Source organism: Camellia sinensis, chromosome 12 (assembly GCF_055761805.1).
Source record: "Camellia sinensis isolate YWXY chromosome 12, ASM5576180v1, whole genome shotgun sequence".
Taxonomy (NCBI): domain Eukaryota; kingdom Viridiplantae; phylum Streptophyta; class Magnoliopsida; order Ericales; family Theaceae; genus Camellia; species Camellia sinensis.
The window spans coordinates 87127860-87199948 of record NC_138972.1 but is presented as its reverse complement, the minus strand read 5'-3'; the positions used below and the strand labels follow the sequence as shown (position 1 = coordinate 87199948).

At 31.8% G+C, this 72089-nt stretch overlaps 1 protein-coding gene and 2 long non-coding RNA genes across 6 annotated transcripts; 2 read left to right on the top strand and 1 right to left on the bottom strand.

Annotated features, from left to right (window-relative positions):
* Positions 1-32650: 32650 nt before the first annotated feature.
* LOC114302735 (E3 ubiquitin-protein ligase WAV3) lies at positions 32651-37977 on the top strand. The gene is made up of 2 exons (XM_028247805.2): positions 32651-33259; positions 35602-37977. Exons 1-2 carry the CDS (start codon positions 33071-33073, stop codon positions 37543-37545), a joined length of 2133 nt encoding a protein of 710 aa, XP_028103606.1. The 5' UTR covers positions 32651-33070; the 3' UTR covers positions 37546-37977.
* Positions 37978-42642: 4665 nt separating this feature from the next.
* Positions 42643-50951, bottom strand: LOC114302747 (uncharacterized). Of its 4 annotated transcripts, none has more exons than XR_014346767.1 (7): positions 50814-50951; positions 50272-50615; positions 44238-44607; positions 43954-44140; positions 43485-43691; positions 43148-43234; positions 42643-43047 (listed from the first exon to the last, which is right to left on the bottom strand). It is a non-coding gene; the product is annotated as an uncharacterized LOC114302747 (long non-coding RNA). The 4 variants fall into 4 exon arrangements; XR_014346769.1 differs by having other exon boundaries at positions 43148-43691; positions 43954-44012; positions 44111-44140; XR_014346766.1 differs by having other exon boundaries at positions 43148-43691.
* Positions 50952-51756: 805 nt separating this feature from the next.
* LOC114302749 (uncharacterized) lies at positions 51757-52332 on the top strand. The gene is made up of 2 exons (XR_003643509.2): positions 51757-51895; positions 52033-52332. It is a non-coding gene; the product is annotated as an uncharacterized LOC114302749 (long non-coding RNA).
* The last annotated feature ends 19757 nt before the right edge of the window (positions 52333-72089 follow it).

The following is a 72089-nucleotide window of genomic DNA, read 5'->3' as shown; positions in this document are numbered from 1 at the left end:
CGTGGAGCCACTACTGTTTACTGACTGATGGCCATCATTACTGTTCGGTCTTTTAAGACCTACTGTTACTGTTATGCTAATGGATGTACCACATATGACTGTTTACTGTACTGAGCAACTGAATTACTGATTGAAATGAACTGTTTTCATTACTGTAAGGACATTCATTCTAAACCCCTTTACGCTTTATGTTATTCACTGGGCTTTAGCTCACTGCTCATATATATATGTAGGTGTACAGGCACCAGACCGCAGCTAGAGGCGTCAGGGTTACTCCAGTTTTGTCAAGCCAGCCTTTGTGCCTCACTGCGAGGTTCCGAGCCTACTGTTAGGGCTTAGGGGTGTTTTAGAGTTTCCCCCTTTTTTGTACTGTTTCACTGTTTAGTATAGACTGACTGTTTACTGTACTGTTATACAGGGATTAGGTCCCTGTACTGTGTGACTGTTAATTTTGTATACTGTGTTGTACAGACGGAATGTTTTCTGTACTGTTTTTGTATAATGTATGAAAAGCCTTTTTGCATACAGGCTGTCACAGCTCAATGGACACTATTTATTTACTGTATTGGCTTCCGCCAGGCCCTGTACTCTGTTTCACTGTATTACTGTTCAGCAGGCCTTCGGTAATCTCGGATTACTGGCCGGTTACGGTGCTAAACCCATAGGGCCGGGTTTGGGTCGTGACATAAGCCGAGATGACAACACCCACGCCGACGCGTTAGCCAACTTGGCCAGCTCAATTCAAACTGGAAAAACAAGGACAATTATGATCGACTACATGTCGGCCCCGAGCATAGATAAACAAAGCATCGAACAAGAAGCAATGTGCGTGGGCCTTGGACCAAGTTGGATGGATGCCATCATTGCATTCCTAAAAGAGGGGAAGCTACCAGAAGACCATAAAGAAGCACATAAAATTAGGCTGAAATCGGCCAGATTCAGTCTAACAGCGGAAGGCCAACTCTACAGGAGGTCCTTCACTGGACCACTTTTAAGGTGCGTACACCCTTTACAAGTTGAAGATTTCCTTTACGAAATTCATGAAGGAATTTGTGGAAGCCATGCAGGGGGCAGATCGTTAGCCCACAGGGCCATTACCCAGGGGTATTGGTGGCCCTACATGCAAAAGGACGCCGAAGCCTATGTAAAGAAGTGCGAACAATGCCAAAGGTTTGCACCTTTGATACATCAACCAGCTGCCGACCTAAACCCAGTATCCAGCCCTTGGCCGTTTGCCCAATGGGGCATGGATCTGGTTGGACAACTTCCCCAAGCAACTGGGCAAAGAAAATACTTACTGGTAGCAACAGACTACTTCACAAAATGGATAGAGGCAGAACCTCTTGCCAAAATCCGAGATGTGGATGTCAAGAATTTTATTTGGAGAAACATAATCACAAGATTTGGGATTCCAAGAGCAATAGTTGCCGACAACGGGACACAGTTCGACAGCAAACTCATCAAAAACTTTTGTGCAAAATTCAAGATCAAGAATTATTTCTCAACACCAAGTTTTCCTCAAAGCAATGGGCAAGCAGAAGCATCCAACAAAGTAATCCTGGATGGAATAAAGAAGAGGCTGCAGGCAGCAAAAGGAAAGTGGGTGGATGAATTGCCCAACGTACTTTGGGCATATCGGACTACGCCGAGAAGATCAACAGGAGAATCCCCCTTTGCCATGGCCTATGGCACAGAAGCAGTCATCCCATTGGAGATTGGCATCCCAGCGATCAGAACCCAGGGAGTAGAGAATGGCACCAATGACATACTGTTAGCCCGAGACTTGGATTTATTGGAAGAACGAAGAGAGAAAGCTGCGATTCAGCTCGCAGTATACCAGCAGCAGCTTGCCAGAGCTTACAACAAGAAGGTTAATCCAAGAGATTTTCAAGTTGGCGACCTAGTCTTAAGAAAAGTCGTCGGGAACAAGAAGGATACCAGGGAAGGCAAGCTTGGCCCAAACTGGGAAGGACCCTACAGAGTCACTTCAGTATTAGGCAATGGAGCATATCGACTTGAGGACAATGAGGGCAAAGCATTGCCCAGACCTTGGAATACTTGTAATTTGAAAATTTTCTATCATTAGAAAAACATCATTGTTTAGCCGATGTTATCAATAAAGTCTTTTCAGAATCCTTTCAACATGATCGATTGATAAAGTTATGCACGGATGTTTTTGAAGACATATCAAACTTAAAGCTAAGCTGATGTTGTTCCTTAATCCACTTGTTGAAATTTGTAGCAATTTACAAGTTGGAATTAAGCTGATTCCTTATCTTCACTTGTTGAAATTTGTAGCAATTTACAAGTTGAAGTTAAGCCGATGTTATTCCTTAATCCACTTGTTGAAATTTGTAGCAATTTACAAGTTGGAATTAAGCTGATTCCTTATCTTCACTTGTTGAAATTTGTAGCAATTTACAAGTTGAAGTTAAGCCGATGTTATTCCTTAATCCACTTGTTGAAATTTGTAGCAATTTACAAGTTAGAATTAAGCTGATTCCTTATCTTCACTTGTTGAAATTTGTAGCAATTTACAAGTTGAAGTTAAGCCGATGTTATTCCTTAATCCACTTGTTGAAATTTGTAGCAATTTACAAGTTGGAATTAAGCTGATTCCTTATCTTCACTTGTTGAAATTTGTAGCAATTTACAAGTTGAAGATAGGCCGAGGTTATTGCTTAAAGTTCTCATAGCAATATGTGGGTTGTTTAAACCCAAGGGAAGATGCTTAACACTTGTTGAAATTTGTAGCCATTTACAAGTTTATGTTAAGCCGACATATGATCACCCGCCGAGGTATACAGTAAGTTACAGGTTAAAATAAAGGCTAAGTATATTGTTCATTACTTGTTAAAATTTGTAACAATTTACAAGTAGGTAGGACTAAGATTACCATTTAAATACTTGTTGAAATCTATGAAAAGATTGCAGGACAGTATCTTGCCGAAGTAAAAGTCTCATGGTTAAGCCAAAAAAAAGTATCCCAACCTAACTTTCCAAACACCCCTTAAGAGCATCTCCAACGTTGAATCAAAAATTTCATCAAATATGAGTAAAAAATTGATGAAAAGTTTTGATTTGATATTGTTCTCTGCAATAATAAAATTAGAATTTTTATCAGATTTTTTCACATCTCTGACTGTCCTCTAGGACATTCGAGGTTGTCCGGACATGAACAAAAAGAAACTGTCAAATTGCTTTAGATGGACATTCGAGCGGACATCTGGTCTAACAGTAACAATTTAAATTTGATGAATGATCAAACCTTTATCCATTTGTTGAAATATCTGTTTCTTCCTCTATTTGATATTACTTTGATGAAAATGCTGGAGCTCACTTTTTAAGACTTTTTCATCAAATTTAAATTTTATGATAGATTTGAGTAAAGGTTAGAGATGATTTAAGGCAATGAAATATGTGAAACAATGCAATTCAATTATTCAATTGTTTGTGGATATATATCAAATACTTCTTAAATTTATTCAAAATTTGAAATTAGTTTTTTTAATTTTAAAAATTATCTAAGTTAGGTATTCGGAATAATTATGAAATTAAGATGGCATTTCTACTTCCATAGTTGTAGAGTATAATTGTTAGCATAAATATAAGAATAAGTTTTCAATAGATCATTTTGTTGGAGAATAAGAAAATATTATAATGCTAAAATCATATTTCAACAATTAAAAAATCAAACAAACTTACCTACAACATTTTTAACATACAATACTTTTTTTTTGGGGGGGGGGGGGTTGATGATGACATATAGGATTACTTTAATGACAAATAGGATTACTTTAATTTTGTAGATATTTGTATTAAAATTAAAGATTTTAATGCGTTGAAATTAAAAATTTTAATTTGTAGCGATTTGTGTTAAAATCGGTTTTCTTGATTACAATAATTTGTGCTAAAATTAAGATTCTTTATTTTTTATTTTTAAAAGATGAGAAGTCTTTGAGATCAATTGTAAATATTCACATTAAAAACTTTTATAACGAATATTAAAGATTTTATGCTTAATATTATCTTAAAAAGTTCTTCTCATCTTATAATTATTGATTACAATGAGAAATGTTCCATCTCCCATTTCATCATTTTCAATTGCACCTCTAATGAGGTGAAAAATAATAACAACCAATCAACTATTTTCAAAATTTTCTCTCAATTGTTTGTCACCTCATTAGAGGTGTAATCGGGGATGATGAAATGGGGGATGTGGCAAAACTCGATTACAATATAGTTCTCAAAATATTTGTAATTTATCTAAAATTGAACAAAAATGAGTATGAGATTTAAGTCAATGGAAGAAGGTAATCACTTTGGGATGGAACACTCCACATGAGATCTGTCAAAGCCCCAGCCCAAGTCAGATTGAAATAATGTATTTTCATGTGGGCTTGTGAACTAAGGAAATGTTTGGGTAAAGGGTTCAGCAAGTTTGGGCCATTGTTGGGTTATGATTGGGCTTTAGATCTGTCAAGCCTCATATGACGCTGAGCTCCATGTCTACTGGGCTGTGTTTGGATACTTTAGTTTAAAGTGAAAAATAAAAAATTTCACATAATTAACTAATGAACTCGTGTATGATTTAGCTTTTTAAAATTATTTTTGAGATTTTTTTTTAATCTTTAGTGAATTTTTTTTTTCTTGAAACATATATATATATATATATATATTTAGTGGACCTTTTTCCACGTTTTGACATAGCTTAGGAAATAAATTCAAAAGGCTCTATTTTTTTTTAATAAATTATTTTTAAAGAAAACGTATTGATAATAATAAAAAGCTTAAGGTTTCGTTTGAGAAGTAGGTTGGTTTTTGATTTTTTGTCTTTTTTAGTTATTTTAGTCTGGGTTAAAAATTTTGGTTTGGGAATGACTTTTTGACTTTTTGACTTTTTTGATTTTTTTTTGTAAGAGAAGAGTGTAATGATTATGGGTTGGATGTGATATTTTGTTTGTTGTGGTTAAAATAGTCTATTTTATCTTTTGTAACTAAAATAGTCAAAAAAACCCATAAACCAACTTGCCAAACGGAGGCCAAGCATTCTTAGATATATGTGGTAGGTAGGTTGGGATCAAATTTACTTAGTCCCACCCCCCTTAAAATTTTTCTTAGATAGATATGTAGTTGTTTTCAACAATAAATAAATAAATTAATCAAAATAATAAGAGTATTGTTATTCAAGACTAAAAATTAGACTAAATTTTCAACCAATCATATCACTTATAAATCATTAAATTTAAAAAATGAGTCTAAGGCCTCGTTTGGAAACATGTTTTTTTAGTAACTTTTTGACTTTTTGGCTAATATGTGATGTAAAAAAAACTAGTATGTTTGGAATGACTTTTTGACTTTTTACGAAAAGATGTGCAAAAAGTAGAGCGAAAAAAGAATTTTTGACTTTTTGGTATAAGTTGTTGGCTTTTTAATTTTTTTAGTAACTTTTTGACTTTTTAACTAAAAAAGACAGTTGCCAAACGAGGCATAAATTTTAGATTTGTATAACAATCCCCTTTTCGAAATAATAATCAGTGTGTTTGGTTTGAGTTTTTTTGATTAAATTTTTTGAAAACTGAGTTTTTTGATTTTTGTGTTTTTTGATTTTTAGTGAATATTTTAAAAAATTTAAACATTTTTTTTACTTTTTTAGATGCACCTTACTTAGATTTATCCAAAAAGTAAAAAATTGTGAAAAAATATTTTAAAAAATTAATAAATACATAAAAATATAAAAAATGTACTGAATTGTCGTATTTTTTTTTGTATTTTTGGTATTTAGTGAATTTTTAAAAGGTTTTTTTCAATTTTTTTTTTACTTTTTAGGTATATTTATGTTAGATATGTCTAAAAATTAAAAAAAAATTATTTAAAATATTTTAAAAAATCAATAAAAACAAAAAAAAAACGAAAAATAAGAAAAAAAAATGTTTTGAAAAGTATTTTTAAAAAATGATAACCCAGCATGTTCCAACCATCCAAATTGCAAAGCATTGCTATCAATTTGCCAACTTGAAGTATCCAATATTCATGGACCATTCAAAGTGCCCAGCAAGACACGGCTATCACTGAATAAAACTCAAGGACAACTTAAAAATAAAATATAAAAATAAAAAACTCACGGAGGGTTAAAATTGTAAAATGAATCTCAATAAGAATGTGCTTGCAGTTATGTGGTAACATTTATATTTTAACGAGAAGGTTATAAATTTAATCATTAGGTTTGTTTGGTATATTTTATCATAAATTAAAAGTTGATAATTAGAATATAGAAGTCAAAAATACATTTACCTTTAATTTTTAGATAATCAGTTTATATAAGTTATTTCTACTTAATAAATAAGCAAAAAATGTACAAAATAGTTTGGAGCAGACTCTCAAAATAAAATTTAAAAACAAAATTATTACTTCAAATAAGTTGCATCAAACATTTACTTGCCCCGGTATGCTTTCTATCCATCTTTTTCGACTCTTTTAAGTTAGACACATGTAACTATTTCTTAATATATTTCAAATAAATAAATAAATAAATAATATGAATCTCAATATTATCTATATTTCAATTTGGAATGAACAAAAAAGAAAAATGAAGATGTCATGCAAATTCAACAAATTAAAATGTCAATTTTTAAAAAAATAAATAAAAACACATTTTTATAATTGTTTAAACTATTACCATAAAAAAGTAGATTACTGTAATGATTTCTCAATTTGAATTGCTCCACTTTTCCATACCCCTTTTACCACGTGATCAATAAAAATTATGTTTTGCACACGCATGATGTATGCTTAGAATCACTTTTTTAAAAGGAAAATATCTCGTAACTCAAATTTTGTGGCTCAAAAGTGGCTCAAATGGTCAAAACGACGTCGTTTTGGCCATTTTTATGTTGTTCTGTACTCAAAACGACGTCGTTTTGACCATTTGAGCCACTTTTGAGTCACAAAATTTGAGTTACATAGTATTGTCGTTTTTAAAAATCAATAAGGTTGAAATTGTCTCCTAATTTTTTTCTCCAAATTGGTCAATTTATTACATAGATTTGACTAAATAAGTACACTTTTATCTTTTTACAAAAAGATGTATAGAAAAATAAAAAGATGATGTGATGAAAAAAAAATAAAAAAATAAAAAGATAAATTATTTAGGAGATACCAAACCACCCCTAACTTGTTTTAAATTGATTGGATTCGAATATAGGGCAACTATGTCCTTATCGCTCCAATTACAAGCCAACAATTTATGGATCATTCAAAGCTTAAATAATGAAGATGGAATGGTTGAGAAGAAACCACATCATTTTTGTTTTAATGGTTATCCAATTAGGCTTCTTTCACTTACCTCAACATCACAATAGGCGCCCCTTTGAATTCAACTACAATTATAATATCTCTATATTATGTCACATTTGATTTTTTTTTTTTTTTCTCCATTACCTAATTTATTTCTCATGGTCTTGGAATTCTATCTAAAATATTGGTAGACAAATCAGGTTAATTAAACATTTGTAATCCATAACAAGACTATATTTAAAAACAAACAAAAAATTAAACTGTTAGTATGATTATGACAAAGTTCTTACCAATAATTAAGATTTGAGGTTACGAATGTCCAATTAATTTGATTGTTGATATGTTAGTCAAATTTTACAATATTAATGATTTAAATCATAAAAATAAAAATAAAAACTTGGGACAAACTCCCATAAACCCTCACGACTACGGTGTTGTTTGGGGTGTCCTAAATAAGTGCACTTTTTAAATTTTTAGATTAAAAAATTGAGGAAAAAAAGATGATTGTTTGGGTTAACTTTTTGACTTTTTATGAAAAATTATATAAATCAGTGTGTAGGAGAAGATTAGGAGTGTGAGTTGTACGGCCGTACTATCTGCGCAGTTGAATTGATGCCAAGAAATGATTGGCTACTTTTCAGGCATTGCACTGGACGGTACTGTTCGGGTCGTGGGGGCCATCACGGGTCTCATTTTGATAATCTGAACCGTTCAATGTGTAGAACTCGTCGAGTACTGTATACCTATAAAAAATCACGTTGATTCGATATCGATAGCTATCTGATCTGATTAGTTTTTTTTCAACCGTTAACTATAACACCATCTATTTTTTTTTACAAAACTGATTTGATCATGTAGTTAACGATATCCGATCAATGTGATTTTTTACAGACATATAGTACTCGACGAGTTCTACACATTAAATGGTTTTGATTATCAAAACGGGAACCGTGATGGGCCCCCACGGGCCGTATAACAATGTGTTAAAATTGCACCAAAACTGTGCAATTTTTCTTAAAAAATGCAGCCACATATCCATCACCGGTCAGCTTGACTTGTAATTTTGTGTGTAAAATTAATTTTTTAATATATTATATTTTTTTGTGAATAGTGATAATTTTTTAACTTTTTGACTGTTTATCTTTTTTTACACATGCCAAACCAGGCCTAACCAATCGTACACAATAAGCAGCTAACCCTATAATAAAAATGGGTTTGGATTTTCTCAAGTTCGCAATTTTAGCTTGAGAGAACATTTGGACTTAATAAACCCATTCTAGAGTCAACTTTGGTGATTCGAACTGCTTACATTTTAGGACTCATTGACTATAATATTCATATAAAAAAAAATCAAGATGATTGAATATTGGTAACTATACGTTTGAATTATAAAATAGATGACTATTCTTAAAATTATAATTCTTGTCTATTTTTTTTAAAAAAAAAATGTGATTCAAACATATAGTTATCGATATTTGATCATCTTAATTTTTCACATGAATATCCTATTTAACCAATCTTAAAAAATAAACAATTTAGATCATTGAGATTGGTCTCAAAATAAACTCACAAAACTATTCTTTCAAGTTGAATGGCCAACATGAAATAATCTATATCCACAAAAGTATCACCTCCGGTTAAAAGTACCACTTCATTTAACCCACTTTTTCATGCATGTCAAGCTTTTAATCTTGACTAGAGAAAAATGGTTGAGCATTGAAACTTCTACTAATTGAAAGATACACTTTTCACTCCATATTTTTCTCACAATTTAAGAATCCCAGCTAAGGCAACTTAACTACTCTCATCTTGAAGATGAGCAACCCACTAGATAGCCAACTTCCACCCACCATACAGAGGAAATGGACAAGCCATGACATTTCTAATGAGGTGGGGGGCCCCATCTTCCCTTAGGGCTCCATTTTTAGGTGTCAAAAATTATTCCTTCCCACAAGACAACATGAATAGGGGACCCCAAAGGCAATAGCTACTTTTTCCTAATTTCTAACTCCTTTTGAGTCCACAAATTCTTCCCAACTAATATGCAGATCTATCACTATAAAAAATTACTCAAAATTTCTGACTTTATGGTAAAAACTAATTGGTTGAGAGAGAGAGAGGATTTAATTGCATATAGTGGAGAACCATCAACTAAAGAATCCTTATTGCTCCTTTGTGGGGTTGAATGTGCCATACTTTTATATGGCAAGTCAACAAAAAAGTGAGAAAGGTGGCTTTTCCAAGGGAACATCTCCCTTAATCTTGTCCCTAAATTAAGTAATTAGGGCCATGGTTTTGTCTAATACTAGAATGTCATTGCACAACACAACCTATAGTTGTTGGATGTCAGACACAAACATGTAATTAAAGGGCCACTAAACAACAAAGAATTTTAAAGGCTCGATAATCACAAAGACCTAGAGAGTGGGGTCTAAGCGTTTTAGGACATTTATTAAAAATTTAAAAATAAATTTATATTTTTTATTTATTTTAAATTTTATTAATTAATATTCTTAGAACACTCATTAATCAGACTTTGGGTAAATTACACTTTGCCCTTTTATTTTTAGTCACTTTTTAACTTTGATCTTTCAAGTTTATTTTTTCTCACTTTGGTCCCTCATATTTCAAGTTTTTCCCAATTTACTCCTAAAGCTAATTTCGGTTGAAATTTAGACCGAACATGACATATTAACAATTACGTGCATAAAAATATTTTATTATATATAATATACACATCTGACACAAACTCAAATTATAATATAATAATATATTTTTTATGTTATGCGACAGATATTTTGATATTTTCTATTTAATTTTGAACATAAATTAGTTTTAAGGGGAAAAAAAAAACTTGAAACGTGAAAGGCCAAAATGAAAAAAAATAAATTTTAATAGTAAAGTGATCAAATGTAAATGGGGTAAAGTGTAATTTACCTTCAGACTTTTCACAAAAACGTTTAGCAGATAAACTTAAGGGTTAATCAAATAAGAGTTAAACTTAGGTGGTGTTTAACAAAATTGAAAACTGAAAATTAAAATTAAATGTTAAAAGCTGAAGTTGAATTTTTTAAGTTGAAAAATTGTTTAATAAAAATTTAAGTGCTGAAGTAAAAATAAGTTATTTGATATGTATAAGAGTAAATTTAAAATTTATTATTTTCAAATTGTATATTTCAATTTTTATATTGTGATGGTGATGGTGATGATATAATGGTGATGGTGGTGGTGGTGATAGTGGCGGCGATGGTAACAGTAATAAAATAATGGTGGTGCTCATGGTAACAACGACAATGGTGATGAAAATAGTGGTATAGTAGTAGTGGTGGCGGCGGTGGCGGTGGTATGACATGGGGGTAATGGTAGTGGTAGTGATGGTGATAGTATTAGCGATGGTGGTGGTTGTGGTGGCGGCGGTAGGCTGGTAGTAGAGGTGGTGATAACGATGGTGGTGGTAGCGTTAGCGATGGTGATGGTGGTAGTAGTGATGGTGGTGAGTTTATAATAATGTTTACTGACATTTATATTTTAGTATTTATAAATTTAATCAGAATTAAGTAAGTCTCCGTTTGGCAAGAGCTAAACGGGGCTTTTTTGGCTATTTTAACCCCAAAAGGCAAAATAGGTTATTTTAGCCACAAAAAACAAAATATCACATCCAACCCATAATCATTACATTCTTCTCTCACAAAAAAATTCAAAAAAGCCAAAAAGCCCTTCCCAAACCAAACTTTTTAGCCTAGGCTAAAATAGCCAAAAAAGTCAAAAAGTCAAAAAGCCAACCCACTTTCTAAACGGAGGCTAAATTAAGAGAAACTTAAAATTTTAAGTAATATCAATTGTGATTATCAAACGGACTTAATAAATTATCACTTAATACATTTAGTTTTAAATGTTAAATTATGTTATCAAACACCCTCCTATAGTATGACCAAATCTATTAGGTATTTTTTGAAAATACAAGCTTGTTTGGTTCTGATTTTTAGAAAGCAGTTTTCAGAAAATTTATTTTTTTATTTTTTGTATTTTAATATTTTCAATGAATTTTTTAATATTTTAAACAAATTTTTTATTTTTAAACACACCTAACATAAATACACTTAAAAAGTATAATATTTGTGAAAAAAATATTTAAAAAATACATTAAATACCAAAAAATATAAAAAATATATATTTAAATTCAGTACATTTTTCGTATTTTGTGTATTTATTAATTTTTTAAAATATTTTTTCACAAATATTTTACTATTTAGATACATCTAAGTAAGGTGTATCTAAAAAGTTTTAAAAAAATGGCTTAAAATTTTTAAAAAATTCACTAAAAACAAAAAAATACAAAAAACAAAAAATTTAATTTTTTGAAAAGTGAATTCAGAAAACTGAAACTAAACACTGAATATTATTTTCTTTTCTTTAAAAATAAAAATAGTCAAACTTTTTGCCACAAATATTATAGTGGAGGATTCAAGTTTAAGTTATGTACCTTTCAAGCATAGTGTTAACTAGCCAGTTCTTCTTAGGGGCCGTTTGGGAAGAGTTAAAGTGAGTTTTTTTTCACTATTTTAGTCACAAAAGATAAAATAGGCTATTTTAGCCACAAAAAACAAAACATCACATCCAACCCATAATCATTACACTATTTTCTCACAAAAAAAGCCAAAAAAACCAAAAAATCATTCCCAAAACCTAGCTTTTTAGCCAAACTAAAATAGTCAAAAAAGTCAAATAGTTAAAAAGTCAACCCACTTCTTAGTAGTGTTGACTAGGAAAATATCATGAATAAACAAAAGAAAATAATATTTATTGCTTGAATTTCACTTCATATGTGACTTTATATAATGAAGGATATGTGTGTATAGAATTCATCCTATTAAAAAAATAATAGAGAGTTTTATTATTTTGTGAATATATGATGAGTTATACAAGTATACATGTGAAAAAAACTAATAAAATAGCGTGGGGACATATTTTTTGGGTAGTCTACGTGGCCAAGGTTGTTAGCTGAGGTGCTACGTGGGCAGATCATGTTTGCTGAAATATTTGGGGCGCTACCGAGGTATTCTGCGGCAATACCGGAATCCAAGATAAAGCGGATAAGGGACAAGAGTCCTAGAATGGGAGAAGACTTGAGTTTGGATAAAGATAAGACTCTTAGAGAGTTTATCCTAATCTTGCTGGGAGTCCAAGATTAGCAGTAATCCTAAGTCCATTACAGCTAGGCTTCTATTGGGACTAGGATTGAGTTTGCTATAAAAAAGAGGCACCCCCATGGATCTAAGGTATGCTTTTGATATTCTGTCTAGTAAGTTAAACACTATTGGTTACCTTTGAGAGATATTGAGTACTGACTTGATCGTCGGAGTGCCCCCGGGAGGACGAGCCACCGCCGGAAACTCTTCTTTCTGTTGCAGGTTGTTCGGGCTTAATCTATTCTGCTGGTGCTCTCCAGCTGGGTACCTGTTTGGCAGTGTGGTCAGAAAATCGCCCACACAATTTGGCGCCATCTGTGGGAAAGAAAGGAGAATAGATGGCCAACGACGGACAGAAAGAGAAGGTTTGGGATGACACCCCTACTGAGAGTGGGAAACATATTGACCTTGATGTCAAAGAAGACAACTGCAACGAAGAGACTCGTGATAAGAATCACGGAGGAAAGGACGTCGGCCGAGAGGGGGCATACCGAAGAAATCGGACCGGAGCGAGTATTATAACGATGACAACCTCCAGCCACTATTCTCGTTACAAGATATGTCGATTCTAGCGGCCAAGAATGACGCCCCAGAAAAGGGGGCAGAAAACGATTCCTGCAGTCCCTCAGCATGGTGAGACCAAGGGACATTCTCACCGGCCTTCATGGGTGGTCGGCCATAGAGAATCCCAGAAGACACGATCTCGGCCTAGATGATTAGGTCCGAGAAAAGAAGAGCTCAGTCTAAAAGTGAGCAGATCCCAAATTTCAGAAGGCAAGATCTCGGCCTAGATGATTAGATCCGAGAAAAGAAGAGCTCGATCTAAAGTGAGCAGATCCCAGATTTCAGAAGGCAAAATCTCAACCCAAATGATTAAATCCAAGAAGAGAAAAAGCACAGCCTGAGTTAAAGACTTTTTTCCACAAAGGAGTAGGTGGAAATCATGTAGAGGGTTAGAGAATGATGCTTGAGAGTTGGAATTTCACAAACCGAGATTATGTTTAACACTTGTTGAAACTTGAGAAAAGTTTACAAGTTAAAGTTAAACCAAGATGATATTTAACACTTGTTGAAACTTATGAAAAGTTTATAAGTTGAAGTTAAACCGAGATGATGTTTCGGCTGAGAAACTTGAACGAATTTGGTTGTTGGTTTCAAAGCCTTGATGAAAGTAGACTATAGGTCTGGGTCATATTGAGCCGACGAGTTCTGACTTCGACACTAAATGATGAAGCAAGTTTAGCCGATGTGCTAGATGAAAGAGACAATATAGGTTCCATCATCTCAGTTTGCCGAAGTAATAGAACCTAGGGAGCAGTTGTGGGGACATATTTTTTGGGTAGTCCACGTGGCTGAGGTTGTTAGCCGAGGTGCTACGTGGGCAGATCATGTTTGCCGAAATATTTGGGGCACTGCCGAGGTATTCTGCGGCAATACCGGAATCTGAGATAAAGCGGATAAGGGACAAGAGTCCTAGAATGGGAGAAGACTTCAGTTTGGATAAAGATAAGACTCTTAAAGAGTTTATCTTAATCCTACTGAGAGTACAAGATTAGCAGTAATCCTAAATCCATTAGAGCTAGGCTTCTATTGGGACTAGGATTGAGTTTGCTATAAAAGAGAGGCACCCCCATGGGTCTACGGTATGCTTTTGATATTCTGTCTAGTGAGTTAAGCACTATTGGTTATCTTTGAGAGATATTGAGTACTGAATTGATCGTCAGAGTGCCCACGAGTGGACGAGCCACCGCCGGAAACTCTTCTTTCTGTTGCAAGTCGTTCGGGCTTAATCTATTATGCCGGTACTCTCCAGCTGGATACCTGTTTGGCAGTGTGGTCAGAAAATCGCCCCCACAAATAGTAATATCTGACAACTCACACATACACACACGCACCAAAAAAAAAAAAATGTAACTGCTATAATAACGTGTACAAAATTATTATACATAATAGCGTGTCTTATTGTGATAATTTCATTTAAAAATAAAAGACTTAGTATAATTTACAAGTTTGTCACCGTTATATTATTCTCAAAATCTATTATGTATTTCATTTTATCCCAAATTATTTGTCCATTTTTACTATTTCAACACCTCTAAAAAGAGTGTCTACATTTTTTAATTTATTCTTTTTCAACGTTTTTGAAGACTTTTATCTACAAAAACTAAAACTAATTGTGTCTTTTTAATTTGTGGGATTTTTTTTTTTTACGAAAATACATTATTTATTGATATAATAAAATGATACAAATGTCAAAAATATATAAACAATTTAGGATAGAAAGAGTAAAAATTTTTTTGATGATATAATATATTTTTAAAATATCAACATTTTTTAAGCATATTTTTCAATGCACAAAAAGGGAGGAAGGTAGGTGTGAAAGAAAAATTTGTAGCGTATTAGTAGCAGCCGTGCAAGACTGATGTGTTACTGACTAATATTGTGTTTGATCGAGAGATTTGGAAAAAAATTTAGAAAAGGAAATGAAAAAGTAAGTGAAATGTGAATAAAATATACCTACATCTCATTTAGTTTCACAAACATTTTTCCTTTTCCTTTCTAAATCTCTTCCAAAATTCCTCAACTAAAGACGGCGTAAATGATTCCCACTATTTTTATTTTAAACTATTTATTGGTCAATAATATCATTTACCGAAATCACATACAGCTGTGTTAAGAGCATAGGAAAGTTTTATAGAATTAGGCCCCGTTTGAGAATATATTTTTTAGTAATTTTTTAATTTTTTAGTTAAAATATTATGTAAACAAAATTAGTATATTTGAGATAATTTTTTAATTTTTTATAAAAAGATATGTAAAAAGTAAAGAAAAAAATTAATTTTGACTTTTTAATATAAATTGTTGGTTTTCTAATTTTTTAGGGGGATGCACCAATAAATCCCAAATTAATAACTTATACACTGTTTAGTCCTAAAAGTTTTCTTATAGACTAAAAGGTCCCATTACAATGTTTCAAACATCAGATTAATGTTTCGATCATTAGATTTCGAACATCACATTAATGTTTCGAACATTAGATTGATGTGCAAATGGGACTAAATAGAGCATAAGAAAACTTTTAAGACTAAATGGTTCAACTTTTCAAAAATTAGGACTTATGGATAAATTTTTTAATTTCTTAATATTTTTTTAATTTTTAAACTAAAAAATAATATTGTCAAACGAAACTTTAGTCACAAATGCGAAACAATAAGGTGAAATCCATGTGTGGGGTCATATCTATATCTCATGTATTTGTATTTGAATTTATAAAAAAAAATTTATGTGTCGTTAAGACTATTTGAACCACATGATATCACCCATTGCACCTAATTTCTAGAGACAACACATCTAATTTGTTTGTGAATGGATTGATACTGTTTAGCATTGAAGGAGGAATCAACCACCCGAAGGGTATGTCTGGCATGCCGTTTTGGGATTATTTTAATTACAAAAAAAATAAAATAGATTAAAAAATTAATAAGATAAAATGTCATATCTAAATCATAATTATTTTATTTTTTCTCTGATACAAATCATAAAAATTAAAAAATCCATCTTAATGAAAAATTTTAATCCCAAATTAAAATAATCAAAAAAAAATGTTAATCCCAAATTAAAATAATTAAAAAAAAAAACTAAAAAATCAACTCACATCAGTGAAGCCATGGTTCAATTGCGGTGAGAGAGAACATGAGAGGCCAAGCCTATAGGCTCTGTTTAGGAAGATAGTTTATAGGTTTTTTTTTAGTTATCTTAGTCATAAAAGATAAAATAGGTTATTTTAGTCACAATAAATGAAATATCAAATTTAATTCATAATTATTACTTTTTTCTCTCACAAAAAAAGTCAAAAAAATCAAAAAATAAAAAAATTCCTCCTAAACTAAACTTTTTAGCCTAAATTAAAATAATTAAAAAAATCAAAAAATTAAAAAATCAACTCACTTCCCAAACTAACCCCAAAGCAAGAATCCATTTCCCCAATCATAAATGCCTTTGTCTACCCCAACGTACGGGTTGTCACTTCTCTCAGCAAGCGTTTGGTGATTGTAGAATTGACCTTCATTTTTTGAAGATAAAATAAAATTTTAAGATTTTTTTGAAATAAAAATTTAATTAGATAGGATTTTTTTATTAATTTTTAATATTTATAGATTTATATTTATTTTTGTAAACTTTTAAGGGACTAAATAGGTTTAAATTAAATATTTTATGGATTTAATAGATTTAATTGATAGTTTAGGGACTAAATAGATTTTGATTTATATATACTTTAGAGACTAAGTAAATTCATTCGATAATTCAAAGACTAAGTAGAAAATTTAACGATAATTTAGAAGTATAAAGTGTAATAAACCCTAATGTTTTATATTATTCATGTTGTGTTATTTGTTTTCTTATTTTCTAAGAACACAAAAATAAAAGATTCTATTGTTTCAATTAATAAATTACTTAGTTGGGACGCTACATGAATTTTTCTCAAGACCATAATGTCATTTTTATGGTGATGAGAAGTTTGGGCTTCAAATTGCGTTCAAATTTAAATGAGAGATTTGAAAAAACCAAGAAAAAACAAAAAGAAAAAGAAGATGGAAAAAGTGGAGAGAAAAAAAAATTATTTTTATTTATTTTTTAAATATTTTATTTTATTTATAATTTCTTACTCAAATCATTAACCTAATGACTACCTGCGGGTTTATTTGAAATGTGAGTTGACTTTTTAATTTTTTAACTTTTTAGTTAAATTTGGACTAAAAAGTCTCGTTTGACATGAGTTTTTTTTTTACTCTTTTGACTTTTGTAATAAAAAAAAAATTATAATTTGAATGTAATATTTTATCTTATTAATTTTTTAGTTTATTTTATCACTTTATAATTATTTTAACTCAAATGTAATAAGCGAAACGCGAACTAAAAAATTGGGAGCTGGGCTCCACTTATGAGTAGAGACCCTCAAAAAGTGTAAACATTAATGAACGTGGGTTTGGACCACAACATGTGAACGGTTTTGGCTTCATTAGCACCTTACGCTTAGCACCATACATTTGGTTTTGGAGAGTTTCGGTTGGATGGTTAATTATCTCGTAATGCATGGCTGTCACCATTGGATCAAAATAAATTAAGTTCAACCAACATTTCCTACAAATACTTTTCATTGAAGATATTTTAAAAACAGGATTTTACATAAATATTAAAAATAAAGTCATGTGTGGATTAGTCCTCGTTTGATAAATATTTTAGACTAAAAAAATACAAAAAATAAAATAAATTATATAAATCAACAAAATAAAATGTCACATTCAAACTATAGTCATTATATTCTTTTTTTTCATAAAAATAAAAAAAAAATTCAAGAACAAAAACAAAACGAGACTAAAAATATCAAGTTAAAAAAATTTCAACATAAAAAAGTTGAGTACCATAACCAATGCCAAATCACTACAAAAAAATTGACTTTTTGCGACGGTAAAATACCGTCGCTAATACTCCTCATGCCGTCGCTAATACTTTTTGCGACGACAAGAGGGGGGTCGCAATTGCAGGGGTTGCAAAAGAGTTTTTGCGACGGTAAGTGCCGTCGCTAATGTTTTGCGACGGCATTTTTTGTCTTTTTGCGACGGTACCATACAGTCGCTAATAACGTTTGAAATTTCTTGACTTTTTAGCGACGGTAACGGCCCTATTTTACCGTCGCTAAAAATGTTATTTGAAACGGCAAAAAACACCGTCGCCAATAGTCTTTTTTTTAAAAAAAAATACTGTTTTTTGCGACGGTGTGGTGCCGTCGCAAAAAGTATAAAAATATGAAATTTTCTATTTTTTGCGACAGTGTAATGCCGTCGCAAAAAATATTAAAAAATAATAAAATTTCTCTTTTATATAATAAAATTTCTATTTTTTGCGACAGTATAATGTCGTCGCAAAAAGTTAAACCTGTAACAAAATTAATAAAAATTTTAAAATTTTCTATTTTTTCCGACGGTGGTGCCGTCTCTCTCTCTAAAAGCTGATTATTTACATTCCATTCACAAAAATATCATAACAGAAAATAAAAATAAAAATTGATCAAACCATCAAATTCAATATTTTACAAAGAACAATTAAACTGTACATGTTCATAAAAGCATATTTAAATTATAAAATTCATCCAAATCCTAAAAAAAAATAAAATAATAAAATAAAATCTAAAATTCACCAATCAACACATTGGATATTTAAATGCTCTTACAAAAATTAAAAAATTTCCAACAAGATCTCAATTTTGAACCTATTTCAGAAATCAAGATGCAAATTCCTTATTTCTAGAATCAAATCTTCCCCTCGGCAAAATTTATCCTTTTGACCTACAAATAAATAGATAACAGTTGCAAATTATAATCTTTTGGAGAAACCAACTATTTAAACACCAGTAATGAAGACAATGAAGACTGTGGAAAGAACACTTACGTTGTCATCAGGAACAACTGCATATTTCTCAATTGAAGAAACCAAAGCTTTCCCTGCTCACAAAAAATAATAATAATAATAATAATGGAATTCAATGTAGTCCAAAATAGTGTAATAAACTCTTATTGTAATATACGTGGGGAATTTTTTCATGTCTGATGGGAGTGAGAAGGGTTGGACTTAAAGGGTTCCTACCTGTCTTGAATTGTAGAATACACAAATTTATTTTGTAGGAACTCACATGCAGAGGGTCCATCATAAAGAATTGTGAGAAGAATACTAATATGTGATTACAATTAACTCTATATATGGTAGTTAATCAGGTGTAACGAAAAAAAATTTACGAAAAAATAAAAAAAACAGGGTGTCCACTAAAAATTAATTTTTTTTTATTTTTTGTATTTTTTGTGCAATAATTTATGATCTATGGTTGTTAGGAAAGATGAGAGGGAAACGATATAAATGCTTTAGAGCTCTAATATTGGAGTTCTAATAGCTCTAATGGAAAGTGGGTTCTACTCTGATATAATATTTTAGTCTTATTTTTTTTATCAATAATATTTGAGAGCTCTAATACAACTCTAATGATGTGGAGAGTACTCATGTGAAGGTGGGGCTCACACTCCTCTCTTTATTTCTCTCTACTCTCTTTTTTCCACCTCACTAGAGCTCCATTTAGAAATTGAAGTTTATTACACTATTTTGGACTACATTGAATTCATAAATGGATGCTTGAAAAATGACTTACATTAAATCATAATAAATTTAGGAAAAATTTCATTTAAGTGGATGCTTGAAAAAATATTTTTAAATTAATGATAAATTTTACAAAAATTAAAAATTAAAATTACAAAGTTTTTCAAGATTTGGTAATTAATTTTTCAAAAATTCACTGATATGTGATTTTTCCATAAATTTATTTAAAAACTTAGAGGGAAATAAATTTATAGTCATTATACAAAAACAAAAATAAAATTTATTATACATATATGTAAATTGCATATAATAATTAAGAATCGTGAAATGAAATTTTATGACAAATTTCTCATACTTAAAATGAACCAATTGAGTCCATTTTTTAGCTTATTCTATGAAAATATTCATTACAAAAATGAGTAAACTATAGAGAAAATGTTAAGTTATGAATTTAAAGTCTGACCAATTAACACCAAATTTTCATAGTTTCAGCTCAGCCAACTCAACTTGTTTTGAAATTGTTAACTTTAATACAATATTCTGTCATCTATTATAAGGAAAAATTAAATTGACATATTAAGGCTAAATATTAATCTTCAAAAGCTTCATTTTGCAAGACGTAACTTAAAATGAAAATATTCTACTAAACAACTTAAATATCAAAATGCAATGCTTATGACAACTTTTAACAATTTTACCAAGAAAGATGATTAGAAAAATGTAATTGGCCCTCTAAATTTTTTATACATTGCTAATGTAACTTTTTTTTCTTAAATAATATAAATGCATATAAATTAAAAAATTAGTTTGAGATAATTTTTTATAAAAATAATTTTAATAGTTCAATGCGAAAATTTTAGAAAATTTGAATGAATAAATACGAGTTGTAAAAAATAATTTGATTTTTCAACCATATGATGCATCTTATTTCAATCTTCAATAATTTATATAGTATATATACGTGTAGAATTATTTGTGTTACCTTATGGTGAGGATGCAGTTAAGATCAAGTTAGACCAATCTAATATTTGGGTAAACTCTTCTTAATCCAGCCAACTATAAAGCCAATCTTATGGTTCAAATTATAGGCCACTATTTTAATTTTTTAATTGTAAATAATTTTGTTCAAATGTTTCTATAATTTAATATATATATATATATATATCTTTATATAAAATAATTTAATCAGGATAGGCCATAGAGTTATTTTTGCTTACTTTCTAATTTGTACTTCAAAATCAAACTATTTTATTAGTCAATTATTAATTTATGAATAAAAACCCTGATCTAGAATTGATTTTTTTTCGGACCATTCATGTTCATACAAACATAATCTTCAAACCCAGTCTGACATCCATTCATGTTCATACAAACCCAGTCTGACATCCATCACCATTCATGTTCATACAAACATAATCTTCACTAAGGAGAGATCAAAAGAAGCAGGGTCACATACCTGAGAAGAGTTCAGATCATTCTTCTTGCACATAAAACTTAAAGCACGACCTGGATAAGCTCCGACCAGAGTTTCTCCAAGGCCTTTCACCACCTGTGCCGAAAAGAAGACAGACGCAAACATTATTTGCTCTGCTGATCACTCCAATAAATATTCAATAAAGAAAAAAAATTAGAATCAAACTTCATTGAATAGATCCTCTCTAAAACATGAAATCAATCAACCAAAATATTATCTAGAGCATATTGCAATCAGGTCGAACAAATAAATCAAAGGAAGAAACTATCGGGCGCTGCTGAATTCAGACAATGAGGCTTGAGGAAGAGGAGGCCGACGCTGCTGCTGCTCCTCCGACGACACTGCTCCTCCTCCGCTGCTCCGACGCTACTCCTCCGCCGCTCGCCGTGGGGTAGGGATTGAGATTGGGGATTTGTGGGTTTGTGGGTTTGACATTGGGGATTTTGGGGGGGAGGGGGGGTAGTGATTTTTGGGTTTGAGATTGGGAATTTGTGGGTTTGAGATTAGGGATTTGGGGGGGCGGGGTAGGGATTTTTGGGTTTGGGGTTTGAGATTGGAGATTTGGGAGGGGGGTGTGGGTTTGAGATTAGGGATTTGGGGGGACGGGGTAGGGATTTTTGGGTTTGGGGTTTGAGATTGGAAAAAAAGGGGCGGGAATGGAAAAAAAAAGGGCGGTAATAAAAGGTAATAAAAAATAAGAAAATATTATTTTTTAATCATAAATGAAATTTAAATAATAAAATAATATCGTTAAATATTTTTTTTTTTTTGTGACGGGGTTATCATCGTCAAAAAATTTTATTTTTTGTTAAAATATATATATTTTTGTAGTTAATGAATTTTTTTTAATTTTTTTTAGTTACTAAAATTGAAAATTTATTTGTTTTATTTTTATTTTAATGACAAAAATATTATTATTTTTTATTTGGTAGAAGTAGGGGTAATATTTTAATGAAAAATATTTTTCACTAAAATAAAAATTAATTTTCTGTAGTTAATGAAAAATATTTTTCTGTGGCCTATTTTTTTGGGTTACTAAAAATCACGATCTAATTTTTTATGGTAGAGGAAATTGAGCGGCAATAGTGGTGGTGGTGATGGTGATAGCGAAAGAGATTAGTGGTGAAGTTGTGGTAGTGGTAGTGTAAATGGAGTGACAGGGGTGAAGAAGAGGGAATGGTAGTAGTAGTGGCAGTAGTGGTAGTGGTAGTAGTGGAGTGGTGGCGATGGTAGTAGTAATGGTGAAGTGGCGACAGTGGAAGTAGTGGTAGTGGTGGAATGGTGTTTGCAATAGTGGTAAAAGTGGTAGAAGAGATGGGTGGTGAGAGAGAGAAATGAGTGAGAGACAGATAGAAGAGAGAGAGGAGAGAGAGACAGAGTGATGAGCGAGTGAGAGACAAAGTGGTTGCTAAAAGTGCATTTTCTTGTAGTGGATCGATAAATCGAGAGGGAGCTCAGTAAATAGAGAAGACGAGAGTGAGAAAGTGAGCAACGCAAACACAGTAGGAGAGAGAGAGAGAGAGATAGAGAGTGAGAGACAGAAAATAGATATAGAGAGAAGAGAGATGGATGAGAGAGACAGAGAGAGATAGAGAAAAGAGAGATGAACGAGAGAGATAGAAAAAGATGAGAGATGAGAGAGATAGAGAGAAGAGAGATGAGCGAGAGAGATAAAGAGAAGAGAGATGAGCAAAAGAGATAGAGAGAGAAAATAAATGAGAAAAGAGACGAGAGAAGAGATAGATGAATGGGAGATACACAGAGAGACAGACAGACAGAGAGAGAAGAGTAATGAGTAAGAGAGAGAAAGAGTGATGAGTGAGAGAGAGACAGGGAGAGAGAGATAGACAGAAAGAGATAGAGAGAGAGATAGAGATAGAGGGAAAGATAGAAAAAGAGAGAGAAACAAGAGATGAGCGAAAGATAGACAAAAAGAGAAAGAAATAGAGCGAAAAGAGATGAGCAAGAGAGAGACACAGAAAAAGAGAGAGACAGAGAGATAAGAGAAATGGGCGAGAGAGATAGAAAGATAAGAGAGAGAGAGAAAAGAAATGAGAGAGATAGAGAGAAGAGAGATGAGCGAGAGAGACAGAGAGAGAAAACAGATGAGAGAGATAGAGAGAAGAGAGATAGGCGAGAGACACGGAGAGAAAATGAGAGAGAGAAACAGACAGACAGAGAGAGAAGAGTAATGAGTGAAAGAGATAAAGAGAAGAGAGAGAGATAGAGGCAGAGAGACATGAAGATGAAAAAATGAATGAAAAGAAAAATGTTACATTAAAAGAGTAAGAAGACATTGTTTTTTTAAATTTTTTTTTGTGAAAGAAAAAAGTACTAGAATTTATTCAAACCATTTTGTGACTATATATATATGAAGCTGTCTCAAAACCACAATCAGTATGCTAGGTTAGAGTTTTCCAAAAACTCTTTTGAGAAAATTATACTTTCTTGTTTTTCGTGTTATATTGTTTTTACTGAATTTTTTTAATATTTTAAGTATTTTTTTTAATTTTTAGACACACCTAATATAAATACACCTAAAAATTAAAAAAAATTGTAAATTTTTTTTTTAAAAAATTCACTAAATACAAAAAATACAATACATTTTTTTTTTGTATTTTTATGTATTTATTAATTTTTAAAAATATTTTTTCATAATTTTTTTTAGATACATCTAAGTAAGGTGCATCTAAAAAAAAATATTTAAAATTTTAAAAATATTCACTAAAAATTAAAAAAAAAAACACGAAGTCACTTTTTGCGACGGCAAAAAATGTCATCTCAAAAAAGCAGAGTATTTGCGACGGCACCATTTGTCGTCTCAAAAAAGCAGAGCATTTGCGACGGCACAATTTGCCGTCTCAAAAAAACAGAGTATTTGCGACGGCAGAAAATACCGTCGCAAATGCTCTCATTTTTTGAGACGGCAAATTGTGCCGTCGCAAATGCTCTGCTTTTTTGAGACGGCAAATAGTGCCGTCGCAAATACTCTGCTTTTTTGAGACGGTATTTTTTGCCGTCGCAAAAAGTGACTTTTTGAGACGGCAAGTGTGCCGTCGCAAATAGTCCCGTCTCATATACCCACTTTTCTTGTAGTGATGAAACTTTAATGTGATGATGGTGAATATGTCACACTGACTCAATAATAACATTAAAATCAATTAAAAATTAGAAATCATGTGTTCAACTCCCAATCTCTTTACTGACTTGGTGTGCGCATTGCAATTTTTATACATATATTTGCATATTTTAGGATTTTGCGAAAATCCTGTGCCCAAAATTTTTAGAGTTATTCCAACTTTGTGGATGTTTTTCATCTCTTAAAAAAGTTAAAAAAATCATTCAAAAAGTAAAAAAGTTAACACTATTCAAATGTTTGAATGAAAAAAAATGTTGAGTAGATAGAGGGCAAAATTACGAATTTACCCATTTGAATGCAACAGCCAAAAGTGCATGTCAGTGCTGTCATGTAGACCTTCCATCTACATTTTACCAAATGCACTGACATGGCTAAGGCCAAGTTTAGGAAGTCCTAAATAATTCATTTTTTTATCTTTTTTCCATCACATCACCTCTCTACTTTTCTGCACATCTTTCATAAAAAGACAAAAAGTGTACTTATTTAAGTCATCCCAAACAACCGCTAAATGTAAGCCACAAATTCCCAAAAGTCAATTTTTTTTTTTAAAATGCACTGATGCAGAGTGTGTGTGTCAAGAAGGGTACAAGAGTAATTTTGATATTTGATATAATATTTTATTACACATTTTTCCGTAAAAAGTAAAAAAATTATTTCAAATATACATCCTTTTTCTCTTTTATTTTGTTAGCCAAAAATTTAAAAAGTGTACTTATATAAATCATCTCAAACAGCCCCTAAAAATAATAAAAAATAAAAAAGACATTGATAACATCAATTTGAAATTTACAAAGAAATAAGGCCTTATTTATTTGGCGGATTATGTTGAATGGGATTATAAGTACGGTGTAATTGAGTGAGAGATTATTAGTGTTGTAGTACTGGATTGGAGATGTAAAATAAAGTGTAGTTGTTGGTGTACTAATATGGTGGTATTAGTTGGTTATGACTAAAAAAGAAAAATTACCTAACACTATGTTTGGGAACCTAGGAGAGAAACGAAAAAAAAAATGTTTACTTAAATTATAAGAGAAGAGAAAAGAAAAGAAAATAAAATAAATTATTGTGATTTCTCTCATTCTTATTTGGTTAGATTTCATAAGAGAAAAGAAAAGAAATTGTTTTATGTTATAATACCAAAATAACATAAAAACCTTTGAGGACATGGGTGTCAATCATTTTATTTCTTTTATTTTTATAGAGACAAAATTGGTATTATGAACATATAAGAACTTGTTGGTTTCTTTTCTTTCCCAATCTCTTTACTTTTGAGAAGATTGAAAATGAGGGTTATAACATAAATAGGTTTCTCTCCGTTCTTCTTCATTTCTCCCCATTTATCTCCACTTAAGTTATCCAAACAAGTAAAAAAAATACATATCTCTCTATTTCTTTTATTTTCTCTCAAAATCACTCAACCCAAACATAGTGCAAAAGTCTTCATTGTACAAAAGATTAGTTTAGGCCATGTTTGTTTCGCAAATTGAGTGATCGGATTGGACTACCATGGCTATGGGTCCCGCTCACAGTATGTTTAGTAGTGAAAAAGGAGGACAGATTGATAGTTTAAGGGACTTAGTAATCCGCCTCAGTTAGACTTGGGGTGGCGCACAACAACCATTGTTGTGCAGCCAAATGGGCCCATTTTGATGATCCAATTTGTTCATATTTTGGAGTACATTGAGTAAAATATACTTGCAAAAAATCAACTTAATCGGATATCGTCAACTCTTTCATCTACTCACATCCGTATTCATTTTAATATTTTGAATTGCAATTGTTATTTATTTTTGTATATACATATGTGAGTAGATGAAAGGATTTACGATATTTGATTAATTTAATTTTTGCAAGTATGTTCTACTCGATATATTTTAAAATACCATCAAAATGGGCTCCGAAATTAGCTCATTTAGCTACACAATAGTGATTATTGTGCCCCTTACATGATAGCCACTTAAAATCCCTCTAATCAGGGGATTAGCTTAGCTGAGTTTTGGATATGATTAGAAAAATAGTGAGGGGATTGAGTCTATTTTATATAAAAATATTATTTTTTATTACCAAGTGCTCCTATTTGTTTTAGTTTTTTTTAATATAAAAATAATTTATTTATTTATTTTATATGAAAATAATTTAACAATCTTATCACTAATAATCTCTCATACTATTATCAAAATAAATACACTTTTACTTAATTCAATCACTAACAATTCTCACATTAACAATCTCTTTACTAACTATCATTTCATTAACAATCTCACCCACCTTAATCCGCCAAACAAACATGGTCTTATTATTTTTGTAAAATGAGGCCATGTTTGATTGGAAGTTTGGGAGGGTGGATTAGATTACCGATCCGTAGGACCCACCAAACCCTTGTTTGAATGCAATAAAATATCATAGGATTAGTAGTGAAAGGGGCTTAGTAATCCCCCTTTGTAGTCGGATTAGCTTGGGTAAATTTTAGGTGGGATTAAAAAAATAGCGAAGGGATTGAGTCTATTTTACATAAAAAAAAATTATTAATTTTTTTTTACCAAGTGCACCTATTTGTTTAAATATTTATTTTAGTTTTTTTAATATAAAATAATTTATTTATTTATTTTATATAAAAATAATTTAACAATCCTATCACTAATCATCTCCTATACTATCATCAAAACAAACATATTTTTATTTAATTCCCTCACTAATAATCTACACATTAATAATCTCTTCACTAACAATCCTCTCATTAATAATCTCATCCAATCTAATCCGCTAAACAAACGTGGGCTAAGGTAGGCTTATCTTTTCACTCCCAATCCTACCTCTCCATGGTATTACTAATCCCATCCTTTAGGGGTATTAACAATTCTAGAAGATTGTTGGCTCCATAATTATTGTTACAACCAAACAAGATTTAGGTAGGGCTCAACGTACTCTTAATCCAAGCACATCATTTAAGAGCGACAACAAACATGGGCTAAGATAACCAAACAATAATAGAAATAAGGATCTGGATGGTAGTTTAAACCTCCGTTTGGGAAGTGGGTTGTTTTTTTGGCTTTTTGACTATTTTAGCCTGGGTTAAAAAGTTTAGTTTGGGAAGGGCTTTTTGGCTTTTTGACTTTTTTTGTGAGAGAAGAATGTAATGATTATGGGTTAGATGTGAGATTTTGTTTTTTGTGGCTAAAATAGCCTATTTTGTTTTTTGTGGTTAAAATAGTCAAAAAAGCTCCGTTTAGCTCTTGCCAAACGGAGCCTAAGTGATCTTGAAAGGACATTCAAATATCAGTGAAGAGTGTGAAGCTTTAAAAAAATATATATATATATATATATATCTCTTTACAATGGTGATTGTGTACTTTTTTTTTGTTTTCTCTAGGTGAATGGAATTTGACCAAGTTTGGGATAGGTTGTAATTAAATTGATGATTATAAGAAAAAAAATAAAATAATTATAATTTTAATGTGACATTTTATTTTATTGAATAATATTATATGCATTACTCGATATATTAATTAACAGATAACGTGACATAATTTTAGAAGTTTTGAATATTTGTATTAGGGGTGGAGTTATAATTTTGAAATAATAATATTATTATATATGTTTATACACTAATTGATGTATCAATTGGTTCATGTAGCACCATTTTATTTTGATCTCTTTTGAAAAGATGGCTTAAGCTAAATTTTGATTTTATTTTGAATCATATTATCTATTTATTTTTTTATACAATTTAAAAAAATTAAAAATTTAATCAATTTTTCAAAACAATCCTTTATTAGCGTTTTCTAACATTTTTTTGTCTTTATTTAGGGCATTAAATCCAAATCCCAAACTATGGAAGTCAAAAGGGTTGCAATTGCAAGTCCTTGGTAATTAAACGCACCCCTAATTTGTGTCAACCTTGGTAATCATGCATTTCTAATTCAAGTCAACCAAGGCGCCAAGGAGGCACGTGGGATGAGTGGAACTTATCTATCATCAGCAACATCAACGACGCACATGATGAAGCAACCTTCACCATTAATTTAAGAAAAATGCTTAGAAATTTTAAAAAATTTATTAAATTTTTTATTAAATATCTCACAAGATTCATACTATATAAATCTTATATTTATGAAAAATATTTGATAAAAAATTTAATAAAATTTTTAGAATCTTGATTTAGATCTCGTTTAATAATCTTCAATTTTAATTAAAAAATTAAAAAATTATTATAAATTATTATATCATTTTATTTATTTATTTATATGCGTTTTTTAATAAAAAACTAAAAACTTATTAAAATAACCTATTCACACACAAAGTAATCCTACGTCATGATGGGGCTTTGCCCATTTGGGATCAAAAGGAGTACTCAAATGGAATGGTATGATTCAGTGGGCACTGAGGTTTTTTGAAAGTGACTTTTTGACATCATACATTCGTCTTTGTAAAAATACTCAAATATGATTTTGAGTCTGTCTCGTATGGAAAAAAATTATTTTAATAATTTTTTAAATTTTTAATTAAAATATAAATTAAAAAAATTAATATATTTGATATAATTTTTTAATTTTTTATAAAAATATGTACAAAAAATAAAAAAAAAGAAAATTTGACTTTTTGATATAAATTGTTGACTTTTTAATTTTTTTAGTGATTTTTTGAATTTTTAATTAAAATCACCACTTGCCAAACGATGCCATAATTTTTAAAATTTTTATTTTTTATATTTTTGGGTCTTTAATTAAATTTTTTAGTATTTAAATACATTTAACTTAGATGAATCTAAAAATTAATACACTTGTGATTTTTTATAAAAAAAAATTATCAAATACAAAAATACATAATTGTGTTTTTTTTTTGTATTTGTTATTTTATTTATACAAAAATATTTTATTTATAATTGTATTTAGGTTAAGTATATTTAAAAAATAAAAATTAATTAAAATATAAAAATAAGTTCACTACAAATTCCAGAACATAAAAATAAAAAACTCAAAAATGATATTTACAAACTCAAAACTAAAACATGGTGATTTTTTTCTTATTTTTGACAAAATGATTATGTATCGCCCTTATAACATAGGCACACAGAACCCCAAGGCAAGTGGCAGGGTGGTAAAGCCTGGAGGATAAAATCCACAGGTCTCGAGTTCGAGTCACACCTTGGGGCCACTGGAGGTTTGCCCGGTCGTTAACTTCAGGGCCCTGAGATTAGTCGAGGTGCGCGAAAGCTGGCCCGGACACTCAGTTATCAAAAAACATAGGCACACAGTGGTAGGTTACAAAATATTACGTTTTTAACACGTCTTTGTTCTATTGGCTTCTGTTTGGGAGGAGGCTTTTTGGATTTTTTTGGTTAAAATAGTTACAAAAAATAAAATAGATTATTTTAGTCATAATAAACAAAATATCACATCTAACCCATAATCATTACACTCTTCTCTCATAAAAAAAAAGTCAAAAAGTTCTTTCCAAACCAAATTTTTTAGCCCAAGTTAAAATAGTCAAAAAAATCAAAAAATCAAAAAGTCAAAAAATCAACCACTTCCCAAACCAAGCCTGTGTCATATATTCTGATCAATTCCTATCACAATAAAAATTTATAAAATTATTATTTTTTTAAAAATATTCAAAACAATATAATTTTTTAAACACTAGTCGAGTAGACACTACAAAATAATTAAAATTTTAGAGACAAATTTAGGGATAAAATTATTTTTTAGGGACCAAATATTTTTGTTGCGAAAGTGTCGATATTATTTTTGTAGCAACAAAAATTAAAAATTAGTAATGAATTATTATTCTTTTGGGACCAAATTCTGTCTAAAAAAATAAACCATTTCGAGACCAAATTGTTTTGTTTCTAAAAATCTATTTATTAGTGATATTTTCAAAATTTTATCGCTAAAAACTTTGTTCTTACTTTTCAAAAGGACTTTTTAGCGACTGTCCTTACGACGATGAAAATTAGTCCCTAAGGGTTGGTTTGAGAAGTGGGTTGACTTTTTGATTTTTTGTTTTTTTTTTTTTTGACTATTTTAGCCTGGGCTAAAAAGCTTGGTTTAGGAAGCATTTTTTTGTTTTTTGACTTTTTTTTGTGAGAGAAAAGTGTAATGATTATGGGTTAGATATGATGTTTTGTTTGTTGTGGCTAAAATAGCATATTTTGTCTTTTGTGGCTAAAATAGCCAAAAAAGCCCACAAAATAATGTCTTTTGTAATAAAATTTTCACTTTTAAAAATTAAAATATTTAGTCTATAAAACTCTTATATATTGTAGTGAGAGTAGATTCTTTTTTCTTTTCTTTTCTTTTTTTCTAGATAAATAAACTAGAATTAAACAATCAAAATAATTTTGACTTAAAAATAACAATAAAAAATGGCATGTTTCTGTTGAAATATATTAGACAAACAACTTTGCCGCTTTCATCTTACTGCCATTTTGTATTATAAATTGTTTGATTAAACAATGTTTTCTCAAATGTCATTTTTTTATTTTATTTTTTATAGTTAATCAAATTCGACCCTTGTTATCCCCTTTACAATAATTCTGATAAAAATAAAATATAATTTTTAGTTGCCAAAAAAAGTAAGAAAAAACTAAATCCTTAAATTAATTGGCCAGTATTATTCAACCGAAATCAGTGGCTGTTAGGATAATAAAGACAAGAAGCATGACAAATGAGAAAAAAAATAATATATGGGCTGGGCTTGTTTAACAAAAACAATTTCTATTTCTCTTCTACACACCATTTTTTCATAATTTATATATTATTTTTAGTTTGTATTATTATATATCAACTTAAATTTTTTTTTTATTCCTAATTTGAAAATCAACTTTTGAAAAAAAAATCTATGGGTACACCACAGTCGGTTTGAATGATCTAGAGTTTTTCATTTATATTATTCACACAAAAAAACTAAGTTTATTTGATAATAATAACATGTTTACTTAATTGTGTTTGTCACAAAAAAAAAAATAAAAAAAATAAAAAATATGATTTTCATTAATAAAAGTTATAATTGAATAGATAACAATTATTGAATCGAAATAATTTTTAATATCGATAATATGAATAAAAAATCTTTAAAATAAAAAAAATTAAATTATAAATTCAATTTTTTGAAAATTATGTTTTATGTTTTTTGTATTTTTTTTTTCTTTTTAGTGAATTTTTAAAATTATTTTAAGCAATTTTTTTATATTTTAGATAGACTAAATGTAAATATAATTAAAAAATACAATATTTGCGAACAAAACTTTAAAAAATTCATTAATACCAAAAATATAAAAATTTAGTATATTTTTATATTCTTGTGTATTTATTAATTTTTTAAAATATTTTATTTTTTAAGTATATCTAAATTAGGTGCATTTAAAAAGTAAAAAAAAATATTTAATTATTAAAAAATATTACTAAAAATAAAAAATATGAAAATAAAAAAATTAATTTATAAAAAATTAAATTCAAAATATTGGAACCAAGTGAATACTCTCACCAAAAAAAACAAGGTCCATACTAATCAGGATCACCTCCTTGCATTTCCACCTTGCATTTCTTACTTGTAGGGCTATTGGGCCTACTTTTAGGCCTAATTTTGGTAATCTGAACCGTTTATATTTTAAGATTTGTTCAGTATATCATACCTGTAAAAAATAAAATTGATCAGATATCAGAAAATATGTGTTCGAAAAACTCGAACTAAAAACTATTTTTTTAAAGAATTTAATAAACAGTTTTCCGAACACATGCTTTTTGATATTCGATCAACTTAATTTTTTACAGATATAATGTACCGAATAAATCTTAAAATACAAACAGTTCAAATTATTAAAATTAGATCGGAAAAGAAGTCCAATGGCCCTGCAATTAAATGTAAGAAGAAATGTAAGGAGGGAATCTTTATTGTGGATACTAGTCCGGACAATATCCTTTCTGTCCAAATCTAGACCGTAGAAAGCCCTGTCGAACCAACAAATTATCACCAAACACTTATTTATGACAATTAATTGAAAATAATAAAACCCACTGTCCACAATTCAGCAAATACATTTTGGTTGATTTTTTGTTTTTAAATTTTTTTTTAGTTATTTTAATTTTAGTTAAAAAGTTTATTTGAATTATATATTTTAAATTTTTGTAAAAAAAATAATTATACTTTAAATATGACATTTTGTTTTAAAAAAATATTATGGAACCTAAATATCTATCAAATCTTTTATCAAATTTCTCACATCAATGTGAGTCTCACAAAATTTGATAAAAAATTTAATAAATTATTTAAAATCTCCGATATAACTTTATATTTTATTAATTTATTAATTTATTTTATTTTTTAAAATTAATTTAACCAAAAAATCAGCTCAACCCAGCACCCAAACATCTCTGTCAGCTGTGTTGTGTGTATTAGTATTTCACTTCCAAATTATATAAAAAAAAAAAAAAAACAGAAAATAGTATATACGAATAAAAAGAGCTCTCGGAAGGTCAAAAACCAGTCTTCTCATGGCCGCCAATGCCTAACATATCCAAAATTTCTTCTGTCTCTCTCGCTAACAATTTCTTCCGTCTCTCTCTCTCTCTCTCTCTCTCTCTCTAAATCTTGAAATACACATCTTCTTCACTTCACATCTCCCTACATTCTCTCTCTATAAAACTCTCTCTCCCTCTCCCAAGGCAATTGGTTTATGTGTTCAAAAAGAGATGAGTGAGAGAGTGACGATAAGAGTGTTTCGATTGGAGCTCTGTTGTTGTTGTTAATAGTATGTGGGTTTTAGAGCGTTTGAAGGAGATCTAAGAGTAGGCAAATCTTCGATCAGATCAGATCAGATCGAGCTCAAAAATGGGAAGCAAATGGAGGAAAGCGAAGCTCGCTCTATCATGCCTTTATGTTCCCAGCACAGACGATAACTCCCCTCCCTCCGCCGGGAGGTTCTCCGACTCCGCTTTGCTCTCTCCGCCAATTTCTATCACTCCGACTCCCTCTTCCTCCGGTCTCCGCTTGCCCAAACACGCCTCCAAATCATCCAAAGTTCGTCTTTCTCATCACAGATCATAGCTTCTCTCTCTCTCTCTCTCTCTCTCTCTATATATATATATATATATATTTATATTTATATATAACACTATTTTCTACAGGTAGAGACGCTTAATTGAATCTTTGTTTTGTGATTCGAGATTTTTATGCTTTTGGCACCATTAATCTCACTTCTGTTTTATCTCTAAAGAGTAGTGATAGTTTTTTTTTTTTTTAAACCATTATTTGTTTTTGTTTTGGTCTTCATTGATTGATTCTGAAATGGTTTGTGTATCTGTGAAATTGTATTTAATGTACAGAGCTATTAATTGCTGTGATTAATACTTCTTTTCTATTTCTTTGGCTAAGAGCATCTTCTTGTTATATTTTTACAATGAACACCGACAAAATGATATATTTTAGTATGTAAATGTTTTTTTTAAATTTTTTTTTCACAAAATATCAAATTAAAATGTTGTATGTTGTATGTGGATCTCACTATAGCTGAATCTTGTGTGAAATTTGAGATAAGGTGTAGCAATGCCATAACATGGTAGTCCATATAATTAGACATGAGAGAAGTTTTTCCTGAGTTTGTTTTTGGACTCTTTCATGTGGGGTAGTGCTAGCCTGTTAAGGGGTCTGGATGTGTAATAATGGTGATTTGTGAAGATGGGGGTCTTTGTTGTCGTGTAGTTTTCAGCTCTCATTGGCTCTGTGGGTGGTAAACTGATAAAGTAGGTATAAGTCCCTTTAGGGACCATTGTCTTCTACCCTCATTGTAAAAGGAAAACTACAGTTTACTCTTTAACCTTTTGCCCCTCCTTGAAAGGCAAGTGCTTTGTCTGGTCAGCAGCAGTACTATTCTACACACGGACCCATCTCTCTCTCTCTGTCTCTCTCTCTTCTTTTGATGATAATCTTAGAAAAGCCTGTAAACAGTTGATTGAGAACTTTTCTACAATATGCTTCATCAAAGTGAGATGGGGTTTAAAAATGAATAATAATATTATACAACCAACTAATGATTTCTCCTCCTTATGATGGATGGATGGATGGGCTTTGATTCCTCCCCCCCCCCCTCTCTTTTTTTATTGCCTTGAAAGCTTCATCATTAGTCTGAGAATTGCTTGTTTGCCATTTTCTTTTTAAAAAGTTGCTCTCTTGATATATTCTTCTAAGTTTGACTCTACTAATTGTAAGTTATTTTAACCCACAATGATGCAGTTAAGTGAATTTTCCTTGATCTAGAGTATGATATGGATAGGTTGCATTGAATTTCTTCTTTTTATGCGCCTGGCTCAACAATGTGGCTTACATGCAGACATGAGGGCCAGTCTTTAATACCACAGGACCTTTAAGATTTGATGGCCATCTAATCGAGGCAATATTTTTTTCTTGATAATGGTGCTTTAGTTTTTAGTTTATGAAAAAATTCAACAATTCAGACCACTTTTGATTTGTGTCAACAGCCAGTATTTAATACCAAAGGACCTTTAAGATTTTGATGGCCATCTAATCGAGGCAATATTTTTTTCTTGATAATGGTTCTTTTAGTTTTTAGTTTATGAAAAAATTTAATAATTCAGACCAGTTTTAATTTGTGTCAACCTGTTGAATTCAACAAAATTTTGGGATGGGCCAGTAGGCTATTTGGTTGATAGGATTCCACTTATAATTGATTTTTGATTTAGCTTGATTTTTCTTAATAAAATAAAATACTTTCTGCCTTTGTAGAAGAAAGAAAAAAGTGGCTCAAAATGTTAATTGTTATTGTCTAGAGAGAACTATGTGCTGCGAGTCCTAATTTGTAGAGTAACAAAAAACCTTGAGGGATCAGGAAGTACCTCCAGGTTGAAGTAATTTCATTTCATTATGAATTCATTTGCAACTACTAACTAGTCCTTTTGGATTGCTTGAGCTTGATTATGAAGTGCAGATAATTTCAAAGGGATGATCATTCAATATGTTGATTAAAATTGAAAAAAATTTAGTTCTAGGGGAAAAACTCTGTAGCTATTCTTTCTCAACATATTGGAGTCTCAATTTCATTTCTAAACAAACTAAATGAGCTGATCAAATCAACACTGAAATATCTCATTTCTTTTGAAAAAGTTATGATTGAGATGATTGTGAAAATAAAGCGATATGCACGTCAATATGGGTTCTATGAATATCTAAAGCACAGGGGTGCTTGGGTTTTGATTGTATGTGGGGTTGCATTAAGGTGACATTATGTTAATCTCATATTGTCCTTTAATTTTTACTTTCAAGCTTTTTGATTCGTTATACTGTTTTTAGTCCTGATTCAATGTCCTTGAATCTGCCTTTTTACTTGTATTTCTTTCTAATTGTAGATGACTTGTGCAATATGCCTGACCAACATGAAACCAGGCCAGGGCCATGCCATTTTCACTGCAGAATGCTCCCACTCCTTCCACTTTCATTGCATTACTTCTAACGTAAAACATGGAAACCAAATTTGCCCCGTTTGCAGAGCAAAATGGAAGGAAATCCCCTTCCAGAATCCTTCTGATCTTTCCTGTGGAAGGGCAAGAATGAATAATGTTTCTTGGGCCCGTGATGATGCTTGGATGACTGTTTTAAGACGGCTTCCTTCCCTTCGTGCAGATGCCAATAGGCATGTTACATCTTTATTTCATGCCCCTGAACCAAATGTTTTTGATGATGATGAACTTGTTGATCACCAACCTGTGACTACTGGAAAGGGTTCATTCAATGATGATGTTGCCAATGACTGTTCTATTCGAGCAATAGAGGTCAAAACATACCCAGAAGTTTCTGCTGTTTCAAGATCAGCTTCTCATAATAATTTCACCATTCTAATCCATCTAAAAGCTCTTACAAGCAGAAGACAAAACTGCGGGGTTAATGATGCTGACTTGCCGCTAGCATCTCAAAATTCTCGTGCTCCAGTTGATCTTGTCACAGTGCTTGATGTCAGTGGCAGCATGTCAGGTACCAAGCTTGCTCTGCTAAAACGAGCCATGGGATTTGTGATACAGCATCTTGGCCCTTCTGATAGACTTTCGGTTATTGCCTTCTCCTCCACTGCTCGCCGTCTGTTTCCTCTTCGTCGAATGACTGTTACTGGAAGGCAGGAAGCGTTACAAGCCGTTAATACCCTGATTTCAAATGGTGGGACAAACATTGCTGATGGCCTAAAGAAGGGTGCCAAGGTGTTGATAGACCGCAAGTGGAAGAATCCAGTGGGCAGTATCATACTGTTATCTGATGGACAGGATACATACACTGTCAGCAGTCCTGGTGGGGCCCGTTCCCGAAGCGATTACCAGTCGCTTCTCCCATTGTCCATTCATCGGAATGGTGGTACAGGCCTCCACATTCCAGTACATGCTTTTGGGTTTGGTGCAGACCATGATGCTGCTTCGATGCACTCAATCTCTGAAAGTTCTGGGGGAACATTTTCTTTCATAGAAGCTGAGAGTGTCATTCAGGATGCTTTTGCACAGTGCATTGGAGGGCTTCTGAGTGTGGTGGTGCAGGAACTTCAGGTCAGAGTTGAGTGTGTTCTCCCCAGGCTGCAGCTTGGTTCAATTAGAGCAGGAAGTTACAAAACCAGTGTGATGCCTGATGCAAGACTGGGTTTTATCGATGTTGGTGACTTGTATGCTGAAGAAGAGAGAGACTTTCTAGTAACAGTTGATATTCCAGTTGATGGGTCCTGTAATGAGATGTCATTACTGAAAGTTGGATGTGTTTATAAAGACCCCATTACAAAAGAATCAGTAACCTTTGAAGAAGCCGATGTACTGAAGATTCAGAGGCCTGAAATAACTGGAGATTTAGTGGTGTCAGTGGAGGTGGACAGGCAGCGAAACAGGCTCCGAGCAGCTGAGGCTATGGCAGAAGCAAGAGCTGCTGCGGAACGGGGTGATCTAGCTGGTGCAGTGTTTATCCTGGAGTGTTGTCATAAAGCGTTGTCGGAAACCATGTCAATGCAAGCTGGTGATCGGTTATGCGCTGCATTGGGTGCAGAATTAAGGGCAATGCAAGAAAGGATGGCGAATCGCCATGTTTATGAGTCATCTGGTAGGGCTTACGTTTTGTCTGGATTGAGCTCACATTCATGGCAGAGAGCAACGGCACGAGGTGATTCAACAGATAGTACAAGCCTTGTGCAGGCTTACCAGACCCCATCAATGGTCAACATGGTTAACCGATCTCAGACTATGATCTTTGGTAGTCCTTCGCCGCAACCATCAGTCAGACGACTCAGACAAGCTCGATCGTTCCCTGCACGACCTCAGCCAAGGTAATCCTTGGCTTATTTTTTAAACTTCTCCTTGAATTATGTTCATAGGATCCATCTCAGCACCTCCTTTCTGTTTCTTGTTGTTTTGTTTTCTTTTTCATGGTTTTGGGTAAGTTGGGGATAACTTGAACAGAGATAGGGATAAGAGGGATTTGGGTATATTTCTTTGTTTAGTCTGCAGTGGACATGAATAAATTGGGGACAGCTGGGAAAATGGCTTTTGGGGAAATACGGTGAGAAGGAAAAAGTGCAAAGTTCGATTCCATGGTTTTGTATATAAAGTAGAATTAGTCCTTTTTCTTTCTTTCATTTCTCTTGTTTTTTTGGGGTCTCTTTGAGAGGAAATGGAGGAGGTATAGCCTTGTAATTGTGGGGATACGGAGGAGAAATTCTTCAATTGAGATATGATATATCCGCTCTTGATTCTTTTGACAAAGTCTCTTTTGGTGCAATATTCATTTTGTTCCTTCAACAGCTCTTGATTATTCAATTAGCATTACATTTTTTATACACATGCCTGAAAGGATTTGGTACATCTGGCACATGACTCCCTGTCTTCAAAAAGATATACTTGTTATCCTGTCTCATACATTCACAATTAATACGATCTAAATTTTAATTAATTTATAATTTAAAGAAAATTAAAATTGTGTGATTGTTGTAGAAGAGGAACATGCAATTATTCTTTCTTTTCCTTTTTTTTTTTTTTTTTTGGTTTCTTATAATATTAAACTAGTAGAAATAACATTCTGTTAAATGATTTAACCATGGTTAATAATAGTAAGACTTCTCTTTTCTGGTCGGATTACAAGGTCATCAAGATAAAGAACAGAGAAGATCTGGAAGGAGAATTCTCTGCCCATATATATATATATATGAAGTTTAAAAATTGTGCTATAAAAAAATTGACTGGCTTTATAGTAGTTGAAAGTAGCAGCTATGGCTGCTTATTAGATCCACCTCGCAAGTCGTGACAAAATTTACATTGCAATGACCAGACATTTCGTTGACTAGTGGGTGCTCAACAAACTAATGGTGTATCTAAGCGCATGTATGATATATGGTGTGACAATTTAACCCGTACGGATAGTCCAATGGACATTACAAATTTTTTACGTTTTTGTGACGGTAAAATGCCGTCATTAATACTTTTAATATCGTCTCAAAAAAATTTTAGTGACGGCAAAAGAAGGGTTACAACAGAGGTTGTTGCAAAAAAGTTTTAGCGAAGCTTTTTTTTTTTTTTTTGCGACGATAATTGTTGCCTTTTGTGACGGGATTTTACTGTCACTTATAATACGTAAAAAATTGAGACTTTTTGTATTGGAACTTTTTTTACTGTCGCTAAAAATTTTATTTGAGACCGCAAAAAATGTTGTCACGAATTGTGTTTTTTTTGCAACAGCATGATCACTGTCGTCAACGGTTCTAATGTGTTTTTATAATAGTGTGGTGCCATCGCAAAAAAAAAAAAAAAAATCAACAAAATTATTAAAAATACTAAAATTACCTTCTTTTTTTTTTGGCAATGGTGTGGTGTCGTTGCAAAAAAAAAAAAAAAAAAAAAAAAAACTGCAATATAATTATTGAAAATATTAAAATTATCTGTATTAAATGAAAAACAATTGGAAAAAAAAATCAATAATTACATAATAATATCTAAATTCCTACATAGAAATAACAATTTCTCCATAATAAAAATAGTCTTACATCTATAACTACACATCAACAAAATTACTCACTGCATAATGTTCCACAATACATATATGGAAAATGTTTGGGACCCCCTTTTGGGGAAACCAGCACCACCCCCACAGTGATGTGGATCAATGATGTGTCTGCATATATATATATTTTTCTTTCTCTTTCTTACTTGGGCTAATCACAAGTGAATGGGGGTGACGTTTTGTAAGGGTTTGAATCATTACTGTACATATATAATGTTTAAATACATAATGTAGTTCATAATTCAAAATAACATAAACCAAAATTAAAATTTTTTCTCATCATTCTCCGTGGGTAACAAAAATAAAAGTTAGTCACATTTTTCACAAGCATGTATTCCACAAGAAGCAAACACTTACTCAGAAAATATCTGAAAACAAAAAATAAAAATAATTAATGACAATAAATTATGTGTTAATATGTTAATAACGGAAAAATATAAAAATTTAAGTACTATACAATTACAAAAATAATTAAGTAAATAATTTTGCTTAGACCGAAATCTGACTCTGACTCTCAAACCGAGAACGTGATTCGAGTCTCGTCTTTTCTCATAAGTCTCTCGTGCTTAGGCGGTCGTGTGTGCTAAGTTTCATGCTGATTTGATGTCGTTTGGTAATTTTGGGCCATCAATACCTCGAATTATAAGTTTCTTAAGAAATTCGTTTGCCTAGAGGGAACTCCGGCTCTAACTTCCAAATTGGGAACTCGATTCGAGTCCCGTCTTCTTCCACAAGTCTCTTGCGCCTAGACAATCGTGTGTGCTAAGTTTCATACTGCTCCAACGTCGTTTGGTGATTTTGGGGCTTTAACACCTCGAATTCTAAGTTTCTTAAGAAACTAATTTGTCTAGAGTGAAATCCGGCTTTAACTCCCAAACCAAAAACCCGATTCGAGTCTTGTCTTCTTCCACAAGTCTTTCTCGCCTAAACGGTCGTGTGTGCTAAGTTCCGTGCTACTCCGACGCTGTTTGGTGATTTTGGGGCTTTAACATCTCGAATTTTAAGTTTCTAAAGAAACTAATTTGTCTAGAGTGAAATCCGGCTCTAACTCCTAAATCGGGAACCCGATTCGAGTCCCGTCTTCTCCCACAAGTCTCTTGTGCCTAGGTGGTCGTACGTGCCAAGTTTCGTGCTATTCCAACGCTGTTTGGTGATTTTGGGGCGTTAACACTTTGAATTCTAAGTTTCTTAAGAAACTAGTTTGTCTAGAATGAAATCTGGTTCTAACTCCCAAATCGGGAACCCGATTTGAGTCCAATCTTCTCCCACAAATCTCTCATGCTTAAGCGATCGTGTGTGCCAAGTTTCATACTAATTCGACGCCGTTTGGTGATTTTGGGGCGTCAACAACTCGAATTCTAAGTTTTTTAAGGAACTAGTTTGCCTAGCGTGAAATTCGACTCTAACTCCCAAACCGGGAACCCAATTCGAGTCCCGTCTTCTCCCACAAGTCTCTCATGACTAGGCGGTCGTGTGTGCCAAGTGTCGTGCTATTCCGACTTCGTTTGGTGGTTTTGGGGCGTTAACACCTTGAATTCTAAATTTCTTAAGAAATTAATTTTTTTAAAGTGAAATTCGGCTCTAACTCCCAAACCGGGAACCCGATTCGAGTCCCGTCTTCTCCCACAAGTCTCTCTTGCCTAGGCGGTCGTGTGTGCCAAGTTTCGTGTTACTCCGACACTGTTTGGTGATTTTGGGGCGTTAACAGCTCACATTCTAAGTTTCTTAAGAAACTAATTTGTCTAGAGTGAAATCTGGCTCTAACTCCCAAATTGGGAATTCGATTCGAGTCCCGTCTTCTTCCACAAATCTCTCATGCCTAGGTGGTCGTGTGTGCCATGTTTCGTGTTAATCCGAAGGCGTTTGGTGATTTTGGGGGCGTCAGCACCTCGAATTTTAAGTTTTTTAAAAAACTAATTTGTTTAGAGTGAAATCCGACTCTAACTCCCAAATCGGGAATCCGATTCAAGTCCCGTCTTCTCCCACAAGTCTGTCGTGCCTAAAGGGTCGTGTGTGCCACGTTTCGTGCTACTTCGACGCCGTTTGGTAATTTTGGGGCGTTAGCATCTCGAATTCTAAGTTTCCTAAGAAACTAGTTTATCTAGAGTGAAATCAAGTTCCAACTCTCAAATCGGGAACCCGATTTGAGTCTCGTCTTTTTCCCACAAGTCTCTTGTGCCTAGGCGGTTGTGTGTGCCATGTTTCGTGCTACTTCGACGCCGTTTGGTGATTCTGGGGCGTTAAAACCTCGAATTCTAAGTTTCTTAAAAAACTAATTTGTCTAGAGTGAAATCCGGCTCTAAATCCCAAACCAGGAACCCGATTCGAGTCCCGTCTTCTTCCATAAGTCTCTTGTGCCTAGGCGGTCATATATGCCAAGTTTCATGTTACTCCGATGCTGTTTGGTGATTTTGGGGCGTAAACACCTCGAATTCTAAGTTTCTTAAGAAACTAATATGTTTAGACTGAAATCCGACTCTAACTCCCAAACTGGGAATCCGATTTGAGTCCCATCTTCTTCAACAAATCTCTCGTGCCTAGGCGGTCATATGTGCCAAGTTTCGTGCTAATCTAACGCCATTTGGTGATTTTGGACGTCAACACCTTGAATTTTAAGTTTCTTAAGAAACTAGTTTGTCTAGAGTAAAATCCGACTCTAACTTCCAAACCGGGAACCCGATTCGAATCTCGTCTTCTCCCATAAGTCTCTCGTGCCTAGGCTGTCGTGTGTGCCAGGTTTTGTGCTACTCCAACACCGTTTGGTGATTTTGGGGCGTTAACACCTCGAATTCTAAGTTTTTTAAGAAACTAATTTGTCTAGAGTGAAATCCGGCTCTAACTCCCAAATGGGGAACCCGATTCGAGTCCCGTCTTCTCTCATAAGTCTCTCATGCCTAGGCGGTTGTGTGTGCCAAGTTTCATGCTACTCTAATGCCATTTGGTAATTTTGGGGCATTAACATCTCGAATTCTAAGTTTACTAAAAAACTAGTTGTTTAGTGCGAAATCTGACTCTAACTTCCAAACCGGAAACCCGATTCGAGTCCCGTATTCTCCCACAAGTCTCTCATGCCTAGGCGGTCATGTGTACCAAATTTTGTGCTAACAACGGAAAATCCTTTGTCTTTCTGTCTAATTATGGAATTAGCCTCTATAATTTTGGACTGTGTACAGTTAATGTATGGTTTTTCTTAGCTTATAATGCAAAGAAACATTTTATACCTCATCTTCTGGTGGTGGTGTCTATGGAGTCTCATCTCCTGCAGATTCCCTAAATACTCGGTGGCCACTTAATGCATTAGGAGTCTATGACAGTCCATACATAATATATTAATCATATTCAAATTTTATTATATATATAAATATATATGTGTCTGTGTGTGTGTATATATGTTGTATGAAAATTTAACTATCAAACAATTTAATTTATATCGAACATGTCTGTTGAGATCCACACTCGCCCTCTATGACACAAAGGTCATCATCTCAGCTCTCATCTGCTGTAAATGTGTAGAAAACTTTGCACGCATCTCCTCCCTCAATTCATCCTTTAGCTCTGCACGAACATGCTGGGTGATCTGAACAATAGTCGATGGCTAGGGTGTTGACCATGATGGCCCAACACTATCTTTATACACCGCGCTTTGAGGCATAGTTCTCCGGTAAGTCCGACAATATCCACGTTCGTCATGACCTATCAACTCATGGAAAAATGGCATTCCTAGCCTCTAAAGTCTGGCAATCCTCAGGTAGCATGAAGAGTTGACAACTAAACTCATCCTGTATTGAATAAGACATACAAGTACATGTCAAATTAAGATGGTTGGCACAAAAAATAAAAAATAAAATTTAAATTCAATGTTAGGTGTTTGGAAACTACCAAGATCTAGATAACCTTAGGGTCATCTGCTCTACGTATCATAAGCCAAACATTCATCTTATCAATAGCCTCCCTATTGCTGGTCATCTAGATTTTTTTAAAAATATGAAAATTAGAATCCAAATAATTTTCAAATATATAATGCTTATTTATATAAAAAATATAAACCTCATACCGAATCTGAGCGAAAGTAGTATGCCCTGTAGTATGAGGTATGCCGTGAGCTCGCCGATTTTTAGCGTTCTTAGTTGCAATTTTTTGTAACAGATTCAACAAATGGCAGTTCATAAATATGATTTGTATGTTTACATATCATACATATAACTTATTTGAATACCTTAGCATCGAAAGTGCGCCAATACTCTACAAGTTCTTTCCACTGGCTTGGCACAATGTGTAAAGAAACATCATCCTTTAGATTAGGATCAGAACTTCTAGGCTTGAAATACTTTGTCTTAATTTTATTCTTGTGATCCTTCCATATGCTGTTGTAGGTTTTCATGCAGATTGGCTAATACTCTTCTGGGCATACATTCAAATTGTCCTACAAAACACAATTTAAAAGTTTAAATAATAATAACACAATTTTGGAATTTGAATTTTTGGACAAAAATATATTTTTACATTTACATCCTTCCAGATAGTATTAATAATATCGTCAGGCACAGTGATCCAGTCAAGAAAAATAAGAGGAACAATGTTACCATTGCACATAATAAGGCCAAGTTGAGTAGTTAACTTAGACACATTATCCCCTATTGGGCAGTAATTTTCGTCAAATTGTATGTCCAACTTTGTACCAGTACCTTACTCCATAATGCCCTTGGTACATCCTCTACCACACCTAGTTGAAGTTGATGAAGAACTAACATGACATGCGAGATATAATAAGAATAAACAATATACAATGATAATAAATAAATGCAAATTTAAAAAATGTTAATACAAATCGAATTCTTATACCTGAGGTGGGCTGTGAAGAAATTGAAGGGTCTGGAAGATACAATGAGAATAAACAAGTTATATATAATGAAAATAAATAAATGTATATTTAAATAATTTTCATACAAATCAAAGCAAATTTATATACCTGCGGTTGGCTGTGGAGATGATGACTCTAGTTGGGATGATAGCTGCTGTGGTGCCACTAATGGTGGACACACCGGTGGTAGGCCTGGAGGTTGAGTAAATGATAGCTGCTGTGGTGCCACTGATAGTGGTCGATGTGGTGGCACTAATGGCCCCTCTAATGGTGGTCGCTAGGATGCCTCCTCTAATGGTGGTGCCACTAATGGTGGTCGCTGCGATGGGTGGTCAAATGGTGGTGGCACTAATGGCCCCTCTGATAGTGGTCGATGTGATGCCTCCTCTGAAGGCAGTGCTACTGATGTCCTCTTATGTACCACATCGGACATCATGCGTAGGGAATGATCAGGTTTCTTCTTTCTTGCCATAATAATCTGCAAACAATATGATATTAATTGACATTAGAAACATGAAGAATGGTTTTGAATCAACTATAATATGACATTAATTGAACTAATATAATTACAAAGACAAAGTAAATTAAGAAACTGATGATTAACTACAACCTTGGCCTTAATTCAATTACTGATGTTGATTAAATATCAGTCTATTTCAACATCAACTGTTTCCTCTTCTGCGACTTCCCTCACTCAACCAACTTCTTCATCACGGAGCATTATATTTTCTTCCAATTGTCGGCTCATATATGGCTCGATTTCTGGATCAGTCAAATTCATATCAAATACACCTCTTTGAGACATCTTCACCACCACTTGCCAGTCTGATTCTAACGGGTCTGCAACATACCAAACTTGCTCTGCTTGGAATGCCAAGATGAAAGGTTCATTGGTAATTCGATCATCTTGGTACAACAAATGATTGAAGTTGACCAACGTGAAATTGAAGACATCTTCTTTCTTCCATTGAATGTTCTCAATCCAATTACACTTAAACAACACATGCTTCTTCTCATTGGAATATCGAATCTTAACAATATCTCTCAATTGTCTATAATAGTACACAGACCTCACACGAGGATTCTTGTCTTTCTAACTAGCATAATTTATGGTATCTACCTTCAAAGCTACACCATAATTTTGTGTGGCTCGATGGTCATCCATGGCCTTTACTCGACACCGAAACCCATCCCTTATATTCCCGTTAAACCTCCTTGTCAGGTTATGAGGACCATTTGCCAATAGAATAATCTCTTCAGAAAATGTGACATCACTAGTCCTTCGCAAAGTTTGGACCTATTTAAAACAAAAATTTAAAATGTAGTTCGACTTAGGTAACTAGAATCTGTAGATTTAAATACATATATGTTCCTTGAACCAAAATGTAAAGTTTCAATATGTTCACGCCGAAGTTGATGATCGTCGACATGAGACATTTTGAGCTTAAGTACTTCAAGGTGTTTGCTGTGTAGATTGAAAATTTATCAATAAAAAAATTTTGATTCAAAATTTAATAAAACATAATAAAATATTGAGTGACATAACCTATTTTATGAATGGTTAAACCACGCTTGTATTGAATAAGACATACCGATGAGCTTGTACCCAAGAAATATAATCAAGATAAAAGCTTGTGTTTTCACTAACAGCATGACCCATATTATCATCACTACTGTAGTTCCTCACGGGTCGACTAGATTTGGTTTCCACATCATTGAGATATTGTGCACAAAAATTCATGCATTCTTCCATAAGATATCCTTTAGCAATTGAACCTTCTGGATGAGCTCTGTTACGCACGTATTGCCTCAAAGTAAGAAGATACTTCTCAATTGGATACATCCATCGAAACTAAATTGCTCCAGCCAATAATGCTTCATCAGCTAGATGTACAGGCAAGTGCTTCATTATATCAAAAAAATTTAGAGGAAATATTTTCTCTATATGACAAAGTGTTACAGCGATACAATCTTGAATATATTGCAAATCTATCGCACGATTTACTTTGGAACACAATTGTCTAAAGAAATTGCTCAATTCAATCAATGGTTCAATTACATTCTTCGGTAACGATCTTCGAATAGCTAATGGAATAAGTTGTTGCATCAGAATATGACATCGTGGCTCTTAAGACCCCTGCACACGACGCGATATATTGGATGAATACCCATCGGGAACTCTAACTTCCTTCAACACTTTCAAGAACAAATCTTTCTCAGCCTTGGTCATCGTGAATTGTGCTGGTAGTAAATAAGCTTTATTCGACCTTCTTAACTGCAAATGTAGGGGTTTTCTAATATTTATATCTTGTAAATCACGCCGAACATTAACACCATCCTTCGATTTTCCTGCAACCCTTAATATTGTCCACAACACATTGTTACATACATTATTCTCTATATGCATCATATTGAGGTTGTGTCTTATTAGATTGTGCTCCAATATGGCAGTTCATAAAAGATACTCTTTTTCTTCCAGCTATGGGTGCGATGTCCAACTTTTTCCTTGTCTACTTGTTTCCTATACCTGTCTTTAAGGCCCACCCTCTTGTATTGGGTTAAAATACTCTCAGATTCTAATTGTAGCAGCATCTCAGTTCCAAATAACAATTTTGGTTTGAGTTTGACTTCTCGACTACCATAAAATGATACTTTATCCTTTTGGAATTTATGGCCACTAGGTAAAAATCTGCGATGACCTAAGTATGATTGTTTTCTACTATGCTTCAATCAACATGATGTAGTTTCCTTATTGCAACAAGGACATGTATATTTGCCTTTAGTGCACCATCCTGACAAGTTTGCATATGTAGAAAAATCACTAATTGTCCACAGCTGATGCATCAAATGTGGAGACATTGTCATTCCATAGTTCTTTCAACTCCTCAATCAACGGTTGCATATACACATCAATCTTGTCACGAGGTCCTTTTGGGTCGTCAATACGCACAAATAAAATTAGAAATGGTTGCTTTATGCACATCCATGGTGGCAAGTTGTATGAAACGAGCACAACAAACCAAGTGTTATAAACTATGCTTATCATCCTAAATGGGTTAAAACCATCATATGCTAAGCCAAGCCTTACATTTCGGCAATCATTACTAAAGTCAATATTCCGACGGTCAAAATCTTTTCATGCAAGGGAGTTTGTAGGATGCCTAAAGACACCGTCATCAGTTCGTTCCTCTGCGTGCCATCTCATTAACTTGACCATCTTGAATGACATAAACAACCTTTGCAACCTTGGCTTTAAGGGAAAATACCTCATCTGTTTTGTAGCTATTCATTTGCCACCTTTGTAGGATCATTTGAACCACCATCACCATTTGATTTTCATCTAGAACTGTTACATATGACACATTTATCAAGATTGGCATCCTCGTTTCGAAACACCATGCAATTGTTGGGACATGCATCCCACGTCTCATACGTGAAGCCCAAATCTGTTGTGACCTTTTGAGCTTTATAATATGACTCCGGGAGTTTTACGCCCAACGGGAATGCCTCATTCAATAACTCAAGCAAAATGTCAACAGATTCGTTTGTCCACTGATTAAGCACCTTCAGATGTAGAAGTCAAACAATGAATGACAAAGATGTGAACTTCTGACAACTTGGATACAATTCATTTTGAGCATCTTGAAGAAGTTTGAAATACTTTGCAGTCTCTGCATTTGGACCAAGCTGGGGTTCAAATGCATGGGAATCAGGCCCCTATGGTTCATTACCCTCAACACTTGTACCGACATGTGGATTTCTCATAGCCCTTTGTATCATTCCAACCATATTATCCCCAATGTCTAAATTAGCCAATGTTTTATTCTGTCGATTACCATGCAGAGATACATAAGATTCCTCATGATTAATCCAATGTTTGTACTTTTTTAAAAAACCATTCAAAATTAGATGCTCCCGTATACCCTCTCGTACAAGATGGTATTGATTTTCACATTTCTTACACAGACAACTAATCATTGAACCTTCAGTCCTATTGGTGTTGGTAAACACAAAGAATTGATTAATCCCATTAATGTATTCCTTCGACATCATATTTGGCAAATCAATCCAACTCTATCATCTGTACTTCCCTTAAATATCGCTTCTGCACACATCTACAAAAATATCTCATCAAAGTAACTCTAAATATAATACCTACGTATTCATGCATCATGATACCTATCCGTCCAATTTCTCTCAAATAGGTAGGTGGTCTTATCCCATATAGTTATTTACTGATTTGATGGGAGAACCAATAACCTGATAACAGACTGAAGCAATCATATCCAAAGAAAATGCACTTGACTTTGACGTTTACATTGAGAACATAAATAAATGAAATACTTATACAACAACACATGGGACATAAAAATGCTACAAAACACCAAGTATTCCATCACTAATTCAACATGTCTAGAACATCAAGAGATGCACAGAACATCATAGGCTTTAAGAGCCGGGAAAAAAAAAATGCAAACAAAAATAATTGCACCCTCATCTCTTGGTATCAAAGCTATGGGTATATATATAGGACTATGTAGGAGTGTTGTACAAAGGAAAGGGAAAGAATAAGGTAGGGAGAGAATAAGGTAAGGAAAGAATAAAGTAGGGAAAGAAAAAGGCAAGATTTGAACATACCTAATAGGGAGGAGCCTATAATCTAAATATGGAATACAATACAAAGAATAATATATACATATATAATATGTTAATTATATACATATATAATATATTAATATATTTCATATATTAACATCTTAAAACAAGTAGTACACTTCCATTCCATAGCAATGAATTTAGCTATCCAAAGTAATCCAATTTCTCAACTATTTTCTTGAAGGATTCCTTAGGAAAAATAAAATGTATAATATAGAGTGAACAAATTAGAAGCAGCATACTAATAACTCTATTTCAAGAACCTAAACAAGTTATGTACCTCATCTAGTATATAAAGTGAAGCTGGTTTGAAGCACAAGTCTATCCATAAATGTGTCTATTTAATAAATTTACTTTCATTATTGTCATTCTTTTTCAATTCCACAAGTCTGAACAAAAGTAATTTGAACAAGTGTTTTCAATATTAAAACACTAGGAAATAAATTAACCCGAAAAATGTGACCTTAAGTGAGTTCAAATACTAAAAATTACCAAATTACCTCACATGTTGATTGACACCAAAAATTCCTACTACTGTAATGTTAGGCATTCTCTTCTTTTTCTTGCTCGTATTAAATGGCATGTTAGGGCATACTTACCCAAATGTTAATTTGAGTAAAAAAAACAACCCAAACCTTTCACTCCTTGATTCAAACTCATCAAATTAAGTTTTACTCAAATTTTACACAAATGAAGGGAGATTTGATTTAAATCTTGACTCAAATGTCCAAAGGTTATATTTGCTTCATTTATTTACTATATTGCCATGTTTGATATGATGGAAAATTTTAAAAATAATTTGAGTAAAAATTGGCGTTTTCCATTGGAGTTTTTTATATCAAATGAAACTTTTACTCAGATTTGAGTCATGATTGGAGGTGGCCTTAGGTGTCTGTCCATTGTACATTTATAATTACTGTGTATAACAACATTAAGTTTGTTAATTAATGAATATCAAATAAACTCAATACCTTCGGTTAACTCTCCAAAGACCAGACATATTAATCTTTGCATGCATTGGTTTTGAAAGCTCTTCAAGGAATAAGGCATACATCATAATGGTCTAATGGTTTCAAACTCATTAAATTTTAAGGATCTGAAATGAATTGATTTGACATCACTAATTTAAGGCACATTTAATTCAATGTAACCAATGGATTTGAGAGCTTTACATTGTAGGATTTTAAATAACATGGAGAATACAATTACTGGAAATCTGCCTACAAAGTATTTTATATGTACAAGGATCATACCAAAATCAATCTCTCACACACCATTCAATCCGCCACCTCAAAATTATTAATGTCTAACCTTGTTATAAATTTGAAAAATCTAACCTCATAATTGGGCACAATTAAAATTTTTGAAAACAATGAACAAGCAATCCACATGAGTAAATCAACTTTGCATTGGACTAAAAGACAATATTTGTAGAGGGTTAGATGCAAATTATAGTTTATGAATGAATTAATTGATGTTCTCTCACCAAGGTTCTTGTCAAGGGTCTTGGTGAATTGGTTCAAGGGAGGTGGGACCTTCAAGCGCTGGTTAAGGATCCTTCTCTTCCTCTGAATTTGAACAACCTTGGGCCATTTCACAAACCGATGCAGATCTTTCTTCGGAGGCAATGGCCCCCTATCCCAAATTGCTTTGGACGCTTCTCGAACAACGGGTTCACTACCTTCTCTTATACCATATATATACCATCATATATCAACATATTAATTATAGAAAAAGACTGACTACTTATTTGTGAAAATTAATAGAGATGTGATTCTGTGCCAGTTTCTTCTTAGCTGCTGCAGTTGGTTTCACACCTTTCTTTGGGGCCTTCAAAGTATAAAAATGAAATTAACATCGATGATTAATCAAAACCAAGTTTTTTCAAACTAAAATCCAGCAGCATGAAATGTAATCTCGATTAGCTTAAGAAATGTAATCGTAATTACTTATGCCTAGTTGTGAACAACACAGAGACATATATAATACATATACATATATATATATAGAGAGAGAGAGAGAGCATACAGGCGTCACTCCCTGAGTGAGTGAAAGAGGAGCGATTGAGACTGACAAAGCTCGCGCGAGAGAAAGACAGAGACGCCGCACCACCGCTAGCCATCGTCGAGAGAGAGATCGTAATACGCTGTTGCCTCATCACCGCTAGCCGCTGTCAAGAGCGATTGAGACTACTAGCTGCCGTCGCTCGTCGAGAGAGAGTTCGTCGATGAACACTTGCTGTCGTCGCTTGTCAAGAAACTTGTTTTAGGGATTTTGGGGGAAACTGATCTTGCTTCAAAGGTTTTAGGGATTTTGGGGGGAAACGATCGAGCGCCAATGGGCTAAAGAAGCGAGATATCGAAAATTTTTCATTATTTTTTGTGACGGTACATTAAATCGTCACAAATGATAAATCCAATAGGTAAAACGACGCTGTTTTAATAAGGGTTTTTTTGCGATGGAAAATTGCTGTCATAAATTGTCCACTATTTGCAACAGTAAATTTCTCCTGTCTCAAAAAATTTCTTTTTGCGACAGTACACAAGGCGTCGCAAATACTTCTATATTTAACATACCTTTTCTTGTATGGGTAACTACTGTCGCAAAAGCTATTTATTTACGACGGTTTAAAATGCCGTCGCAAAAGATCATTTTTTGTGACGGGATATGCGCCGTCGCAAAAAAGTTCTGTGTTTTATAAGGACTTTTCTTGTAGTGGGTTGAAGGGCAAACATTGAGGTGACACAAACTCAGATTTCTTGGATTAGTGATTGCAGATGTCTGGAGTTTACTTGTCCCAAAGGTCTCACAGATAAGTTAGTGTGAAAGTAGTTGTTCCAATGAACCAATAATCAGCTTTAGACTTTATTCAATTGGGAACACTACCCTCTTGACATTATATGGATTGAATGGTAGATGGAGGGGTGCGACTTGAGGACAGATTGGTGGACTATGTGTATGCACATAAACCCAAAAAAATTGTTCTCTTCTATTGAGAAACTCATAGTGTTAGTTTCATCAGTCATGGATCCTCCATCGCCAGAAGCGCCACTGCTGCCACTACATCCACCCCCACCTGCACGAGCTGGCGGAGGACTTTTGGAATTATTGTAAGTTTCTTTCTTTATTTCTTTCTTTCTTTTTCCCCCTTATTTTTTTATTTTTTATTTTTTCACTTTGAAAGTCCTACAAGAGAAGTTGGTGAAGCTAAAACTTCACATGACTTCTCATATATATGTTTTTGCAGCTTGTGGTGTCTGTGCTGTTGTGGTCTGTTCACATGCTGCTGCACTCCACTGTTTGAGCCTGGGCCTCCACCTCTGTAAGGATACATTGGGCAATTTGGTTAGTCTGTTAGATTGTGCTTGGTTAACGGGAATGAAGGTAGAATCAAATTATCTTTTCAGAATGTTTGTTTTTACGTTTAGTTTATCAAAAACATGATTAAAAACACAGCATAAATGAAATTATCATCTACCATTGTAAATAAGCGAATGATTATTTCATAATATTTTATTTTTATTCTAATAAACTAAACATTATCTAATGTGAATGAAATTATTACATTAGGGCATTGATTTAGACCCTCTTAAAACACCCACCCCCACAACCCCCTTACACACATGGAGGTTGGGGATCGGGTGAGAAGAAAAAAAAAAAAAAAAAAAAAAGTTGACCAATCAAAACTAAAAGGGATCAAGGGAGTGACCCCAAAGGGGTCTCAACCTTATCATTTTTACTTAGTTTATAAAATAAAATACAAGGAGTGATGGAGACTCTCTCCAATCACCACCCCCACCACCCCCACACACGTGGCAGGTGATGATTGGAGGACAAGGGAAACCAAAAAAAAAAAAAAAAAAAAATCCAACCAATGAGAAAGAGAGGGGGTCAAAGGGGTGGAAAAAAAAAAGGGTCTTAGACATTTTTCGTAAAATACCCATTTAATTTAGCCCAGCTGGCTCTCTTTGTGGGACCATCTTCGGCTTGAGTCCAGCCTGGTGTTGATCAAATGGGCTTGCATTCCCATAAATTGTGCTCAGCGTGGGCCTAAATTAAATGTGATGATCTGGGCCAGAAGCCCAAGATCTGGCTGGCTTTACTTTGTTGGTTTAAAATTCTTTAATTAATCTTCAAATTTCAACATTGCCTACTAAAAAAATCACTCAACTAGGGGGCTTTTATACAATTTTCAAATTAAAAAAATATATAAAAATTAATAAAACTTATGAATTTTTATATATAAATTTTAATAAAATTTTTTGAAATTTGAAACAAGACCTAATTTAGTAATGTGATGGGTATCACATTATTTGAGTAAAAATATTTTGTTAGTTTATATAATATAACTTAATCAAGTGATGGATTTGTAAAACATTTGCCATCTTTGTGGGATCACCTTAATTCTTTGTGCGATGACCTTAGTTTGTATAACATTACTTAATCAAATAAGACCAGTTATTTCTTTGTTTTTTTAAAAAAAAAAATCTTTTTTTTTTTTTTTTTAAGTGAGAGCCTTTATTAAAACACTATCATTCTTTTTGTTTCACACTATTTTTTGAATTTTTATAATTATGATTTTGTTCCTCTAACAAATTATTATTAAAGACAAAATATGTATTGATTGTCATCTATGTCATTGCAAAACTGTCATCATTGTCGGTACTACTATAACCTCCCTACCCAGTCCCTGCCACCGTGACCCAACTTCCCTATCCCACTCTTGCACCATCCTTCCCCAACCCTTCTTAACCCTTACTACACTCTTTCCTATACCCTCCCACCACTATCTTTGTCACCTTTCAATCACCCTCAAAACTCTAGACTTTTGCCTCTCCACCTTGAAATCTTACAAGAAGAGGTAGTAAAGGATAAGTGATTGGAAAGCAGGTAGTAAAGAGGAGGGGACTAAAAAAAATGTGAGGGAGAAAAGGACGTTGTTTGGGGTTATAGGGAGGAGATTGAGATTGATAGTGAGGTGAGACTATTATATGTGGTGTTTGTTTTAAGAGATGGAGAGGGGACTACTAATCTCTTGGTATTAGTAAAGGCTTTGGAATGAGGATTGGTAAGGAGGAGGTAGAGATGATATTAGAAAAATAGTGAGGGGATTAGAAAGTTTTTTATTTTGTATATATTGGGAATTTTTTTTTAAATATTAATGTTTAATTTTTTATATTTTTTATTTGTTTTATTATTTTATATAAAAATAATTTAATAATTCCTCACTATTAATCCCCCCACTAACAATCCCTTCACTATTAATCATCTTACTATAAATTCCCTCCATTTTATCTCTGAAAACAAATGGGAATAGTGTTAATTGATGGTTTAAGGTTAGGCTCTGTTTGTTTTCAAGGTAAAATGGAGGGGATTAATAGTGAGAGAATTGATAGTGAGGGGATTAAGTAAAATTGTGTTTGTTTTGATGATAGTTGTTAGTGTAGGAATTGTTAAATTATTTTTATATAAAATAATAAAACAAAAAATATATATAAAAAATTAAACATTAATGTTTAAAAAAAATTCCAAATATATATAAAATAAAAATAAATAAATATTTCTAATCCCCTCACTATTTTTCTAATACCATCTCCACCTCCACCTCCTTTATCCCAATCCCCCTTCCAAGCTCCATCTGAATCTTCTCCTCCATCCTAATCCCTTCTTCAACTCTACAAACAAACAAAACACTAAATAATCTCACATCCATCCTAATCCTCTCCCATCCATTACACCCCAAAACAAACGGGGCCTTACAAAGTTGGAGATGGAGGTATTGTAAGTGATTTGAACCAAGTAAATTTTTATTTTTTTATTTTTTTTTATGTATATGTGTAAGAACTTAGTAATTTTTTAATCAAGAGAGGTGTGATGTGCAAATAGAAATTTTCAATAATCATGCCCTTGATATTGTTATATATTTATAAATCCTCCCCACCGTTTGTTGAGTGCTCTGTCTGCCACTAATAAGTTTGACCAAACCAAACCCCATGCCTCCATGACCCTCTCCGTATGAATTCAAATTTGACCACTTCCAAATTTATTTATTTATTTTTATTCTCTTCTTTTCTTTCATTCATTCACGTATATTATATTTGACAAATTCCTTTTTTTTTTCTATGAACGGCTACTCAAACTATTAAAATAATTACACATCTTTTAAAATGAGTGAAAACAATTATTTTATTAAATAATATCTGAACTGTGTGAGTGGCTTTGAAATATTTTTTATTTTATTTTTAGACAAGTTTAAAAGGTCTCTGTTGGCATGCTATAATTTTAGTCTAAAAGTTAAAAAAATTACTAAAAAATCAAAAAGTCTATAACTTATATCAAAAAGTTAAAGATTCATTTTTTTTTTTTACTTTTTATACATTTTTTTGTACAAAATTAAAAAGTCATTCCAAACATACTAATTTTTTTACTTTATATTTTAACCAAAAAATTAAAAAATTACTAAAATAACAAATTCTCAAATAAGGTCTAAGTGTTGGCCAAATTCCTAATCCATCATTTGTACACCCCTATAGTGTATACTTAAGAGGAGAAAGTATTAGAGACTAGGCCTCGTTTGGCAATAGGCCGGTTTAGTCAAAAAGTTAAAAAGTTACTAAAAAAGTCAAAAAGGGTCCGTTTGGGAAGGACTTTTTCGGGCTTTTTTGGCTATTTTAGCCACAAAAGACAAAATAGGCTATTTTAGACACAAAAAATAAAACATCATATCCAACCCATAATCATTACACTCTTCTCTCACAAAAAAAGTCAAAAAAGTCAAAAAGTCAAAAATCCTTCCCAAACCAAGCTTTTTAGCCCAGGCTAAAATAGCCAAAAAAATCAAAAAGTCAAAAAGCCAACCCACTTCCCAAACGGAGGCAAAGCCAACAACTCATATCAAAAAGTCAAAGATTCTCTTTTCTCTCTATTTTTTACACATCTTTTCGTAAAAACTAAAAAGTCATCCCAAACATACTAGTTTTTTTAGCTCATATTTTAGCCAAATAGCAAAAAGTTAATAAATTAACATGTTCCCAAACGAGACCTAAGAGTGTGTTTAATTTGTGTTTTAAGATAAATTTTCAAAAAAATATTTAGGAAGAGAGTTTAGAATTTTTTTTGGTTTGTTTGATTGTATATTTTGAAAATAGTTTTGGAGTTTGGGAATTTGAGATGATGTGATATTTTGTTGTAATTGATTAGATATGTGAAAGAAAAAAAAGTGATTGAAAATGAGAAAAGAGAGAGAAAAAGTGATTGATTGATGTAACCAAACATGTTCTTGAAAATTTTCTTCCAAAAACACACCCTAAGTTCTTACCTTATATGTTACACTTGTTTGATTGGTTAGTAGTTTAAGGGGTGTTTTGCCAAGCATTAAAAAAGTCAAAAGTCAACTTTTAATTCATTTTGAGTTGCATCACCTCTTACATAAGCTAGTGAAAAAAGTTTTTAAAAAAAATTAAAAAATTAACTTTTAACCATTTTCTCAAAACACTCATAAATCTACCTTTATTTTTTTATTTTTTGAAAACAAGAATTTAAATCTACTTGATTCACTTAACCTACTTTCAAAAAATAGGAGAGCGCTAAAATGGAAATTCAGATCACTTGTTTCGTCACCGTGAACTAATAAGATTTAAGGAGAAAATGATGCATAAAATAAGACAAGTCATGAATCAACAAGATTAAAGGAGACACAGAATGTGTTCTTTTGTACAGTTTATTATAAGTTAAAATGGATAATCACGAAATAAAAATCAAAAGTAATTCGCCGTTTTAGCTTTTATATAATTAGTTTTTTTTAATTTATTTAAGTTATTTATGTCTATTAAAGCAAAAGGTAAATCAAACAATCTGATACAAATTTATAAAATAAAATAAAAAATTATATGTAACTCAAATAAGTTTGGTTTAATTCAGTTTATTTTTTTCCCCCAAACTTTGATTTTATTAGTGCACTAATGTGAAGTGATAAATGGATATGATGTGAACAAAAAATAAATGTTTTTATGCCGTGAGAGTTGTTTAGGATTGACTTTTTAAAGTAATTTTGTTCTTTTTTTCATGGTTAATAAAAAAATTTAAATATTTTTTAGAAAAACTTTAACTTTTAGAATCTGGAGTAGGCGAAATAAAAAAATAAAAAAAATATTCCTGGTGTTGTCTAAAAGTCAGATGCAAAGTATGAAACAAAAAGAAGAATGAGAAATAAGTAGCATGATTCTGTTGTTACCTTTCCATAATAATATAAAAAATATATATATAATAAATTAAATAAAAATAATAAAATAATTATTTTATTAGAGGATAAAATACAAAATAAACGACACAATTAAATACAGAAGTAAATTAGATTACATTACTAAAAGAACAAATTATTAACATGAATAACTAAAGATTAGAATTCATCGAGGTAAACTAAATTCTGAAAAATTAAAGAACAAATAATAAGAAAATAAGCAAACCGAAACCTATGTGATACCACAATTTTCTTAAAACAGATTCACTGCCTCCCGATGGATGCTGGAGGTATGCCAGCGTCTGTCTCTCAAAATACAACGGTTGAAACTAGCTAATACAAAACCACCTTCTGAATAGTTTGGCAAACTTGACAATGGATCTACTCTTTCTAACAAAAATCAAAGAAGAGGCTAACAAAAGAAGATAGAAAATTTTTTCTTTAGTATAAAAAATCATCTGCAACTTTTTATTTCAAAACACCATTTCATTTTTCATCACAAAACCTCTCTAAAAAAACACTTCTTTCAAGTTTGAGGGGAAATGTCTCTATTTATACAAGTTTGAGGGGAATCCTTAGCCATGAAGGCTCTACATCAATAAGGTCATCAAATGCCATTAACCAAGGCCATCAACTCTAGCCATTAGTTAGAGTTACAAAGGTTGACAACCTATGACCTAATATGGTCATCAACTCCATCATTAAAAGATGAGACCCCGTTTGTTTTCAGAGGTAGTATGGAGGGGATTCATAGTGATGGGATTGTTAGTGAGGAGATTAAGTAAAATTGTATTTGTTTTGATGATAGTTGTTAATGTAGGAATTGTTAAATTATTTTTATATAAACAAATAAAAAAAAATTAAACATTAATGTTTTAAAAAAAAATTCCCAATATGTGAAAAATAAAAAAATTTTTAATCCTCTTACTATTTTTTTAATATCACATCCTCCTCCTCCATCCCAATCCCCCTTCCAACCTCCATCTTAATCCTCTCCTCCATCCTAATCCCTTCCCCAACTTTACAAACAAACACAACACTAAATAACATCACCTCCATCTTAATCCCCTCTCATCCATTACACCGCAAAACAAACGGGTTACAAAGGTCTAAACCTCTCACGTGCTTAATATATACAAATAAATATGTATATAATGATGTTTGAATAAACCAACTAGATGGGTAACAAAATGAATACTAATGTTGGGTTACAATTCGATCCAAACCCAATTCTCAAACACTTGCACAAACTAAACCCAATATAATATAATTTAGTCTAAGCTTAAGATTAAGTCTAAGTCTAAGTACAAGACCAAACCCAACACATGCACATGCACAAAGACAAGCACAAGTCTAGGCCCAGTCCAAACTAAGACTAAGACCTCATTTGGCAAGTGACTTTTTTAGTCAAAAAGTCAAAAAGTTACTAAAAAAATTAAAAAGTCAACAACTTATACCAAAAAGTCAGAAATTCTATTTTCTCTCTACGTTTTGCACATCTTTTTGTAAAAAATAAAAAGTCATCCCAAACATACTAGTTTTTTTTATATCATATTTTAGCTAAAAAGTCAAAAAAATTACTAAAAAAGTTTGTTCCCAAACAAGACCTAAATCTAAATCTAAGCCTAACTTTATTGATGCCGACTTTATGAAACAATTCTCATTCACAACTCAATGGTTTTAGCTCATTATTTTTATATGATAATCTTTTCACTTGAGAAAATACAAAACCACTCAGACTTACCTTAACCAGCGGTTAGGTCCCACTTTAATTTCAAATTAAAGTTACTGAAAAGCCATTATTTTTCAACAATCCCCCACATGAATAAAATTGGTCGAATAAAGAAAAACGGATAACGCTTAACAACAAAGACTCGGAGAGAGAGCATATAGAACAACCCTGCATCAGAAAAGGCAACTGTTGGCCTTAAACCTTTCGTAGTGAAAGCTTATCGAATTTACTGGCCGATTAGTGAACGTGATGTCTTGAACTGTTTTTCTATTTGTGTAAACCGAGCCAATAGACCTCACACAGGAGCTACCCCAACCATTGTTCTTGTTTTCATTGGTGTGTCTGGTTTGGCCCTGGAATACTAGCCTGGTTCGGAGAGTATTTTTAAAGAATTCGGCCTCGTCAATTTTTAAAGAAGTAGCCCCACTTCGCACTTACATATGTGACCTACATAAGGTATCTCATTACACCACGGTTGACTATTCACAATACTTAGGTCATTAAAAGCATCAGGAGGATTTCCTTCCACAGTGACTCACCCATTACATGCAATTAGGTTGCCCTTTGAACCTAGATCTTGGGATCTCCAGTCAACTAAGTTGGGTTTTCCATTCCGGTAACATTCACTAAAGGTCTTAACGCCATTCCTTTTGACGACTTTCCTACTAACTCTCGATTTAACCCTTTGGTTAATAGATCTATAATATCGTCCTTAGACTGTATATAGTCTATAGTGACAATATACGAGAGTAGTCATCGTATGGAACTATGTCTTCAACAAAAATGTTTGGACCTTCCATCTGTGCCCTATCAATACTTACTTGGTTGTCGCAAAGTATACAAAATTACTAGCACAAGTTTTGATCAACATGGAATATCCTCAATAAAACGGCAAAGCCATTTAGTTACTTTAGTAGCTTTATCTAAAGTACTGAATTCCGATTCCATCATTGATCTCGTGATACGCATTTGCTTGGAAGATCTCCAAGACACGGTTGCAGCTCCAATTAGAGAAAACATATCCACTAATAGATTCGTAGTCTTTGTGTCAGATATCCAGTAAGCGCCTTTGTACCCTTCTAGTACAATTAGATATCAAGTGTTATGCAACCCATAATCCTAGGTGTAGTGTAAATAATCCAACACCCGCATAATGCCCTTCCAATGAGTATAATTAGGATTACTTATATATCTACTAAGCATGTTCACTAAGTAAGCTATACATGGCCTTGTACACCTTATCAGATCCTTTAAACTTCCAATGACCCAAGAATATTCCATTATTCTGGTCAAACGGAGACTAAAGTCTACCGAAGTCCTCGCACACTTGTATCTGATTTATATTTCTTAAGACTCAAAAAATGAGACTGGGAAAGTATAACACCATCAGATGTTTTGAAAATCCTAATACCCAGATCTGCAAGACCCATATCTTTCATGTCAAACTTAGAGTTTAACAACTTCTTGATAGTTGTGATAGTTGTGAACATCTTCTCATAACTACCAACAATGAGCATGTCACTTACACACAGACACAACATGGCATATATTATTGTCAATGTCTTTGACATAAACACAATGGTCAATAGCCACTTGACAACATAGTATAGTCAAATTTCTCATGCCTTTGTTTTGGTGCTTATTTCAAATCTTAAAGATTTATTCAACTAAATCTTTATATAGGAAAGCTATTTGAATATCCATCTTGATGTATTTTCAGATCTCGCACAATTGCGATCACACTCACTATAACTGATGATCACATATCAAAGTAATACAGGCCTTCTCTTTGCCGGTATCCTTTAATAACAAGCCTATCTTATCGACTTTGATTCATTTGTATCCCAAGGCTTACTACCTATGCAAGATAAAGCTAAATTTCCTAAAGAAATTACAGCTTCAAAGAAGTTTTTAGCCTCACTAGCAACCATATAGGTTTAAAGATTTAGATAGAAGAACTTTGAAGTCCTAGCATGTTAACATCTTCTAGGCTCATCTCTTTTCTCATGAAAATCTCTTCCTCAATTTCATGATTGTATTCTTGTGTAAATTTGAATATCAGATTTGTCCATACAAAAAACCGATATGCACTATTATATTGTGCATAACCGTTGAATACAAAGTCAACAGATTTTAAGGTTATCCTACCCACTTGGGTTTAGGTATTTCCACCTTTGGCATGACACCCCACATTTGCCACCTTTTGTATGACACTCCTACACTTGTAGAATTTATACGAAGGCTCCTGGCCTCTCCAAAAATTCATACAGGGTCTTTAAACAATTTCACATGTCACAATGATTATGAAACTCTCAAAATCATATCACAGAAAACATATTCCCAGACCGTCATTAACCGAATTAGGTCTTTCTCGAATTCAAGGCGCCAAAACAAGTTTGGTTCAACATGTCACTCTGAAACCAATAGTCTTACTATTAGGAAACACAAATCCAGTGTTTAATAATCTACTATTCAGAACTTAATAACATGGCCAATAGACTTTCCACTAGCAATCACTAATTTCTCATCATGTGATCAGTAGACTTTCCATTACTAGGAACCACAATGTTTTAAATGTAATTAGTAGTTACTTTCATTACTAGGAATCATTATATCTTGACATATGATTAGTAGCCTCTCCACTATTAGGAACCATCATGTCTTAACATGTAATCAGTAATCTATTTACTACTAGGAACCATAAACTCATAACTGTGTAGCCAGCAGTCTAACACCTCCTAGGAACCACCAGTTTTCTAATTTCTATGATTAGTGATCTTGTACTCACTAGGAGCCACCAATTTAAAAATATATTTGAAATTTAAAAATTCAAAACTATATTCATCGACCTTAACGGGTTGTCTCATCTTTGCTTTTAGGCAAAGCCACATAGTAATCATACGTGCTATAATTCACGCAAGGATAACATACTAATTGCCTCTGATAAATTTAGAGATATCATCATGTAATCTTATGATTTCTTTTAATCACATTTTATCTCTCTAGATCTTCCTTTAAAAACCACACAAGGTTTAAGGTTGTCAGGTTGAATAACATTTTATGTTGCCACTTCTTGACAGAATTTCACTATTTTGCTTTTTCAGAAACTAAACTTAGGATTAGAAAATCCCAAAGTCTGAAATTTAATTCAAAACTGATCTTATCACTTACGCTAGAATCGAATATGGTCAGGAAAGTTTCCAGGAAGATTGGAGGGGTCACACCGGTCCCACTTAAGACCCAGTTAACCTTACACAAAACTTTTAAGAGCATGCTGACTCCTAATCCATGAGAAACAAATTTAGAATTAAGTTTTTCAGGGGATAAATTAGGTTAAAACAAACTTAGTTGACAAAACTTATACCAATAAAAAAATGCTATTTGAATTACACCACTCATAAAAGTTAATCAGTACTCCCAGAACTGAGCCCATTATTTTTGAATAAAAATCAGAAATATTTTAGCTAATGCTAAAATTTGGTTTCTTCTCCCAAAACCAAAACACTTTGGAAACAATCAGATTATAACCAAAGACTTTTTCCAAATTTGGTTTTCTAACACTTTGTGAATAAAAAGATGAAACCCAAAGACTTCCTCTAACCACAAAGGTTTGAAACCAAATCCATCTTAATTACAATTTCTGAACAAATCAGAAATACTTTTTAGCTAAAACTAAACTTTGGTTTCTATTATAGAAAACCAAAACACTTTGGGAATAAAAAATTAATCCTAAAGACTTTCTCTAAAATTGAAAGTTTATAATTTCTTTCTTTCCCTATTTCCTTTCACTATGGTGAAACTATTACAAATTAGAAAATAAAACCATTACAAATGAAAATGGAAATGCAATGGTTACAATTACAAATTGTCTAAATTTGCAAAACTGAGTTCATGGTTGCATTCGGAATCATCTGTTTAGCAAAGAACACACTTCTCTACTTGTAATGCTTATCTTTGTATAAAACATATTACAAAACTCTATCCTCGTTGTCGCTAAATCTCCATGCTCACTGTTCATATATACACTTAGATACAAGATGAGTCAATGAACCAATAAAGTGAATATTACATAAGTAATTTCAGTTATAACTCGCAATGTGTAATTAGGCTATAGATGTATCGCCGTTACAAGAATATCATGAGTTGCATGGCTGTAAATCAATTATACATAAAGGAATCTTATAGTTATGATGTTGGCAATCCAACCATACAACTATGAGCAAATATATATAACAATAGAGTTAAACTCCCACTTCTCATTCCATGAATACAAAAATATTTTGGAGTAATTTTCTTAATAACCTATCAAGATATGAAAGAACTCACAATTGATACAATAAAAAATAAATAGAATGAATAAGAGTTAATATCACTACAATATCAAGTTATACCACCATGTGATAATGCAACACAATTATAAGCAAGCTTAGAAATAAGACCATTACATAGAAAAATTGAAACTATTTTACTAAATTTTCTCCCAAAACAAACATGTTTGGAGATATTCTATACTGTCGAAAACCTCTCAACTAGTTGATTCACTTAAAATTATCAAAATCTGGCTATTAGTTTTTTTTTTTTAGAATTCAATTAATCAAATTAAATCAAAATTATCACCACACTTTCAAAATAACATACGGAATAAATCCGAAATCAAACTGAACTATAAAGTGAATAATTAAATTCATTATAATTTCAAAGGTCCAATATTACTCATTATTCCACGCACAGGTAATCCTGGTCAAATAAAAAACTAGTAGTCCAATTTACTAATTTTAATTTATTTTATTTGTTCGTATTATATATCATCCTTTTTTTCTTTGGTAAACCTATAAAGAAAGTTAGTTACAAAAGAAAATAATCAAACAAATCAAATAAAATAGTAAGAATCTTACATAATAAAATTTTTATTTTTATAAACTCCTACCAATGTAAACACAAACAATCAAATAACTCATGCAATAACAACTAATTAATATAAAAAATTGCATGAATAAATTATTAGAAATAAACAACTCAAAACAATCCAATAACTCTAGACAATTAAATTAATTTTAATTCCAAGAGTTACTATAATAAATTAAAATAAAAGCTAAATTATTTTTTCAAAAACTATTTATAAAAAATCTGTTTTAAGATTGTTGGTACCTTTCCATAACAATACAATAAAAATATATAAAATAAATTAAATAGAAATGACAAAATAATTTTTTTATTAGAGGATGAAATACAGAATAAACGACACAACTAAATACAAAAATAAATTAGATTACATTACTAAAAGAACAAATTATTAACATGGATAACTACAGATTAGAACTCGTCAAGGTAAACTAAATTCTGAAAAATTAAAGAACAAATAATAAGAAAAGAAACAAACCGAAATCTGTGTGATATCACAATTTTTTTAACACAGATTTACTGCCTTCCGATGGATGTTGAAGGTACGCTAGAGTCTATCTCCTAGGATACGACAGTTGAAACCAGCTAATGCAGAAGCACTTTTTGAATAGTTTCGGCAAACTTGACAATGGATGCACTCTCTCTAATAAGAACCAAAGAAGAGGCTAACAAAAGAAGATAGAAAAATCTTTCTTTGGTGTAAAAAATCATTTCTAACTTTTTATTTCAAAACACCATTTCATTTTTCATTACAAAACCTCTCTAAAAAAAACTTCTTTCTAGTTGGAGGGGAAAGGCCTCTATTTATACAAGTAGGAAAATCCTTAGCCATGAAGGCCATACATCAATAGGGCCATCAAATGCCATTAACCAAGGCTATCAACTCTAGCCATCAGGGCTAGAGTTACAAATGTTTACTAATATGGTCATCAACTCCATTATCAAAAGATGAGAATTACAAAAATCTAAACCTCCCATGTGCTTAATATATATAAATAAATATGTATATAATAATGTTTGAATAAACCAACTAAATGAGTCACAAAATAGATATTAATGTTGGGTCACAACCCTATTCAAATCCAATTCTTAAACACATGCACAAGCTAAGCCCAATACAACATAGCTTAGCCTGGGCTTAAGATTAAGTCCAAGTCTAAGTTCAAGACCAAACCCAACACATATACATGCACAAGTACAAGCACAAGCACAAGCACAAGTCTAGCCCCAGTCTAAACTAAGACTAAGTCTAAATCTAAGCCCAACTTTATTAATGCCTACTTTATGAGACAATTCTCATTCACAATTCAATAATTTCGATTCATTATTTTTATATTGTAATTTTTTTACTTGAGAGAATACAAAATCACTTAGATTCACCTCAACTGGTGGTTGAGTCCCACTTTAATTTTAAATTAAAATTGTCAAAAAATTATTATTTTCCAACTGATTCTTCAAAGTGACAATAGTTGTCGATTAAGGACGACATTGCATTTTTTATGCTAGAGCATTCTAAGCATGCTATTAACAATTTTCTATTATAATTTCTCATGTTTTACTAGAACTTTATTATAAAAAAACTTAAAATAATATACAAGACAAATTCTGTGCATCACTCTTGAATTCAGATAAAATCTTTGAACTATTAAGATGAGATTTTGGTTTTAAGATCACAAAACTTGTTATCTATAATAAAAAGCTGTCTATCAACTTGATCCGTGAGCTCATATGGTAACTTGTTTGAACCAATCCTATTGAGTAAGGTTTGGATTTAAGGTATTGATTCTGAACATGGCTCGACTTGTCCAAAAAAATGCCCGTTAAACAGATTTAGACATTATTTTTTGCAACCCATTTGATGTGGTTTGAGGTGGTGATTTTTTGATTAAAATAATTAAAAAATTAAAACATCTTAGTATTAATGAGAGTGATCGTGATATAAGCCTAATCAACTAGATCGATGGGATCTATTCAGGGAAGTAAGACATGAGTGGGCATGATATAAGCCTAATCAACTGGATTGATGGGATCTATTCAGGTCTCGTTTAGAAATATGTTATTTTAATAATTTTTTAAATTTTTATAAAAAGATGTATAAAAAAATAAAGAGAGTAATGAGACAATTTATAATAATTTTTTAATTTTTAACTAAAATATATAATTGACAAACGAGACCTAAGACATTTTTGGCCCCAATCCTGAAACAACGAGGAATTGTGTGTTGATTATTTATATTATGAAAAATGCTAGAAATTCCAAATGTTTTATTAAATATTCTACTAAATGTCTTACATGGGTGTGAGACCTACACCATGTGAGTTCCATGTGAGTTTCACACCTATATGAGATATTTAATAAAATATTTGATAAAACATTTGAGATTCCTAACATCACTCTAGTATCATATGTTGCCTAAGCTAAACCTTAGTGCTTATGGTAGACCAATTACATTAAAAAGGGCAACAAAAAAAATCCTAAAATTATTCACAATGTTGCCTAAGCCAAACTTTATTGCTTATGGTAGACCAATTACATTAAAAAAGGCCAAAAAAACACAAAAAAACACAAAAAAACACAAAAAAAAAAAAAAAGTCCTAAAGTTATTATTCACAAGGTGGCCAGCTGTAAGTACTTTATTGATCTGATTTCAAAGGTGGATTTTGCCAAAACCAAACACGGCTCAGTGGCCTTTATGTACGGTTGTTAGCAAAAATTTTGATATAATATATATTTTTTAAACTTATAAACAACTTTAATATGTTACATGAAATAGAGTATAATTGTATTTATCTAAAATAATTCGTACTGTTAAAAAAAAAACATAATGTTTGAGAGTTCTAATGCAACTCTAATGATGTGGAGAATACCCATGTAAAGGTGAGGCCCACGCTCCTCTCTCTATCTCTCTCCCACTTCATTAGAACTCCATTTAGTGCTCTTAAATTAGAGTTATGTATCATTACTTAAAAAAAAAAAAAAAACCATTCAAAATCTAAAACTTGTATTACTTTTTAAACTGCAGCAATGGTTGGTGGCCCGAAATTCAGTGGCTCGAATGACTCGAAACTGTCAAAACGACGTCGTTTTGACAGTTTCGAGCCATTTGAGCCACTGATTTTGTGGCCCTCAAACATTTTTCTTTAAACTGTATCTACATGATCAGATCATATTTATCTTCAAAATAATGAACGACTTATTTTCAAGATCATATTTATCATTCACTTCAGTAATAACAAATGTGACTTGATCGTTAGATTTTATTTATTTGATCAATTTAATTTTTTATATAAATGATTTTTTTAAAAAATTATATAAAATAATTGATTTAAATTGTTAAAGTGAATATTATGATGTGCTCAACCAGCCCAATGTATAATTCAGTTGGTTTAGGCAATTGCAGAGAATCCATTTTTATTTTTCTCAATCTCAATCGATAACTTTTAATGTTGAAACAATTTCAGCATTAATGTGAAGGATGTTTGGTTTCAAAGGCACATTGATTTTGAAAAGGATAGTGTTTGGAATATCAAATTTTTTATTAAATAAATAAATATTTTTTTTAAAGAAATTGATTTTTTTTTTTTGTGTGTACTTTAAAAGCATTTTTATTTTCAAGATTTTATCAATAACGAAGGGAAGAAAATAAAAATTTATGAAAACTAAAAACGACGATAATTAGCATTAAGTTAGAGTGACAAAAAGTTGATTAGAAATTAAAAAATAAAATACCCTAAAATGATTAACAATACAAAAAAAAAAATTGATAAAAGTATAAAAGTTTTGCAATTTCCACCACTTTAGGGTATATAATGCAACTGCAAGTGGTGGCCAAGTGGATAACACACTTGCCTTTCACAGGAAAGAGTAGGGTTCGAATTTTGAGGGGTGCGAATAATTTTGAGTTATTGTGCTGTTTTCTGATTGAAACTTTACTTCTTGTTATAGGATATGAATGAGGTTTATTATGTGTCCTAATAATGGATTCCTTCTTTTGAGTTGAGTTAAATTAAAATAAAAATAAATAGTGTGATTCTTCAAAGTTATAAGTTGTGGATTAAGGACGATATTGTATTTTTTTATACTAGAGCATTCTAAACATGCTATTAACAATTTTCTATTATAATTTCTCATGTTTTACTAAAACTTTATTATAAAAAAATTAAAATAATATACAAGACAAATTCTGTGCATCACTCTTGAATTCAAATAAAATCCTTGAACTATTAAGATGAGATTTTGGTTTTGAAGTCACAAAACTTGTTATCTGTAGTAAAAAGTGGTCTGTCAACTTAATCCATGAGCTCATATGGTGACTCTTTTGAACCAATCTTATTGAGTATGGTTTGGATTTAAGGCATTGATTCTCAACATGACCTGACTTGTCCAAAAAAAAAAACCCGTTAAATAGATTTAGACACCATTTTTTGCAACCCATTTGATGTGATTTGAGGTGGTGATTTTTTAGTTAAAATAGTTAAAATGCTATCTCATCATATCATTCTCTTTATTTTTTATACATTTTTTTTAATAAAAAATAATTAAAATATCACTTCCCAAACGAACTCTCAATAATATTAATGAGAGTGGTCATGATATAAACCTAATTAACTAGATCGATGGGATCTAGGATACGGAGTCATTGCTGTGACTCCCTTAGTGTGCCTAAAATGGCATAGTTTCACAATTTTTTTCTTTTTTTTGTTCCTCATTATGTTTTTTGGCATGATAAATTACACTTTGCCCTTATATTTGGTTATTTTTTTACTTTAATTCTTAAAATTTATTTTTTTATTTTAGTCTTTTATGTTTCAGATTTTTTCAATTTAGAAAAAAAAGGAGTATTTTTGTCTAATTTTGATCAAAAATTGAAAGAATTCTGAAGCATGAAAGATGAAAATAAAAATAATAATTTTTAAGAATTAAATTAAAAAAATGACCAAATATAGGAACAAAATAAAATTTATCCTGCTAAAAAATATGGTAAAAATATGAAAATAAAAGAAAAAATAAAATAAAATAAAATAAATCTAAACTGTACCGCCTTAGGAACAGCATGAGCAGGAGGTCATAACAGTGTCCCCCGTATCCCGCAAAATCATGAAACAACCATACGGGGGATTGCAGTTCAAAAAAGAAACCATACGGGGATTGTGTGCTGATTATCTATATTATGGGGCGTTTGGGAAGAAAAAAAATAGTTTAGTTTAGGTTAAAAATCACAAAAAGATAAAATAGGTTAAAATAGTTAATAAGATAAAATATCACATTAAACTCATAATCATTTCACTTTTTCTCTTACAAAGATCATATCCAACCATAAAAAAATTCAATCATCTTCTCAAATATAAAAATTTTAGCCTATTAAAATAGTCAAAAACTAAAATAGCTTACTAAAATAGCCACTTCCCAAATGAGGCCTATATGTTGCCTAAGCCAAATTTTAGGAATTGGTTGGCATGACCTAAATAAGTGTATTTTTTATCTTTTTATTAAAAGATGTACAAAAAAATAGAGATGTAATGTGATGAAAAAAAGATAAAAAGATGAATTGTTTTTAAATCGCCAAACTTGACCTTAATGCTTATGGTAGACCAATTACATTAAAAAGGCCGAAAAAACACACACAAAAAAAATAAATAAATAAATCCTAAAGTTATTCACAAGGTGGCCAGCTGTAAGTACTTTATTGATCTGATTTCAAAGGTGGGTTTTGCCCAAACCAAACACGCCTCAGTGATCTTTATGTACAGTTTACTAATTTCAGAAAGTAATATCACATTAACGCTTAAGTTTTTTCAACATTAAAAGCTGTCGGTTGAAATTGAGAAAAATTAAAATGGATTCTCTGCAATTGGCTTAACCAACTGAATTATCCATTGGACTGGCTGAGCACATCATAATATTCATTTGGATAATTTAAATGATTTATTTTATATAATTTTTTTAAAAATTATTTATATAAAAAATTAAATTAATCAAATAACCAAAATCTAATGATCATGTCACATTTGTTATTAGAGAAGTGAATGATAAATATGATCTTGAAAATAAATCGCTAATTATTTTGAAGATAAATATAATCTGATTTTGTAGATACACTTTAGAAAGTAATACAAGTTGTTTTAGATGAATACAACTATAGTTTTTTTCGTGTAACATATTAAAGTTGTTTATAAATTAAAAATATATATTATATCAAAGTGTTTAGTGTAACTTATGTTCTTAATTTATGAAATAAAATTATAGTTTATTCTTTCAGAACATAACAAAATATTTTTTACAATTTTTTTCTTAAAGAAATTGACTTTTTTTTGTGCTTTAAAAGCATTTTCATTTTCAAGATTTTATCAAGAATGAAGGGAATTTTTTTTTATGAAAACTAAAAACGAGGATAATTAGCGTTCAGTTAGAGTGACAAAAAGTTGATTAGAAATTTAAAAGTAAAATAAAAATAAAATACCATAAAATGAGTAACAATATAAAAAAAATGATAAAAATATAAAAGTTGTATAATTTCCGCCACTTTAGGGTACATAATGCGACTGGAGTGGTGGCCAAGTAGAAAACAAACTTGTCTTCCATAGGAAAGACCATGGTTCGAATCCTAAAGGTGCGAATAATTTTGATTTATTATGTTGTATTCCGATTTTCTTATTGTGGCATGTAGGTGAGGTTTATTGTGTGCTTCGATGGCGAGTCTCTTCCTTTGAATTGAGTTAAATCTTATCAACAACCGGTTAGGGCTTGAATGCCATGATACCCTAACGAATTTTTTTTTTTATTATTCAAAAAACAAAAGAGAGAGAGTACAAAATGCATACATAAAATAATATAATTTGTGCACATAACTAACGCTTTTTAAAAAAGTGATTTCATAATATTGATTTTTATTTTTATTCTTTCTAAATTTTGGTCCACTCTCTATTTGTCAAAATCAAATAAGCATGGCGCACATAACTTTGTTAAATAAATCAAGTGACTCAAGCTTTAATTCGTATTCGATTTGTTAAAAATTTATTTAAATATAAATAAAGTACATTTAAACACATTTTAAAATTCATTGAATTATCAAATAAAATTTGAACTATTTACTTACTGGTTCAATAAAATTATACATGCATTATAAAAATTCAAATTACTCGAGTTCGACTTGTGTTATGCTCATTAAAATCTTATTCGAAATTGACTCATTATATAAACAAATCAAACTTAAATTTATCTTAAAATTTGTTAAATTTTAAGTTAATTTTAAACAACTTAATATTCAGCTTGTTTACATCCCTCTAGACACGAGAATTCAACAATTAAATATTTGATTTGGGCTGTAGAGAGGAAGCTCATCATAGATCTTACTATAACGATCTTTTTTTTCTTTTTTGTGAATTTAGATTATTAATGTATTAAATAATTATATTTCTTCTCAAAAGGAATAAAACACCAAAATGAAGGAGAGAGGTATATAATAATAGACAGCACGTGGAGTGATAGCATAGTCAACTGTCCTCGGATCTTTACAGACTACAAAATTTCATAAATTATTATTATTGCTGAACCTTCTCTTGTCGAGGAGAAATTTTTAGAATAAAAAATATTTGAAATCTTAAAAATTCTATTAAAAGTTTTACTAAATGTCTTATATGGGTGTGAGACCTACATGGAACTCATATTATGTGGGTCTCACACCCATGTGAGACATTTGGTAAAATTTTTAGTAGAATATTTAGGGTCTCTAGCATTATTCTTTTAGAATTGGAATGCCTACATAGTTGGGATATATTATTTTAATAATTTTTAATTTTTTTTATAAAAAAATATATAAAAAATAAGAAAAGATATAATAATTTTTAATTTTTTTAATTAAAATATATAATTAACAAATGAGACTTTAATTTCATTTTCATCTCTCTCACTCTCTTATTTTAGGTTCTATTGGATTTATGTTAAAATAATTATTTTTTGTGCATTTTTTTTTAATTTTTTTTTTTTGATTTTTTAGGTTTCGACTGGAAGAAAATTCTTTCCAGCAATTTTTTCCTATAGCTGTCATCGGTAGTCCAAAGGTTGCAATTAGTGATAATGACTAGCAGTTAAATTGTGATTCGAGATAAAGAAAATGATAAGGGTATCCATATCTAAATCCACTTCGACTTATTTCAATGACAAAAAGTGAGAAAAAAATCACCTTATTTATTTATTTATAATAAAATTCACCTATTTGAGTGTTAAAAAAAATTCACCTCAAAAATTCAAAAACTATTCACTAAAGTCCCCCCCAAAAATAATTCCAACCTCTATATGAAATTTTCCAATCGTAAAATAAGTGTTTTTTTTTTTTTTTAATTTTTATGAAAAAATATATAAAAAAGTAGAGAAGTGACATGATACGAATAAGCATATTTATCTAAATAAGTGTACTTATTTAAGAGATGAT

Coding starts and splice junctions, on each gene's coding strand:
- LOC114302735 (XM_028247805.2), top strand. CDS start 33,071: ATGGGAAGCAAATGGAGGAAAGCGAAGCTCGCTCTATCATGCCTTTAT. Junction 33,260..35,601: donor ACGCCTCCAAATCATCCAAA/GTTCGTCTTTCT, acceptor TTCTAATTGTAG/ATGACTTGTGCAATATGCCT.